The sequence below is a fragment of the Oryctolagus cuniculus genome, chromosome 20, assembly GCF_051225735.1.
Source record: "Oryctolagus cuniculus isolate XC-2025 breed Fujian yellow rabbit chromosome 20, ASM5122573v1, whole genome shotgun sequence".
In the NCBI taxonomy this organism is placed as follows: Eukaryota; Metazoa; Chordata; class Mammalia; order Lagomorpha; family Leporidae; genus Oryctolagus; species Oryctolagus cuniculus.
This window is the reverse complement of record NC_142886.1, coordinates 8,183,249-8,255,337: the sequence shown is the minus strand read 5'-3', so window position 1 is coordinate 8,255,337 and position 72,089 is coordinate 8,183,249. Positions and strand designations below refer to the sequence as shown.

The window sequence follows — 72,089 nt, the reverse complement described above, 5'->3', positions numbered from 1 at the left end:
GTGGTAAATTCTAAGACAAAATAATGAGATATACACTCTATATAAAAGTTAATTTTGATTATATGCTGTACAAATCAGTAATTTTGTAGAAACAGATTCATGATCACATAGAGATGGCATAGAGGAATACAAAACTTAGAATTACATAGATTAATAAAAATGTCAGGAATTTAATTAGAAAAGAGGATGTTAATATATTAATTTTAGCAAGCGTACAAGTACTTTGACCCAATAATTGTTTATGGTCAAATTTTGATTTTGAGTACTAAAAAATAAAAAATTGTAAAGAGAATACATTAACTTGAACATTTGAATGAGTCTGCTGGAGTGACACAATTTTGCAAATCATGTACATGGAAGGAGTGAGACAACTTAGAGAAATGTGAGCCCCTTGATGACTTCAAAAAGAAAATCTGGGCTAGAATGAGCAAATGCTTTCAGGGCTATGATTGGCATGTATTTTGATATTGAGTAGTAGGGAATAATTTTGTAGAAGTAGTAGGGAATAGTGTTGTATTAGTGACAAAACAGTACACAGGAATATTGTGAAAAAGAAATATATATATATGTGTATATATATATATATATTAAACAACTATGAAAAAAATAAATTTAACAGAACCTAAAAATATTTCAAGTATCTTAACATAATACATTTGAAGCCTCACACTGATATGAAGAAATGACTTTGTAAAAATTTCCAAAATCAAATGTAAATGTGTAGTTCCAAGAGAGTCCATGAAATATAACAAAATATCTGACCTGCAAAGGAGAATGATGACACTCATGCAAAATGATTCTATGCAATGTTGTGCATGAACAATGTATAAAACTGGAAAAAATTATGTAAAGTTGATTACATTACAAAGATAAAGTAAACCAAGTTTACAGCAGATATCTTGTTCTAACATTGACATGAGGTACACTATTAATGAAAAAAAACTAAGGCAATAGTAATGAATTCAGAAACAGAAATGAAGTAATGTTATTGATGATATAAACAGATGATTGTGATTAACTGAAGTGTAATTTTAAAAATAAATTACCGGCCAGCGCCGTGGCTCAATAGGCTAATCCTCCACCTTGCGGCGCCGGCACACCGGGTTCTAGTCCCGGTCAGGGTGCCGGATTCTGTCCCGGTTGCCCCTCTTCCAGGCCAGCTCTCTGCTATGGCCAGGGAGTGCAGTGGAGGATGGCCCAGGTGCTTGGGCCCTGCACCCCATGGGAGACCAGGAAAAGCACCTGGCTCCTGGCTCCTGCCATCGGATCAGCGCGGTGCGCCGGCTGCAGCGGCGGCCATTGGAGGGTGAACCAACGGCAAAGGAAGACCTTTCTCTCTGTCTCTCTCTCTCTCACTGTCCACTCTGCCTGTCAAAAAAAAAAAAAATTACCATATATGGCATGACATATTACCTTTTGATTACTGTGAGTAGAAACTTGTAATTAGTTTTTATTTATAGTTTTTTAATTATACATTGGGTAAATTTAAAAAAAAAAACTCCTAAAATTGTATTTACAAAAGAGTACACAATTACAGGAATATAAATCCACGCCAATTCTTTTTTTTTAAAGATTTATTTTATTTATTTGAAATATAGAGTTACACAGAGAGGTAGAAAACAGAGACAGAGAGAGGTCTTCCATCTGCTGGTTCACTTTCTGGAACTTAATCTACAAATGTTGATGGCACTCAGGGATATGATGTTAAATTAAGTATACCATTGTGTATTATTCAGTAATTTCAATTATTAAATTTATAGGAAAAATATGGGCATAGAGAACTACATTTTGGACAATTTAAAAAATCTAAGATTATTTAATTTTTAGTTCTTTAAATATTCACAAGAGTAAATATAAATTTCCTGGCAATGAGTATGATGACACAAGGGCTAGAAGATTCTGAAGAGCTATGAACATAATAACTACCAGGAAACCATCCAAAATATAAACAGAGTTGATGATCTCAAAATGAAAAGTGAAAACATCATGTTTTCTCTGATGTGTAGTGGCTAACATACAGAGTACAAAACACGTTTATTATAAATGAGAGAAACTGTCATGTTTGGATTTGATTATTATTTATAGTGCTTGTCTATACTCCTGGGAACACTTTTGACTTGTTGAACTCTTCATTTAATGTTGCATTAAGCTTATGAGTATAAAGTAAATAAAAATGTTATCACAAAAATTAGAAAAGAAAGGAAGAGGGAAGAAGATAAATATCACTATATCCTTAGAATTGTACCTTTGAATTACATGAAATCTGTTCTCTCTGCATTAATAAAAATAAATTATTAAAACATATAATCCATTTTTTGAGTGTGACCGGTTATTTTCTTCTGTCCTATGACTTGCCTATTTTTTTCTCAAGAAAGTATTTTTATCATATTGTGCTCAACTTTATATGATATGTAAAATGCAACCAAGAAAGGGATATCAAAGAACTGTGCTTTTTCTTTGAACCAGACTGTATTTAGCTATTTTCCCATGCCATTAGCCAGGAGCTGGATTGGAAGTGCAGCAGCTAGGACAGGAATCAGTCATCATTTGGGATGCTGTCATCATGGGCAGAAGATTTACCTGCTCTGCCACAATGCTGGCACCTCATGCACTCTTATTTGCATGTGGGCTTTTATGAAGTGTGTTCACATAAGTTTCCTTATTCATTGATTTGTCTTATTGTTGAGTTATAAACATAAATAGCTAATACTTTTTTATGTAATCAACAGTACTAAAATTCCAACAATATATCTTATCACTCTCACTCTTCTCATTAGTAAAAATAAAATTTCAGCAATGATAACCCATGAAATCATACAGTAAAGGAAGACCAGAGACTGTTCCCAAACAATAAATTAATTCCAGATGTCATATTAGTTTGCTGTATCTGGTACTCTAAATGCATAGACCATATGCTAGACCATGAAGCAAGTCTCAGCAAATTCAAAAAACTGAAACAATATCATGCATCAACTCAGATGACAAAAGCTGGAATTCAACAAATCAGGAATCTCTACATCATATGGAAACACATGGAGACTGAACAACATACTTTTGAATTAACAGTGGGTCGTAAAAGGAATCAATACAGCATATCAAAGTTTATGGGATGCAGCAAAAGCAACGTTAAGAGTGAAGTTTATAGCAATCAGTGCCTACATGAAGAAATTGGAAAGGTACCAAATAAATGAGCTATCAGTGCATCTCAATGACCTAGAAAAACAACAACAAATAAAACCTAAAATTAATAAGAGAAAAGAAATTATTAAAATTACAGGAGAAATAAAAAATGAAACCAGAAAAACAACACAAAAAATCTATGAAAAGAAGAGCTGCTTTTTGAAATATAAGCAAAATAGACCCACCATTGGAGCAATTAACCAAAAAAAAGAGGGAGAATACCAAATCAATAAAATCAGAGATGAGAAAGGATATGTAACAAAAGATACCACAGAAATAAGACTTATCAGGAATTATTACAAAGTTTTGATGAAATTATAGATTCAAAGAATGAAGTAGGTCATTGCATCCCAATAACAGGATGCAAAAAAAATCACCATGCTAAGGCAGATAATAATTAAACTACATAAACGCAGAAATAAAAGATAAATCTTAAAAGCACAGTAAAAGAAAAAGATGATTTTTTTTAACAAAGGAGCAAATTGAAGGTTAAGGACACATTGTTGGGGTGCATACAATTTACATGACTCTGAGAAACATCCTTCAAGTATTGAATGAAAATAGAGTTCATGTAGTATTTTTTCATATGGGCAAAATATCTTTCAAAATCCAAAAACAAAAAGGATTTTCAGGTTACAAGTATTTTATATGATTGAGATTAGTATGCATATATGAGAATTTGGTGTAAAATATTTCATTACATTTTTTTTAAACTTTTATTTAATGCATATAAATTTCCAAAGTACGACTTATGGATTACAATGGCTTTCCCCCCATACCATCCCTCCCACCCACAACCCTCCCCTTTCCCACTCCCTCTCCCCTTCCATTCACATCAAGATTCATTTTCGATTATCTTAATATACAGAAGATCAGCTTAGTATACATTAAGTATGGATTTCAACAGTTTGCTCCCACACAGAAACATAAAGTGAAAAATAATAGATGATTTTTTAAAATGATGATGAAATCAGAGCAGACCTATTGTCATGTTTAATCCCAGTGAGAGTCAAGTTGGGAATTGATAATTTCTTTTTTTTTTTTTTTTACAGAGGATCAGTTTAGTATGCATTAAGTAAGGATTTCAACAGTTTGCACCCCCATAGAAACACAAAGTGAAATATATTGTTTGAGTACTCGTTATAGCATTAAATCTCAATGTACAGCACATTAAGGACAGAGATCCTACATGAGGAGTAAGTGCACAGTGACTCCTGTTGTTGACTTTACCAATTGACACTCCTGTCTATGGCATCAGTAATCTCCCTATGCTCCAGTCATGAGTTTCCAAGGCTATGGAAGCCCTCTGAGTTCTCCGATTCTTATCTTGTTTAGACAAGCTCATAGTCAAAGTGGAGGTTCTCTCCTCCCTTCAGAGAAAGGTACCTCCTTCTTTGATGGCCTGTTCTTTCCACTGGGATCTCACTCGCAGAGATCTTTTGCCAGAGTGTCTTGGCTTTCCATGCCTGAAATACTCTCATGGGCTTTTCAGCCAGCTCCGAATGCCTTTAGGCATAAAATCTGAGGTTAGCTTACATTTGCTAAATTTTATATAATGCAAAAATAAAGGAATTTGGTGAAAAATAATTATAATTACATAAACAGAAGTAGAATTCAATGAATATAAAACGCATTCCACCTACTAGAAAAATTCTGAGAACATATATCTAGAGCGACATTTTGGGAAATTTCAGTGAATAATAACTTTATAGTTACAAAATTAAGAAAGTTTGAAACTGTATGACTTTAAAGTATATAAGATTAAACTTACCCTAAGAGTTCAGAAAGACTGTACATTAATGTTGCCAGCAAAACTTACAAAATATTGAGCGATCTGATGACCTCACAGTAAAAAAAAAAAATCAAGCAAGAATGTCACAGAACAAAGATTGACTTAAATGAGGATACTACAGACACACATAGCAGGGGGCGGTGCTGTGGCAAAACAGGTTAAGGCCTGGCCTGCAGTGCTGGATTCCTATAATGGTACCAGTTCATGTCCTGGATGCTCTACTCCCAATGTATCTTAATGTGCCTGGGGAAGGCAGTGGAGGATGGCCCAAATCCTTGGGTTCCAGCACCTTTTATGAGAACCAGAAGAAGCTCCTGGCTCCTGGCTTTGGATCGACTCAGCTCCAGCCGCTGCAGCCATTTGGTGACTGAACAAGTGGATGAAAGACATATCTATTATATCTATTTCTCTCTCTCTTTCTTTCTCTCTCTCTGTCTTGCTCTCTCTGTAACTCTTTCAAATAAATAAAATAAATTTAAACAAAAAACCCGGCGCCGTGTCTCAATAGGCTAATCCTCTGCCTTGCGGTGCCGGCACACCAGGTTCTATTCCCGGTCGGGGCGCCAGATTCTGTCCCAGTTGCCCCTCTTCCAGGCCAGCTCTCTGCTGTGGCCAGGGAGTGCAGTGGAGGATGGCCCAAGTGCTTCGGCCCTGTACCCCATGGAAGAGAAGGAGAAGCACCTGGCTCCTGCCTTCGGATCAGCACGGTGCGCCAGCTGCAGCGCGCTGGCCGCTGTGGCCATTGGAGGGTGAACCAACGGCAAAGGAAGACCGTTCTCTCTGTCTCTCGCTCTCACTGTCCACTCTGCCTGTCAAAAAAATAAAAATAAAAAAATAAATAAAAAACCCACATATATCAATAACTTCAATCATAAAAGCAGAAAGGAACTCACAATATAAAATAGATTGCTAATGCTGTAAGTAAAAGTAAATAACTTAGTAGGAGTAACAAGAAAATCACTAGAAGATATAAGGGAGTTTGGTGAAAAAGAATCCATTTCAATCAGGTTTAAAATTATTTGTAAATAGCATCTTAAATCATGAAGAGATCATTCTACTTACAGTATATTATAAGAAAGTTGCCAGTGTTTAGAAATGCATAATGGAAAAAAATTTTTAAAAAATAACAATTTAAAAAAGAAAAAAACAACAACAATAACAAAAATTAAATGCATAATGGAAAATTTCACACATCAATGGCTAAATTCCAGAAAGATAAAAATGATATGTGGAATCGAGTACACCATGGCAAGCACTCTGAAAAATTGTAGACATGAAACTTTCCAGAATTTACAAAACTTTGAGCAAGTTTGTGATACCACAATGAAAATGCAAACCAAGATTGCCACAGCTCATATTATCACCATTGGCTTACTATGATGTTTGTGAACAATACAGGGTATAACAATAGATGCAAAGGCAATGAAAAGAAATGTACATGTTATGGAATAATGTATGTTGTGATTACTCCAACAAGAAATGAATAATAATGGTGTGAAAAGCAGATAGAGAACTTTCTGTTGTACTTCATTGCAATTACATCTATATTGGAGAATATGAAAAAAATACCAAAAACATGATTGAAAAAAGATTATGCCTTGTTCTACCATATACAAAGGCACAGATTTCCATATCTAGATTATGCTTAGAGAAACATTAAAAATTAGCCTCCTGATGCTTACCACAATCTGTTCTTACATTGACTGTATAGAAAGAGGAGGCAGAACAGGCTCTCCCTCAGGACTCATCTTGCCTGGGCTGTATTGTGAATGGGGGGACAAGGAGTTGAGGGGACTGGCATCTGGCTTGTCCCTGTTTCCTCCAGGCTGAGTGGGGGCCACAAGGGCTGAAGTAGGTGCTTTGTGGTTTTGCAGCAGCCGAGCCAGGGCAGGGCGGGACTGCATCTCTGCAGGGAGTGGTATGGCTATCACTTTTCTGAGGTGGTGAAGATCATCAATGACAAGGCCACATAATGCTGCCTCGCCCAGTTCATCAGAAACCAAAAGGAGTTGAATGAGGACAAGTTGGAAAAGCTGGAGGAGCTAACAATGGATGGTGCCAAGGCCAAGGCCATTCTGGATGCCTCACGGTCCTCCATGGGCATGGACATCTCTTCCATCGACTTGATCAATATCGAGAGCTTCTCCAGCCACATGGTGTTGTTGTCTGAGTACCACCAGCTCCAGCTCCTACACACTTACCTGCGCTCCAAGATGAGCCAGGTGGCCCCTAGTCTGTCAGCTCTCACTGGGGAAGCGAGTCCTGAAGACACGGGGTAACACACCCAAATACGGACTTATTTTGCACTCCACCTTCATTGGCTGAGCCACCTTGAAGGACAAAGGCTGCATCTCCTGATACCTGGCCAACAAATGCAGTATTGCTTCACAAATAGATTGCTTCTCTGAGGTACCCACAAGTGTATTTGGGGAGAAGCTTCTCCAACAAATTGAGAAGCAGCTGTCCTTCTATGAGACTGGGGAGATTCCACGGAAGAATCTGGATGTCATGAAGGAAGCCATGGATCAGGCAGAGGCGGCGGCTATGGAGGAAGCTGGAGAAGCAGGAGAAGAAATGCTTGAAGAAGGAAAAGAAGGCCCTGGTGGCGCTCACCCTGGCATCTTCAGAGAACAGCAGCAGCACCCCGGAGAAGTGCGGGGAGGCGCAGGAGAAACCCAGAAAGAAGAAAAAGCAAAAGCCCAGGAGGCTCCTCAGGAGAACGGGATAGAAGAGCCGTCTGTCTCTTCCTCCAACCCCAAGAAAAAGATATATTTTTCCAAAGAGGAGTTGGTTAGTGATCTGGAGGAGAGAGGGAGCGGCGTAAGCCCTCCCAAGAGGAAGACACTGTCGGCCCAGGAGGAAATGGCAAATGATGTGGAAGAGGTGGACACCAGGAAGGTCCCCCCCAAAAAAGAGGAACTTCTCTGCCAAGCAGGAAGGAAGCAGAGGCCGCCACCAGCAAGAGCAATGCCAAGAGAAAAAGCTCCATAAAGCATCCCAGGAAGACTGACTAGCCTGGACATTCCCTGCACCTTCAGGGGTACCCTTACCTGCCCTGTGTCCTCACCCCAATAAAAAGATCACAAAATGCTAAAAAAACATTAAAAATTAAACTCAAAGTTAGTCACATGAACATCCAAAAAAGTAAATACAAAATGTTACCTGGAAAGGGTGAATAATTACAGTGGACTAACAATGTCTCTGAGAACCTGTACATGACAGTTTCCAGGAGACTTACAGAATTTTGAGATAGGTGATGACTTCACAATCAAAAAGTTAAGTACTCTGATCAAAGGTTAAGAGTACTAGGGTTGACTAAGGCTAAGATACTACAAATATGCACTGCTGATAGCTATAATTTCAAAGAAAAATATAAAGACTTAAAATACATTCAGCTGTCATGAAAAACTAGTTATTACCTCAAAAATGGATAATTTTGTGGAAGAAACATCACAAAAGGAGTAAACACAGGTGAAGTGGCTGAAAAGTAGATCATTACATTTATATTAAAAATGTAAAAGAAAAAATTTCAGCAAACATAACAAAGATCATAGCAGCTCTTACCAAGTTAGAGTAAGGATGCCTGGGGCAGTGCTGTGGTGCAGGGGGATTTACCCAGCATTTGGGATGACCTCATCTCATATGAGAGTGCCTGAGACTCAAGTCTCATCTATTCTCCACAGCTGACCCAGGGCCCCGCTTATGTACACTGGAAGAAGTGACAATGGCCTGTGTTCCCAGTGACCTCCTTGTTAAATTTAATGAAACCAAGTTCCTAACATTCTGCATGGTGGCATCTTGCATTTATGGAGTCACTTTCCTGCCTGTGCATCACAGGACCAATGGAAATGTCAGGCTGACTCTGCAGGTATTTCCATCTTGGTCTCCACTGCAGGGCTACTGGGCTACATTTTCTCCATAAGTGCTACCTTATTTTGGTAAAGGAAGTTAGAAATTCACTGCATGTGTTCTAGAATAAAGCACATTTGAAAAAGAATAAGCCTTAACATATAACTTGTCTATTTGCTAAAATACTGGGCCTGAAGACCAAGCTACACTATTTTCACACTCATATATTGCAATATGGCATTTATTTCAAGGTACAAATGGCATTTCTTCCTCTAAAGCTGTTGGAGACACACTCAAACCTGTACCTGTATTTATCAGTACTCCATTTCCTTTAGATTTTTGTGTTCCTCTGATTAGGACTTCAATTAGCCTGCTACTTATGCTTAATTGCACTTGCCCTTTTCTCTTCCTTCCTTTCCACTGGGACTTTCCAATTATTTTGCTAATTTTTAAAACACACGGAATCCTCACATAAAACATTCTATTTGAACACTGAATACGTTTCAATGACATCTTTTCCTTCTTCAAGAAGCTTCATATTTTTAATATGGTGAATGTTGTATGTTTTGATAGGTTGCACTGTTTTTCTTTGAATGCTAAATTTAGAAATATTCTTGAGGCTAATGTTGCAAATTTTTTTTTCATGTGGCCATTATGTCTGTCTTGTTATATACTTCACAAATACTCTTCAATTTGGGATAGCAGGTTTTAAATTTATAGATTAATTTTAAGGATAATTGATCAATGTACCACAGTGAGTTGTCCAATTCATGGTTGGATATATCTTCCCAATTACACTTTTATCATCTTTTCTCAATATTACAAATATGTATTTTATTTTATATATTATATATACATATATCATATATATATATATATGCCATGTGCTGTTATTTTCATGGACTGAAATCACTTTGTGATATTTTTCTGCAATACTGGAGATTTTTTAACAAATATGCTTAAGAAGAGGGATTTTTAAGTATCCTTTTTTACAGAGACAGTCTTTGTTGATTGAGCATCTCTACCCTGATCTTGTTAGCAATGCTGTTTTGAGCCAGGTCAACAAGTTAACCTGCACAAGTTTGCTAATACAAGATTGTTGATGTTTCAAAAAAAAAAAATAATGTGAATAAGTTTTCCATAATTTTTCAAATTTTCCTCATATATCAAAACATGTTGCATGCCTTGAATATACCCAAGTTTTGTCACTCATATCCAACAATCTTGAAAAAATTAAAACAAACAAAAAGAACTAGGCTCTCATATCAAAATAAAAATTCAAAGTAACTCAGTAGACATATCTTTAGGTTGGGAAGGTTTTTATGGAACAGAATAATTTTTAAAATACTCATAATTCTGAGCAGACAAAATTCCTATATTGAAAGTACAAATGCAGGCTATCAAGGGACAGTGTAAACTAAGATGATAACCAAGTGTCAAATTACAGGGCACTTGTGACCTCTAAAACCTGAACAAAATCCCCAAGTGAAACAGAATATTTGTTTTAGCCTTACCCACTCTAGGTGACTATGTTATTGGAAACAGAAAATGGAGAGACCCCTAGAAACAGCTGTGCTGAGAGGCCAGCATCCTGGAAGATCCTGCTGCCCACATATTTAGAAAACTGGGGGGAATCAGGTCCCAGCAGGGAAGGACGGAGGAGCCCAGGGCTGCATGAACTACAGCTCCCGTCCCACACGCACCCCACACACGGAGCCCACATTCTCCCTAATGACCACCCCGTGCCCACTGCAGTCGGGGAGACGCGGGGCTGCTGCCACACAGCTACCCGGGGAAGGCTCTGGGGATGAGAAGTCGCTGAGAGCAGGGAAGGGGCAGGGCGTCGGGGGTCCCGGGTGCCAGTCCAGACCCCGACCCCCGGGTCTGAGGGGACCAAGGGAAGCGCTGGGCCAGCGGCAATATGGCGCCACAGATTCGGAGACGACCTCTGGGAGGCCCGCGTCCTGCCAGCTTCTCAGCAGCTTCCACGGCTGCTTTACGCCTCTCCCGACACCTGGGCGCACACACTCACCACGTCGCGGTTTTCAGCTCCAGGTGTCCAGCGTCCCCCGGTGATGAAGGTGGAGGCCACGGAGCCCGACTCGCTTCGGGAGCCTCGCGCCTGCAGAGCCGTCTCCTAGCACCTCGCTCCTGCCCAGAACTGTAAGATGACTGTGACGTCAAGACCCCGCGTGATGACGTGACATGGACGTTGTCGTGCCTGATTGGACAGCGTGCATGGCCGTGAGCGCACACAGCGTCACAAAGGACACAGCCCATCAACATCCTCCAGGGCAATGGGCCCCTGACTTCAGGTTGTGCTGGGTGGGAGAGCAGGAGGCGAGGCCTGGGTGCAGGTCGGACTCCACCTCCCCAGGCGGGAGGCCTCTCCCCTCTGCTCCTGCACCTGCGGGGTCCCTCCTGTGGCCTTGTCCTCCCTGATGGATCCCTGCTGGAGCTCTCGGTGCAGTAACTGCTTCAGTGAGTCGCAGTTCTGTGCGTCGGCCTCTGGGCTTCATTTTCTTTGTATTGAAAATTAGCGCATGATTTTCAACAAAGTTGTGGAAAATGTAATTTAAAAGGTAAGTTGATTTTCATGTTCAACAGGGATCACATTTCAGTTAATTTTCAACACTTATGAATAACTGTGCATCAATTACTAAATCTACATTTTTTTCATAATACACATTCTCCATGCATTTCTGAAGGCTCACTACAGTCATCCAAGTGTTCAGTGAAACACCAGAATGCATTCCTCCCCTCTAAATTACTTTTGTACATTAACCAACTTCTCTCCACCCCATCCCAATCCCAGCCTCTGGGGACCATTATTCTGTTCTCTATGTCTACAAGATTGTTTCAGACACCATTTAATGAGTGAGATCATGCAGTATTTGTCTTTCTGTGCCTGGCTTGTTTCATGTTACACAATATTCTCAAGGCTTATCCATGTTGTCAGAAATAGTAGAAGTGAATAGCATTCCATTGGACATATACAATATATGTTGGGTCTTTTGTGTTACTTTTTAATATTGATTTGAAGAATGCTGAAAGACATCACATGATTCAATCCTTTTATTCCCTTTTCTTCTGTCAGTATTTGTTTTCTGCTCTGCCTATTGACCCTTAGTATTTTTTTTTTTTTTTTTTTTTTTGCAAAGAAGTGGAAACTTTTATTTGATTGACAAGTGACAGAAAAGCATCTGGTCTGAGAGGAGAACAGGTGGAGTACCCAAAAAGGACACGGACTTTCAGGAAGTGTCCAAGGTTTTTAAGGCATTATTGTCTGTTTATGGGGTCATTCTATGGGGGTGCCCATTGGACAGGGTCAGGTGGAGGTTTCACATACCGTATGTTTTTTTTTTTTTAATCTTTTATTTAATGAATATAAATTTCCAAAGTACGACTCATGGGTTACAATGGCTTTCCCCCCCATACCGTCCCTCCCACCCACAACCCTCCCCTTTCCCACTCCCTCTCCCCTTCCATTCACATCAAGATTCATTTTCGATTATCTTAATATACAGAAGATCAGCTTAGTATACCTTAAGTAAGGATTTCAACAGTTTGTTCCCACACAGAAACATAAAGTGAAAAATAATAGATGATTTTTTTTAAATGATGATGAAATCAGATCAGACCTATTGTCATGTTTAATCCCAGTGAGAATCAAGTTGGGAATTGATAATTTCTTTTTTTTTTTTTTTACAGAAGATCAGTTTAGTGTACATTAAGTAAAGATTTCAATCGTTTGCACCCCCATAGAAACACAAAGTGAAATATACTGTTTGAGTACTCGTTATAGCATTAAGCCTCAGTGTACAGCACATTAAGGACAGAGATCCTACATGAGGAGTAAGTGCACAGTGACTCCTGTTGTTGACTTTACAAATTGACACTCCTGTTTATGGCATCAATAATCTCCCTATGCACCAGTCATGAGTTTCCAAGGCTATGGAAGCCCCTTGAGTTCTCCGACTCTTATCTTGTTTAGACAAGGTCATAGTCAAAGTGGAGGTTCTCTCCTCCCTTCAGAGAAAGGCACCTCCCTCTTTGAAGACCTGTTCTTTCCACTGGGATCTCACTCACAGAGATCTTTTTGCCAGAGTGCCTTGGCTTTCCATGCCTGAAATACTCTCATGGGCTTTTCAGCCAGATCCGAGTGCCTTTAGGGCTGATTCTGAGGCCAGAGTGCTATTTAGGACATCCGCCATTCTATGAGTCTGCTGAGTATCTCACTTCCCATGTTGGATCACTCTCCCCTTTATTTATTCTATCGGTTAGTGTTAGCAGATACTAGACTTGTTTATGTGCTCCCTTTGACTCTTAGTCCTTTCATTATGATCAATTGTGAACTGAAGTTGATCACTTGGAATAGTGAGATGGCATTGGCACATGCCACCTTGATGGGATTGAATTGGAATCCCCTGGTATGTTTCCAACTCTACCAATTGGGGCAAGTCAGCCCGAGCATGCCCCAAATTATACATCTCTTCCCTCTCTTATTCCCACTTTTATGTTTAACAGGGATCACATTTCAGTTAATTTTCAACACTTAAGAATAACTGTGTGATAATTACAGAATTAAACCAGTCATATTAAGTAGAACAGACAAAAAAAAATACTATGAGGGATAATATATTAAGTTGTCCATTAGCAGTCAGGGCTATGCTGATCAAGTCACCATTTCCCATAGTGTCCATTTCACTTCAGGAGGTTTCCTTTTTGGTGTTCAGTCAGTTGTCACCGATCAGGGAGAACATATGGTATTTGTCCCTTTGGGACTGGCTTACTTCACTCAGCATGATGTGTTCCAGATTCCTCCATTTTGTTGCAAATGACTGGATTTCGTTGTTTCTTACTGCGGTATAGTATTCTAAAGAATACATATCCCATGATTTCTTTATCCAGTCAACCATTGATGGGCATTTAGGTTGGTTCCAGGTCTTGGCTATTAAACAGTCAGGAGAGTGAATAGACAACCAACAGAATGGGAAAAAATATTTGCAAACTATGCAACAGATAAAGGGTTAATAACCAGAATCTACAAAGAGATCAAGAAACTCCACAAAAACAAAACCAACAACCCACTTAAGAGATGGGCCAAGGACTTCAATAGACATTTTTCAAAAGAGGAAATCCAAATGGCCAACAGGCACATGAAAAAATGTTCAAGGTCACTAGCAATCAGGGAAATGCAAATCAAAACCACAATGAGGTTTCACCTCACCCCGGTTAGAATGGCTCACATACAGAAATCTACCAACAACAGATGCTGGGGAGGATGTGGGGAAAAAGGGACACTAACCCACTGTTGGTGGGAATGCAAACTGGTCAAGCCACTATGGAAATCAGTCTGGAGATTCCTCAGAAACCTGAATATAACCCTACCGTTCGACCCAGCCATCCCACTCCTTGGAATTTACCCAAAGGAGTTTAAATTGATAAAGAAAAAAGTGGTCTGCACCCTAATGTTTATTGCAGCACAATTCACAATAGCCAAGACCCTTAGTATTTTCTATTGTTTTTTGCTGGTTCATGGTATATCTAGTGGATTTTAAAAATATTGATCCTTCCAGTAATCTGGTTAAATTCATTATCAGTTGTATTTGTTTTTAGATTGTGTTGCTTCTCTCTGAATATCTCCAATATATTGACATTTTATTGCTTAGAAATCTTTACACCATTCTTTTTCTTTTTGCTCTCCCTTCCCCCACTACTGCTACAATAAGAAGTTGAAGATAGTGGAGGTGGCCTGGACAAGACTTACTTCCAGGCAGGGAAAAAGCTGTCAATGATCCTGTATGTATTCTGTTGTTTGTTGCAGGATCCTTTTTAAACAATCCTGATCAGAATAAGGAAGCCACTTCTTTTTAAATATACTGCTATTAGTTTTTTTAAATCTCTTTTTTTAACTTTTATTTAATGAATATAAATTTCCAAAGAACAGCTTCTGGATTACAATGGCTTCCCCACACCATAACTTCCCTCCCACCCCCAGCCCTCCCCTTTCCCTCTCCCTCCCCCCTCAAACACTTTTCAACATTCAATCTAAATGGTCATATGATTTTCTTCTTGAATTTTTTACTTACCTGGAAAATTTCAATAGATTGTTTAAAAATGTTAACCACCTCTCGCATTTTTTCTTGCATTTCACTTGCTATTAATTATATTTTTATATTTTATATGTGATTTAATCTATTATATGAATATTAAGGATATATATATATCTGTTGTGTGAGTATAAGTATAAGTATAAGTATAAGTGAGGCTTATACTTAATTCATATTTAGTTCTGGTGGGGTCAACTTATATCATCAACAATGTAATGCTGTTTCCAAAAGAAATTTGAAAATATTCTTTGCTTATTTCTACCTTGCTACATCTGGGAAACATAGATGTGTTAGGAATATTTTATATTTCTTTTTTTTCCCAAAGATTTATTTTTTTTAAAGTAGGAACTACTGAGAAGCAGAGGCAGACAGAGAGAGAGAGACAGAGAGAGACAGAAAGAGGGAGGGAGTAATCTCCATCTGCTGGGTTACTCCCCAAATGGACATAAGGAGCCAGAGTCAGGCTGATATGAAGACGGGAGCCAGATGCTTTCTCCAGGTCCCCCATGCTTGTGCAGAAACCCAAGCACTTGGGCATCTTCCACTGTTTTCCCAGGCCATCAGCAGAGAGCTAGATTCTGTATGTAGCTATTGTGAATGGATTTATCTTAGAAGTTCTTCTCAGCTATGGCATTATCTGTGTATACAGAGCCTATTGACTTTTTGGTATTGACTTTATATCCTGCTACTTTACCATGCTCTTCTAAAAATTACAATAGCCTTCTGGTGGAGTCTTTTGGATCCACTATGTATAGAACTATGTCATCTGCAAATAGGGCTAGTTTGACTTCTTCCTTCCAAATTTGTATCCTCTTGATTTCTTTTTCTTGGCTCTGGCTAAAACTTCCAGTATTATATTGAATAGCCATGTTGAAAATGGACCTCCTTGTCTGTTACCGGATCTCAGTGGGAATGCTTCCAACTTTTCCCATTCATTTTGATGCTGCCCGTGGGATTGTCATAAACTGCCTTGATTGTGTTGAGGATTATTCCTTCTATACCCAATTTGCTATGAGTTTTCATCATGAAAGGGTGTTGAATTTAATCTAATGCTTTCTCTGCATCTATGGAGATAATCATATGGGTTTTCTCCTGCAGTTTGTTAATGTGGTGTATCACATTGATAGATTTGCAAATGTTGAACCAACCCTGCATACCAGGGATAAATCCCACTTGGTCTGGGGGGATGATCTTTCTGATGTGTTGTTGAATTCTATTGGACAGAATTTTATTGAGGATTTTAGCACCTATGTTCATCTGAGAAATTGGTCTGGAATTCTCTTTTCTGTTGCATCTTTTTCAGGTTTAGGAATTAAGGTGATGCTGGCTTCAGAGGAAGAATTTGGGAGGATTCTCTCTCTTTCACTTGTTTTGAATATTTTGAGAAGAATTGGAGTTAGCTTTTCTTCAAATGTATGGTAGAATTCAGCTGTGTATCCATCCGGTCCTGGGCTTTTCTTTCTTGGAAGGACCTTTATTACTGATTCAATTTCTGACTCAGTTATGGGTCTGTTTAGGTTTTCTATGTTTTCATGGTTCAATTTAGGTAGGTTTTATTTGTCCAGGAATCTATCCATTTCTGGTAGATTTCCCAGTTTGTTGGCATACAATTCTTTGTAGTAATTTCTGATGACTCTTTATTTCTGTGGTGTCTGTTGTTACATTCCCTTTTACATATCAGATTTTATTGATTTGGGTCTTTTCTCTCCTTTTGCTAATTAGTTGGGCCAATGGTGTGTCAATTTTGTTTATGTTTTCAAAAAACCAGCTCTTCATTTTGCTGATCTTTTGTATTTTTTGGATTCAATTTTGAATAATTTCTCTTCTCAAACTCATTTTGTGTTTGGTTTGATTTAGTTTTTCTAGATCCTTGAGATGCAGTGATAGCTCATTTTTTGGTGCCTTTCCAATTTTTTTTTTTTAACTTTTATTTAATGAATATAAATTTCCAAAGTACAGCTTATGGATTACAATCGCTTCCCCCCCCCCATAACGTTCCTCCCACCCACAACCCTCCCCTCTCCCACTCCCTCTCCCCTTCCATTCACATCAAGATTCATTTTCGATTCTCTTTATATACAGAAGATCAGTTTAGCATACATTAAGTAAAGATTTCAACAGTTTGCTCCCACACAGAAACATAAAGTGAAAAATAATAGATGATTTTTAAATGATGATGAAATCAGATCAGACCTATTGTCATGTTAAATCCCAGTGAGAATCAAGTTGGGAATTGATAATTTCTTTTTTTTTTTTTTACAGAAGATCAGTTTAGTATACATTAAGTAAAGCTTTCAACAGTTTGCACCCCCATAGAAACACAAAGTGAAATATACTGTTTGAGTACTCGTTATAGCATTAAGTCTCAATGTACAGCACATTAAGGACAGAGATCCTACATGAGGAGTAAGTGCACAGTGACTCCTGTTGTTGACTTTACAAATTGACACTCCTGTTTATGGTATCAGTAATCTCCCTATGCTCCAGTCATGAGTTTCCAAGGCTATGGAAGCCCCTTGAGTTCTCTGACTCTTATCTTGTTTAGACAAGGTCATAGTCAAAGTGGAGGTTCTCTCCTCCCTTCAGAGAAAGGTACCTTCTTCTTTGATGACCTGTTCTTTCCACTGGGATCTCACTCACAGAGATCTTTCATTCAGGTTTTTTTTTTTTTTTTTTTTTTTTTTTTTCCTGAGTGTTTTGGCTTTCCATGCCTGAAATACTCTCATGGGCTTTTCAGCCAGATCCAATTTCTTGATGTAGGCACCTACTGCTATAAATTTTCCTTTTCACACTGCTTTTGTTGTATCTCATAAGTTTTGAAAATGGGATATGTACTCTATAGAATACTACACAGCAGTAAAAAAAAAAAAAAGAAAGAAATCCAGCCATTTGCAATAAAATGGAGGAATCTGGAAAACATCATGCTGAGTGCAATATGGCAGTCACAAAGGGACAAATACGATATGTTCTCCCTGATCTGTGACAATAACTGAGCACCTAAAAGGAAAGCTGTTGAAGTGAAATGGACACTATGAGAAACAATGACTTGATCAGCCTTTGTCCTGATTGTCAAGGAACAACTTATTATTTTATTCCTTTTGGGTTTTTTTGTTCTACTTAACAACACTGGTTGAACTCTTTAATTAACACACAATTATTCTTAGGTAGCTCTACCCTAGGGGTAGAGTTAGAAATGTGCTATGGGATTCCAAATCCATTTCAATAAGGTGGCATGTACCAATGCCATCTTACTAGTCAAAGTGATCAGTTTAATTTCATAATTGATCATAAAGATAGGACTAATTGCCAAAGGCATCACATAAACAAGACTAGAGTCTGCTAATACTAACTGATAAAATTATAAAGGAGAGAACGATCCAACATGGGAAGCAGGATACACACAGACTCATAAAATGGCAGATGCTCTAAACAGCACTCTGGCTTCAGAATCAGCTCTTAAGGCATTAAGATCCAGCAAAGAGCCCATGAGAGTATCTCAGGCAATGGCAGACCAAGACACTGTGGCAAAAATAAATGACCTAAATGAAAGATCTCTGAGAGATCCCAGAGGAAAATATGGTCCATCAAAGAGGGGAGGTACCTTTCTCTGAAGGGAGGAAAGAACTTCCACTTTGATTATGACCATGTGTAAATAAAATCAGAGTTTGTGAACTCAAAGACTTCCATAGCCTTGGCAGCTCATGACAAGAGCCTTTGGTGATTACTGATGTCATATATAAGAGTGTCAATTGTTAAATCAGTAAGAGGAGTCACTGTACACTTATTCCATGTAGGTTCTCTGTCCTTAATGTGTTGTACTATGTGAATTAATGGTAAGACTACTACTCAAATATTATTCTTTGTATGTCTGCTTGGGTGCAGTCTGTTGAAATCTTTACTTAGTATACACTAAGTTGATCTCTGTATAAAGAGATAATTAAAAATGAATCTTGATGAAGAATGGGATGGGAGAGGAAGTGGGATATGGAATGGTTTTGCCTGGGAGGGAGGTTATGGGGAGGAAGCCACTATAGTACAAATGTTGTAATTTGGAAATTTTTATTTATTGAAGTTAAAAAAAAAACAAAAACAAAGGAAAAAAGTATACCACTGTGTATTATTCCATAGTTTCAGTCATTAAATTTATAGGAAAAATATGGGCACATAGAAGTACATTTTGGACTGTTTCAAAAAAATCTAAGATAGTTTTATTTTTTGTTCTGTAAATATTCACAAGGGTAAGTATAGACTTCCTTTCATTTAATATAATAACATTAGGGCCTAGAAGATTCTGAAGAGCTATGAACTTTGAAAACCTATGTACTTTGGAAATTTATATTTATTAATTAAAAGTTTTTTTTTTTAAGTCTGCTTAAATCTAACTGGAGATCCTCTGAATGTAATCTGGAGTTTCTCCTGCACATTTTAGAATCTTCTCTTTATATTTCACTATGTTGAATTTGTTTACAATGTGTCATGGTGAGGCTCTTTTCTGGTGATGGCTATTGGGAGTTCTGTGTGCTTCTAGTACTTGGATGTCCCTTTCTTTCTCCAAACCTTCAAAGTTTTCTGTTAGTATTTCCCTAAAAAATGCCTTCTAATGGTTTCTCTCTCTCCATGCCTTCAGGAACTCTTAGAAATTGAATTTTTTTTTAGTATCCTGTAGATTCCCAATGGTGTTATTTAGTGTTCTAATTTCTACTTCTTGCTTTTGGTTTGACTGTGTACTTTGCTGTACTTTGTCTTCTGGCCAGCAGGCTCTGTCATTTATTCTGGTTAAGGGTATGCCTACGGTGACAAACCCAGGTTTGGTTTGGTAAATCTTCTCTCTCTTTTGTTTTCAATTAGAAGGGAAGTATAATCTGCTAAGCTGAGCTCTTCTCCTCAAAGGAGAACAGTGCCTGAGTGCTAGCCCCAGTGGGTATAATATTCATTAGCTCTGTTCCAAGGACCACACAATGGATCTGTGCTGTCTTCAGTGTAAGTTGATTCCCCAGCAATGTCTCTCAGCAGGTACCAGGAGTGGCCATTGGAGGGTGAACCAATGGAAAAGGAAGACCTTTCTCTCTGTCTCTCTCTCACTGTCCACTCTGCCTGTCAAAAAAATTAAAAAACACACTCTTTTATGATGAAAATCTTATGCAAATTGGGTATAAAAGGAACATTCCTCGACATAAGACATAATCTAAGTATGTTTTTTAACTTTTATTTAATGAATATAAATTTCCAAAGTACAGCTTATGGATTACAATCGCTTCCCCCCCCCATAACGTTCCTCCCACCCACAACCCTCCCCTCTCCCACTCCCTCTCCCGTTCCATTCACATCAAGATTCATTTTCGATTCTCTTTATATACAGAAGATCAGTTTAGCATACATTAAGTAAAGATTTCAACAGTTTGCTCCCACACAGAAACATAAAGTGAAAAATAATAGATGATTTTTTAAATGATGCTGAAATCAGATCAGACCTATTGTCATGTTTAATCCCAGTGAGAGTCAAGTTGGGAATTGATAATTTCTTCTTCTTTTTTTTTTTTTTTACAGAAGATCAGTTTAGTATACATTAAGTAAAGCTTTCAACAGTTTGCACCCCCATAGAAACACAGAGTAAAATATACTGTTTGAGTACTCGTTATAGCATTAAGTCTCAATGTACAGCACATTAAGGACAGAGATCCTACATGAGGAGTAAGTGCACAGTGACTCCTGTTGTTGACTTTACAAATTGACACTCCTGTTTATGGCCTCAATAATCTCCCCATGCTCCATTCATGAGTTTCCAAGGCTATGGAAGCCCCTTGAGTTCTCTGACTCTTATCTTGTTTAGACAAGGTCATATTCAAAGTGGAAGTTCTCTCCTCCCTTCAGAGAATGGTACCTCCTTCTTTGATGACCTGTTCTTTCCACTGGGATCTCACTCACAGAGATCTTTCATTTAGGGTTTTTTTTTTTTTTTTCCTGAGTGTTTTGGCTTTCCATGCCTGAAATACTCTCATGGGCTTTTCAGCCAGATCTGAATGCCTTTAGGGCTGATTCTGAGGCCAGAGTGCTGTTTAGGACATCCGCCATTCTATGAGTCTGCTGAGTATGTCGCTTCCCATGTTGGATCACTCTCCCCTTTATTTATTCTATCGGTTAGTATTAGCAGATACTAGACTTGTTTATGTGCTCCCTTTGACTCTTAGTCCTTTCATTATGATCAATTGTGAACTGAAATTGATCACTTGGAATAGTGAGATGGCATTGGTACATGCCACCTTGATGGGATTGAATTGGAGTCCCCTGGTATGTTTCTAACTCTACCATTTGGGGCAAGTCAGCCTGAGAATGTCCCAAATTGTACATCTCTTCCCTCTCTTATTCCCACTTTTATGTTTAACAGGGATCACATTTCAGTTAAATTTCAACACTTAAGAATAACTGTGTATTAATTATAGAATTAAACCAGTATTATTAAGTAGAGCAGACAAAAAAAAAAAAAAACTACTAAGAGGGATAATGTATTAAGTTGTTCATTCACAGTCAGGGCCATGCTGATCAAGTCACCGTTTCTCATAGTGTCGATTTCACTTCAACGGGTTTCCTTTTTGGTGTTCAGTCAGTTGTCACTGATCAGAGAGAACATATGGTATTTGTCCCTTCGGGACTGGCTTACTTCACTCAGCATGATGTGTTCCAGATTCCTCCATTTTGTTGCAAATGACTGGATTTCATTGTTTCTTACTGCGGTATAGTATTCTAAAGAATACATATCCCATAATTTCTTTATCCAGTCTACCGTTGATGGGCATTTAGGTTGGTTCCAGGTCTTGGCTATTGTGAATTGTGCTGCAATAAACATTAGGGTGCAGACCACTTTTTTGTTTGCCAATTTAAACTCCTTTGAGTAAATTCCAAGGAGTAGGATGGCTGGGTCGAACGGTAGGGTTATATTCAGGTTTCTGAGGAATCTCCAGACTGACTTCCATAGTGGCTTGACCAGTTTGCATTCCCACCAACAGTGGGTTAGTGTCCCTTTTTCCCCACATCCTCGCCAGCATCTGTTGTTGGTAGATTTCTGTATGTGAGCCATTCTCACCGGGGTGAGGTGAAACCTCATTGTGGTTTTGATTTGCATTTCACTGATTGCTAGTGACCTTGAACATCATAAATGACCATTGTGATGTTATAATCAGCTCTGATGGTATAAGCTACTGCTATGAAGTTATAATCATCATGAGATCATAAAAGCTATAGTGATAATCATATTCCAATATTGTGATGTCATTAATACACATTTTGATGTTATAAACCAATTATTGTGTTACCATAATGCATTTTAAATAATATTGTGATGATATAATAAGATACCGTGCTTTTATAGACCTATATCATCCTATAATAATTGTGATGTGGTAAAAAGCCTTGTGATGTCATAATCTATGGGGATGGGATAAAACAGCATTGTTATGTGATGTCATAATCAATTGTAAATGCATAAAAACCTCTGTGAGATCATGAACCACAACTATAATGAAATAATTGATTGTGAATTCATAAACCACTATTATGATGCAAAATCAATTATTATATGAAAAAATCATGTCCTATACCAATACTCTGATGCCATGAAAGTACCATAATAATGTCATAAGTTAACCATTGTGCTGTCATAATAAATTATGGAGTCACCCAATTGTGTCAACATAAATTAGTCATTCTGATATCATGATCAACTGTGATACAGAACTCCATTTTGCTGTCCTAAAACAGCCATTCTGATGTTATAATGAATTGTGACATCACAAATCCATTGAGAGGTCAAAATCAATTGTGATGGCAAAATAAAATTGTGTGTCATAACCTACCATTTGAAAAGTTTTATTCATTTACTTATTTATTTGAAAGGCGGAGTTAGAGTGACAGAGAAAGAGAAATCCTTCATCTACTGGTTCTCTCCCCAAATGGCCACAAAAACTGGGTCTATGCCAGGCTAAAGCCAGAAGCCAGGAAACTCTTTCAGGTCTCTCACGTGGTTGCAGGGGCCCAAGGAATTCAGCCATTATCCACTGATTCTCCTTGCACAATAGCAGGGACCTGGATTGGAACTGGAGCATCCAAGCCTCAAACCAGTGCCCATATGGGATGCCAGAACTGCAGGAAGTGGAATAACTTGCTGCACTGCAGCACTGGTCCCAAACTACCAGTGTTATGTCCAAAAAACCTTGTGTTGTTATAAAGAAGTGGGATGTCATAAGCAACTCCTGTGATATCATAAACATTGTGACTTAAAACTATAAACTATATTGTGACAAAAATCCATATGACATCCATTTTGATGTCATAAACCAAGTGTAGGATGATATAAAAATCACTGTGAAGTTATATGGCATTGTATGTGTCATAATCAATTATATCATAAAAACCATTGTGAAATCATAAATCTACCATTGTGATGTAATAATAAACTGAGGTGTCATAAAGCAGTATTGTCATAATTGATTGTGACTTCAATAATTCATCACAATAATTAAATTGCGATGTCATATGCCAACTTTTTGATGACATAAATCTATGATTGTGATATCATATTTAATTTTGATGTTATAACAATTATTGTGAGGTCACAGCCAGTATTTATGCCACACAATCCACCATTTCTGTTATATATGTACGATTTTGATGCAACAATCATAAACTTATTAAAATTGTGATGCATATACATATTGTGATATCATTTATAATGATGTAATAAACTACCATCATCATGTCATAGTGCATTTGATGTCATAATACCATTGCTTAATCAATTGTGATTTAATGAAACAGCATTATGATTTTAAAATGAATTGAGCAATCATAAAAATAATAAGTCAAAAACCTAGTGCAGGGTCATAAAAATCCATTGCAACGTCATAAAGCTACAACTGTTATGTAATCAATTGTAATATAAAAATCTTTGTGATATAATCAGTCCTGATGTGGTAAACCACCATTGTCACATCATAAACCTAACATATTAATATACTCATTTATGAAATCACAAAACATTTTGACATCATAATCCAATTGTGATGCCATAATCAGTCAAGTTTAGAAACTTGTGATATCATAGGCCAACGACGCGGCTCAACAGGCTAATCCTCTGCCTAGCAGCGCCGGCACACCAGGTTCTAGTCCCGGTTGCCCCTCTTCCATGCCAGCTCTCTGCTGTGGCCAGGGAGTGCAGTGGAGGATGGCCCAAGTGCTTGGGCCCTGCACCTGCATGGGAGACCAGGAGAAGCACCTGGCTTCTGCCTTCGGATCAGCGCAGTGGCCGGCCGCAGTGCACCGGCCGCAGCGCCCATTGGAGGGTGAACCAATGGCAAAGGAAGACCTTTCTCTCCATCTCTCTCTATCCACTCTGCCTGTCAAAAAAAAAAAAACTTGTGATATCATAAAACAATAATGTACATTATAACACATCAATAATGTGCAAAAACACTGTACTATCAGAAACCTACCATTTATGTTACAGTAAATTGTGAAGCCATCAAAACTTCTGGCTTCATACACATAACATTGTGATGTCATAATTGCTTGTAATGCCATATGCTACCACTGTCTTATCATAAATCATCATGACAATGTTCCAATGGATAGTGATGTCATAAACCACCATAATGATTTAAATTGTGATCTCATAAAGCCATTGTGATTTCATAAAGCAATATTTGATGCCATACACAAACAATTGTGATGTCATAATCCAACTGTTATGATGTCATGATTAATTGTAAAGTTCTAAATCTATTGTGACATCATACACCTATCATTGTGCCATCAGACATATTGTTGTGATATCCTAATTGTAGCATCACAAAATGAATTTAAAATGAGTTACTATTTTGAAGATATTACAAGCATAAATCTACTGTAATGTCATAATCAATTGTGATGTATTAAATACCCATGTGAAGTCAATATAAATTTTGTGATATGAGGTCAATATCAATATCGTGATTCGCAAAAACCATGGTGATGTCATAAATCCATATTGTGATGTTGTAACCCCACAATCTTATATCATAACCCAACCATAATCCACTCTGATTTCATAAACCTACCATTGTAATGTCACAATCATGATGTCATAAGCCACCATTTTGATGTAAAAAGCCATTGTGATGTTTTAAGCCTTCTATTGTGATATCAAAAACCAACCACTGAGTTTCCATAATCAATTGTGATGTCATAAAACGACCATGGAACCACCATTATGATGTCATATACCAACTACTGTGATGTCATATGTAAACTAGCATAGACATTATTTTAATATTATACTCAATTCTGATGTCATAAAATGAATTTTGAAGTGAAAATATATTGTGATGTCATAAAGTTACCATTGTTATAATCAATTGTGATTGTTGAAAAAAACCTCATGATTTCTTAATCAACTGGGACAAATTCATTATCAATTGTTATGTCATAGGATATCATTATGATGTTATCATAAATTGTGATGTCATAGAAACCATAAAAACCATCATGCTGTAATAAAGCTACCATTGTTGTGTCACAATTAATTGTAATTTTGTAAACCTTGTAATGTTATAATTAATAATCCACCATTGTGATGTACTAAACCTACCACTTAATGTCACAATCAACTGTGAAGTTATAAAACAATTGTAATATCAGAAGATGAATTTTATGACATCATAATCAATTGAACTGTCATAAAATACCATTGTAAGTAATTGTGATATAAAATCTATTGTGATGTCATAAACCAGTATTTTACATAACAATCTATGGTCATGTTACAAAGCTACCATTATTTTGTCATAATCAATGGTGATGTCACAAAAATCATGTCATAATCAACTCAAATATTATAAGCCACCATTATTATATCATAAACCTATAGCTGTGAGTCATAAACAATTCTGAACCATTGTGAGGTAAACCTACCATTTTGAAATACTAATGAATTGTGATGTCATAACCACTATTGTTATTTCATAGACTATTATATGTGATATCATATTCCATACAAAGCCATTGTAACTTATAAACCAACTGCTCTGATGTCATAATCAATTATGAAGTATCATGATCAAATGTAATTTCATAAACTACCATTGTGATATCATGAACACTGTGATGCCATGAACGTTGTGATATCATAAATAATCACAGTGTTGTAATAATTGTGATGTTATGAAAATAATTGTCATATACCAAAATCCTGATGCTATAAATGCACCATTTTTGTCATTAAACAACCATTACATTGCCATAATTGATTTTGAAGTCCTAAAATGTTTTGATATCATGAACAAGAATGTGATGTCATAATCATATGTGGTGTTATACCACCATGTTGTCATAAATCCATATTGAACTTTCATACTCAATGTTGAAGTGATAAAACAATTGTGATTAGCCAGCCATTGTGTTGTTATAATCACTAGAGATGACATAAACCATCATTGTGATGCCATTAGCTTCCATTGTAACATAATAAAACTGCCATTGTGATGTCATAATACATGCTGGCCATGGAGGCCTTCCCCAGGGATGGTCAGACTGCAAAAATTGACATGATTCCTTCACCGCCACGGCTGCCCCCTCCTGCCCTGCATCCCTTGCCCTTGCTCCCCACCAGACCTGTAACTGGGTGGGACTGAGCGGAACCTTACGTGAATGCCTTCCGTGGACATCCGGCCCTGTGGCCTAAAGGGCTCCCAGGGCAGACTTACTCCCCACAAAACTTGAAACTGGGGAAGCTGCGGCTACACATTCCACAAAGTGCTGGCACTTAACACCCATCACCTGGAAGCTGTTAACCAACTCATCCAGGGTGCCCCCCCATCTTCCGGCGGTGTCGTGATTTGGAGTGTCCATTCTTGCCCAGGACCTGGTGAGAGGTAAAAAGACCTTTTTTCACTGTCACCCAATAGTCCATGGTGATGGCATAAAAACTCGTTATGATGTAATCAACTGGGAGTGATAAACCATTGTTGTTGTATCAGAAACCAACCAATGTGGTGTATAATCAATTGTGGAGTCACAAAAACCACTGTGATGTCATAAATAACCATTTTGCAGTATCATAATCAATTGTAATGCCATAAACCATTATGATGTCATAAACCTACTCTTCTGATTTCATATAAATTGTGGTGTCATAAACTATGATGTTATAGAAATCTTAAAATATTGTGGCAATATAAAGCTACCATTGTGATATTATGATCAATTGTGATGTCATAAAAACTTTGTGATATTATAAACTACCATTGACCTGTCATAATTAATTGTGACATTACCATTGACATGTCACAATAAATCATGATGTAAAAGTTCTTGTGATTACATAATCAACTGGGATGTGATAATTCACCATTGTTATATCATAAAGCTAACATTGTGATATAAAACTTCTGATGTGGTAAACCACCATTGTGATGTCATAATAAATTGTGATGTAGTGAATACCATTGTGATACCATAAACCAATATTATAAACCAAAAATTGTCATATCATAAACTAAATTGTGATGTCATGACCAACTGTGAAGTCATAAAAATTATTGTCATGCCATAAACTTGTAAAAATCAGTTGTAAAGTTATAAACCATTATCATTTTATAATCGATTGTGATGTCATCAAAAGCATTATGATGACATATGCCAATATTGTGATAACATATACATGAAATTGTGATTTCACAAGCCTACCATTGTATTCTCACTATGAACTTTTGTCATGAAAACCATTGTGACATCAGAAACCTATCATTGTGTCTCATAATCAATAGCAATATCACAATATGTCCTAAACTATCATTGTTGTGTCATAATTCATTGTGATATTGCCAAAACCATTGTGATGTCATTATCAATTGGGATGTGAAAAGCTTCCCTGTGATATCATAAACCTCAGGTTAATTTACTATGTTACCAGGAAAGGAATGTCATTTTTGGGTAATTGTAAATATATGTTTTATAAAGCATAGAAAAAGTTATGTATCAGAAAACTTGAGTGTAAATCGTACATAAAATAGCATACAATTTTGAAGACTTTAGGTATTCTATATCTTTCAATCAAAACCTGTAGTGAATTTTTCATAGAAAGAACACCTGTTAGTTACCATAGAACAGGTAAAACATATTTTTTTTTCTTTTGGAGACTGTCTTATTTCACAAAATATAATGGTTTCCAGTTGCATACATTTAGTTGTGAAAGACAGGATTTCAGTTTTTTATTGCTGAGTAATATTCCATAGTATACACATACCACATTTTCTTTATGCAATCATCAAATGATGGGCATCGGGGCTGATTCCATATCTTAGTTATTGTAAATTGAACTGCAATAAATGTGGGATACAGGTAACTCTTTCATATGCTGATTTCATTTTGTTTGGATATTTTCCCAGGAGTGACAAGACTGGATCATATGGTAGATCTATTTTCAGCTTTCTGAGGAATTTTCTTACTGTATTCCACAATGGCTGTTCTAGTTTACATTTCCACCAACACTGGACTCGCTAATATTTCCTCCACATGCTCACCAGTATTTATTGATTTGTAATTTCTTTCTTGCTAATAATAACTTAAATTTGGAGCAGTCTAGGACTCATTTTCCTTTTCAATACACCAAAAGAATTGGGGTTATAAGGAAAAAATAAGTTCATACATGAAGAAATTGGAAACAAAACAAAATATAGGAGGTGTATTAGTGTCATGTAAACTCAACCATGGAAGAATTGACAGTATTCTACCAAAGTTTCTGAAGGCTTTTAACTCTGATGAATAGATTTTCCTTTCCCTTATATAGCAAGTATTTTTCCTTCTTCCATAAAACCGATAGTGACATTTCTTAAAAATAAAAGAAATTGATGAAGTAATTCTGTAAAATTTATTGATGTTAAGTAACCTACCAGAATTTATTTATACACACAGAAAAAATAAGCACTTTTATATATGGCCATATTGTTCATGATTGTACAGAAACTGATATACTGTGCAAAAGATTCTGGATTTACTTATAATCCATCCCAGTCACTATAGATGAAATGTTCTGCTTTGCTAAATACTCACTGAGAATGTTTTACTTACATAGCATGTAGCTTCCTGAAGCCCTCCACTTTTCTTCTTACTCCAAGTCCCAATCAATGTAGAAACATAGCTTTGGAATTATTCTTTTGCTGTGTTCTTGGAAGAACAAGGAGGCAATAGGGAAAGACAGCTGTACAGCAAAGACCAAGAATATACAAGGGAGGTCAGGAAAGTCAGCTGAGATTACCAATATCTATGCTGCATGCTCTGTCCTTTAATATATTTTTATTTTCTTGCACAAAAAGAGATCAGGGCTACTGCTGTCTTTTGATAATTAATGAGATACATAGTGCTGAAGAAAAGTGACTTATAAGACACCAGAGCTGACACAGAATCCCAGCATACACAAATGACAAAAAATGTATGAACTTGCTTCATGTTTCCTGAAATAGCAATGAAGTAGAACAAATAGGAAATTAGAAAATAAAAAAATAGAAATCTCATGCCAGATTAAGGAAATTTGAACTTCTTTTTTCTAGAAGGAACAATTAAATATATATAAATGGAGGAAGACAGAATTGTTTTTTTATAAGTCAGAAGGGAGAAAGCACATTAAACGCTACTGTGACACCATCCAGAAAAAATGAAAAACTGTTATTTCAACTAGCACAGTGACAGTGAGAATTAAAAGATGGGGGAAATAAGACCAACAGAGTTAAGATGCACCAGTTGTGACAGCGGACAGAATTTGAGTGTAAAGAAAAGGTATGTGATTAACAGAAACACTGAATAGAGCAATTTCTAAACATTTGGGAAAAATAATTTCCTGTATAAAAACAATGAGAAGACTTTCAAAAACTGTAAGTATCCACATCTTCATATCTGTACATTTTATAGATGCTTGCAATATCCTTGGAAGTTTTTACTCAGAAACGTGGCTGAATTTCAGTAAAAGAAGTGAGATTTGGGACTTGGAATAGTTTTCAATTCAGGTCTTCCACTCCCTTCCTCCAAAGTATAAGTTTGGATTTCCCTAAACCAAAACCCCAAACCAAAAATCTCCAAAGTCCAAAACTTCCTCAGTGCTCACCACAAGAAGAAAATCCTACACCTGACCTCATGGAAGTTATTATGGTCAAAATGTTTGCACACTGGGGCCTGTGCTGTGGTGCAGTGGGTTAAGGCTTCAGGCTGCAGAGCTGGCATCCTATATGGGCACGGGTTTGAGTCCCTGCTGCTCCACTTCTGATCCAGCTGCCTGCTATTGTACCTGGGAGAGCAGAGGAAGATGGCCTATTTTCTTTGGCCCCTGCACCCATATGCGAGATCTAGAAGAATCTCCTGGCTCCTGGCTCTGGATAGGTTCAGCAATGGTTATTGTGGCCATTTGGGGAATCAACCAGCAGATGAAACCTCTCTCTTTCCCCCTTTCTGTCTCTTCTAACTCTTTTTTTTAGAATAAATATTTAAAAAAGTAAAATGCTGACATACTAAAAAATATGGTATAAATTATGTTCACCCTATGAATAAGTGAATACCTCTTGAAATTTGAGTCCTACCACCAAGATTTCTCCTCAATTCTAAGAATATTCCAAAATCTCACCATATAAGTCCCAAGCCATTTCCATAAGGGACAGACTAATTCTATTGAAAACCAACAATTCCATTCTCACATAGAAAATGAGCACATGGACCAAGTGTGCAGGAATGTTTTTTTTTAATTTTTTTAACTTTTATTTAGTAAATATAAATTTCCAAAGTACAGTTTATGGATTAAAATGGCTCCACCCCATAATTTCCCTCCCACTCACACCCCTCCCATCTCCCGATCCCTCTCCCATTCCATTCACATCAAGATTCATTTTCAATTCTCTTTATATACAGAAGATCGATTTAGTATATATTAAGTAAAGATTTCATCAGTTTGCACCCACACAGAAATACAAGGTGTAAAATACTGTTTCAGTACTAGTTATAGCATTACTTCACATTGGACAACATATTAAGGACAGAGATCCTACATGAGGAGTAAGTACACAGTGACTCCTGTTGTTGATTTAAGAATAATTTCACACTCTTGTTTATGGCGTCAGTAATCTCCCTAGGCTCTAGTCATGAGTTGCCAAGGCTATGGAAGCCTTTTGAGTTCACTGACTTCAATCTTATTCAGAGAGTGTCCTAGTCAAATTGGAAGTTCTCTCCCCCATTCAGACAAAGGTACCTCCTTCTTTGACGGTGCCCCCCCCCCTTTTTTTCCCTGAGTATCTTGGCTTTCCATGCCTAAAATACTCTCATGGGCTCTTCAGCCAGATCTGAGTGCCTTAAGGGCTGATTCTGAGTCCAGAGTGCTATTTAGGACATTTGCCATTCTATGAGTCTGCTGTGTATCCTGCTTCCCATGTTGGATCCTTCTCTCCCTTTTTGATTCGATCAGTTAGCATTAGCAGACACTAGTCTTGTTTGTGTGATCCCTTTGACTCTTAGACCTATCAGTGCGATCAACTGTGAACTGAAATTGATCACTTGGAATAGTGAGATGGCATTGGTATATGCCACCTTGATGGGATTGAATTGAAATACCCTGGCACATTTCTAACTCCACCATTTGGAGCAAGTCCGATTGAGCATTTCCCAAATTGTACATCTCCTCCCTCTCTTATTCCCACTCTTATATTTAACAGGGATCACTTTTCAGTTAAAATTTAAACACCTAAGAATAATTGTGTGTTAATTACAGAACAAGAGTTGCCATTATTTAACCAGATTAGTGCTTCTGTAAAAAATAAAGTCCATTAGCAAACCCCATTTTTAATTGACCAAACTCTCAGCTAACCATCTAATAGTAATTTTTCCCCTAGGAATCCTTAGTAAAAACAATAAGCAGCAATAGCTTTATCCTGAGTCTTCCTGATGTGATGTCAAACATTGGGGAATATATGCAATAGACACAAAATTAAAAAAAAAAAAAAACTGGAAAATGTGAATCAGGAATTGAATAATTGAATCTACTTCAAAATTCACATTTTGAAGCCCTAATCCCAAGTGTAATTAGAAGTAATTAAGGCTGGCGACGTGGCTCACTAGGCTAATCCTCTGCCTTGCGGCACCAGCACACTGAGTTCTAGTCCTGGTCGGGATGCTGGATTCTGTCCCGGTTGCCCCTCTTCCAGACCAGCTCTCTGCTGTGGCCAGGAAGTGCAGAGGAGGATGGCCCAAGTGTTTGGGCTCTGCACTCCATGGGAGACCAGGAGAGGCACCTGGCTCCTGCCATCGAATCAGCGCGGTGTGCCGGCCACAGCGCCAGTGGAGGGTGAACCAATGGCAAAAGGAAGACCTTTCTCTCTGTCTCTCTCTCTCACTGTCCGCTCTGCCCATCAGAAAAAAAAAAAAAGAAGTAACTAAGAGGAAATGAGTCATAAGGATGTAGCCATAATCCAACAGAATTAGTCTTTTTCTAGGAAGACAGCAGAGAGTGTGTCTGTTCTGTTTTCACACATTCATGGAAGAAATGTCATTTGAGGTTGTATCAAGCAAGATCTGTGTGCAAGCCAGTAAAAGACCCATTACCATACACTGCCTCTACCAAAACCATTAGAAAATAAACTTCTGTTTTCTAATCCACTTAGTCTATGATAATTTTGTTTTGAAAAGCTAAGAAGAAGACTACACAAACGCCTACAGAGGGCTCTTATTAAAGTTCTAAACCATTCTCATGTTTGCAAATCGAACAATGTGATACACCACATTAACAAACTGCAGATGAAAAAACATATGATTATCTCAATAGATGCAGAGAAAGCTCAATAAAAAACAACACCCTTTCATGATGAAAACTCTAAGCAAACTGGGTATAGAAGGAACATTCCTCAATACAATCAAAGTAATTTATGAAAAACCCACAGCCAGCATCCTATTGAATGGGGAAAAGTTGGAAGCATTTCCACTGAGATCTGGTACCAGACAGGGATGTCCACTCTTTCAACTGCTATTCAATACAGTTCTGGAAGTTTTAGCCAGAGCCATTAGGCAAGAAAAAGAAATGAAAGGGATACAAATTGGGAAGGAAGACCTCAAACTATCCCTCTTTGCAGATGATATGATTCTTTATTTAGGGGATGCAAAGAACTCTACTAAGAGACTATTGGAACTCATAGAAGAGTTTGGCAAAGTAGCAGGATATAAAATAAAAAAATGCACAAAAATCAACAGCCTTTGTATACACAGGCAATGCCACGCCTGAGAAAGAACTTCTAAGAGCAATCCCATTCACAACAGCTGAAAAAATAATCAAATACTTTGTAATACACTTACGGTGTATTATGGTGTCATATATCTCTACAATGAGTATTACAAAACCTTAAAGAAAGGAATAGAAGAGGATACCAAAAAATGGAAAAATCTTCCATACTCATGGATTGGAAGAATCAACATCATCAAAATGTCCATTCTCCCCAAAGCAATTTATAGATTCAATGTAACTTAAAAATACCAAAGACATTGTTCTCCGATCTGGAAAAATGATGCTAAAATTCACATGGAGGCAAAGGGGACCTTGAATATCTAAAGCAATACTGTACAACAAAAACGAAGCCAGAGGCATCACAATACCTGATTTCAAGACCAAAAAGAAAACCTGTTGTAGTGAAATGGACAATATGAGAAACAGTGACTTGATCAACCCTTGTCCTGACTGTCGAGGAAGAACTTACTATTTTATTCCTTTTAGTATTTTTTTTATTCTACTTAATACCATTGGTTGAACTCTTTAATTAACACACAATTATTCTTAGGTGTTTAAATTTTAACTGAAAAGTGATCCCTGTTAAATATAGGAGTGGGAATAAGAGAGGGAGGAGATGTACAATTTGGGAAATGCTCAATCGGACTTGCTCCAAATGGTGGAGTTAGAAATGTGCCAGGGTATTCCAATTCAATCCCATCAAAGTGGCCTGTACCAATGCCATCTCACTATTCCAAGTGATCAATTTCAGTTCACAGTTGATCGCACTGATAGGTCTAAGAGTCAAAGGGATCACACAAACAAGACTAGTGTCTGCTAATGCTAACTGATCGAATCAAAAAGGGAGAGAAGGATCCAACATGGGAAGCAGGATACACAGCAGACTCATAGAATGGCAGATGTCCTAAATAGCACTCTGGCCTCAAAATCAGCCCTTAAGGCATTCGGACTGGATGAAGAGCCAATGAGAGTATTTTTGGTATGGAAATCCGAGACACTGTGACAAAACAAGGCCTAAATGGAAGATCTTTGTGAGTGAGATCCCAGTGGAAAGAATGGGCCATCAAAGGAGATACCTTTCTCTGAAGAGAGGAGAGAACTTCCACTTTATGACCTTGTCTAAATAGGATCAGAGTCAGCGAACTCAAAAGGCTTCCATATCTTTGGCAACTCATGACTAGAGCCTAGGGAGATTACTGACGCCATAAACAAGAGTGTCAAATTGTTAAATCAACAACAGGAGTCACTGTGCACTTACTCCCCATGCAGGATCTCTGTCCTTAATGTGTTGTCCAATGTGAATTAATGCTATAACTAGTACTGAAACAGTATTTTACACTTTGTATTTCTGTGTGGCTACAAACTGTTGAAATTGTTACTTAATATATACTAAATTGATCTTCTGTATATAAAGATAATTGAAAAATGAATCTTGATATGAAGGGTATGGGAGAAGGAGTGGGAAATGGGAGGGTTGTGGGAGGGAGGGAAATTATGGTGGGGGGGAAAGCCACTGTTATCATAAGCTGTACTTTGGAAAATTATATTTGTTAAATAAAAGTTAAAAAAAAAGAAACTAAGAATGAGAACTGCTAAAGAAACCTGAAGGAAGATGATGGTACTGATGGTTGATGAACTTGGATATTATGGTAATTGATCAGACTGATAGAGTATTCATTTGTGAGATAAACATAGGCTAGTTGATTTGAATGAATGTGTAAATTTATAGCACTAATTTATTGAAAAACATAAATCTAAACACCCAAGAAACAAAACAGCCTACAAGTGAGATAAAGTCAAAGAGATCCACATTTAGACAAATTGTAAGCAAGCTGATAACATATTAAGAAAGAAGTAGAATCTTGAAAACACAGACAATATTGACCCTAATAAAATTATGAGCTGGTTTTTCATCCCAAACCATGGAGGCCAGAAAGCAACTGATGACATATTCATAATAGTGAAAGGAAAAGACAGGCAATCAAGAATTCTACATCCAGCAAGATTATCCTTTCAGAATGTATAAATTGACATTCTATTTTATATTTTATTAAATTCAAACAAATCTCTTGTATTTCATATATAGAGATTATGGAACATAGTGACACTTCCCACCCTATCACCCCTCCTGCCCACACTCCCAGACTTTCTTCTCCTTCCTCTCCTAATCCATCTCTCAATTTTCACAATTATCTACTTTCAGTTTACTTTATATTCATAAGATTAACCCTACTCTAAGAGTTCAAGAAATAGTAAGGAGAAAAAATAAACAAACACTGTTTCTCAACAGTAGAGACAAGGGCTTTAGACAATCATTTTTATCTTTAACAAAATTGAGAGATTTTTTTCATAAGTAAACTAAATAAAAGCACAAGTGAACATTACATAGACAAACAGTATCAATGTATTTTTTTCACTATAACACCTTTTTTCATTTACATAAAGATAACAAGTCTTGGGCCAGTGCTGTGCCAGAGGTAGTTAAGCATGCAGTGTCACCATCCTATATGGGCATCAGTTGAGTCTTGGCTGCCCCTCTTCTGATCCAGCTCTCTGCTATGGCCTGGGGAAGCAGTAGAAGATGTCCCAGGTACTAGCGTCCCTGCATATGCATGGGAGACCTGGAAGTAGCTCCTGGTTCCTGGTTTCAGATCAGCATACCTCCAGCCATTTTGGCCACCTGGAAAGTGAACCAACAATGGAAGACCTCTCCCTCTATTCCTCTGTCTCTTTGTAACTGCCTTTCAAATCAATAAGTAAATTAAAAAAAAAAAACAACTAATATGTTTGTACCCTTGAAGAATCAGCTCCAATTGTGGCAAACCCTTCAAAAAGTAGCTAGGAACACTTCATTAAAACATGAGGCAATACAATCTTCATATAAAAATCAAAGATATCAAGCAACAGTAAAACAGTGTCCCTTATATTTATAAATAAAAATCTTCCACAAAAATTCTAGGAGACAGAATTAACATACAAAAATGAATTATATATTATATATAAAATTATATATATTAGTGTAATATCTTGGAATTTAAGGATCATTCAACACAAGAAAATCATCCAATATAACATAACAGAAAAAAAAAAAACAAAGAAAAATCCAGGATCACCTCAAAAGACATAGAAAATTTTAAGACAAAACCCACACAATTATACGGAAGAACACTCAAACTCGGAAGAGCATCTTCCAAAACATAATACATAGTAGTGAAAGTGTCTGCATTTAACAGGATTACTCTGTTGAATTACATACTCTTAAATATGTTTGTTTTCTCTACTGGATTGCAAGTTTCTTGAAAGCAGATGAAGATCTTTTCACTTTTATCCCCAATATGCAGTTGAGGCTAAAATATAAGTTCAATTGGATATGACAGAATACACAGTAACAAGCCAATGACTAAAGGCATCTGATGGCTAAAACATGATATTCTGCCTGACAAATTATATAAGCACTTTTGGCATAAAGTTTGGTTAAATTCTTACTACAATGTCTTCCACTTCTGATATGTTATCACATGGGGGAATATAGGCAATAATAAACTTATGAAGATTAATTGGCAACAATTCCTTGTCAGTTCACTCATCCCAATGAAAAGAACTGGGAAATGGCACTGCTAAATCTAATCTGAATCATTACATGCAATTCTTAAAGAGTTAATTTTCACATGATTAATAAAACCTTCTGCCAGCTGCATTACTACTAGTGAATATTCCTATTGTCTATTCTATTCAAGCCTCTATTTATAGCTTATTTTCAATAAAGTAAAAACTAACAGTTACATCGATTTTACCATAAGTCTATTTCATATGATGTACATAAACTCTCGCTTTTAATATGTTTAACCACCACCTCTTCATCAGTATAACATTAGCCTAAAATAACTTTCAGGATGTCTGAATGAACTGAGATTTACAAAGCTGCAGAATCGAAAGCTTACATAGGATAAAATAAAGTAAGGTTTACACAATAAAATACTATTATATTCTTATCTAGACTATTGATATGAAAAATGTTGACTAGGAAATCATATCAAGTACAAAGGAACAGAACATTTATTAAAAATCAAGTAAAATAAGATATATTTATGTTTAAAATGTATCATGAAAAAGGAATGAGGAAAAACACAGTGGCACTTCTAATACATTTCTAAACAATAATGGAAAAAAGTTCTAGCTTTTTTGCAATAATTTGAACTTCTAGGGTTCAGTGCTATGGCATAATAGGATAAGTCTCCACCTGTGGTGCCAGCATTCTACATAGGTGTCATTTTATGTCCTGGCTGCTCCTCTTCGGATCCAGTATTCTGCTTATATCCTGGGAAAGCAGTGGGAGATGGCCCAAGTGCTTGGGTCCTTACACCTGCATGGGAGACCCTGAAGAAACTCCTGGCTTCTGGATTCAGAGTTGCTCAGCTCTGGCCTTTTGGGTCATTTGGGCTGTGAAGCAGTGGATGGAAGACCTTCTGTCTGTCTCTCTCTCTCTTTCTCTCTCTCTCTCTGCAACTCTACCTCTCAAACAAATAAATAAATATTTAAAAAAGAATATGAACTTCTAAGTATTGGTACTTTCCAGCAGGCTTAATCAGACAGCTCAATCCAAATGAAACAAGGAGCTAAAATATCACATGCTAATTTAACAAAAATAGAAAGTGTAGTTACCAGCCCAAATGCTTTCTGTTTAAATCTTGCCTCAATCCATAATGTTCTCAGCATACTATGAAAATATTCTGAAACAAAAAAGTTCTGTCCAGTAAGAATTGTAGAACAATAATAAAATAAAAAAAGCTAACAAATTTAACCTAGCAAATCAAGCACAAAAAATGAATTTATTAAAATAAAATACCTTTCAATCCACTAATTTTATGGTCACATCACACAAAAATGACCTACAAGAAAAATGTACAGGTAAAACAAGTGTAGTTTTTATAGCTTTCTAGCAGACAAGAAAATTTGTTATATTGTTTGCCTTAAACAGATTTTTTCTAGTTTCAAATCTTGAGAAATAGAACTATTTCTTTTCTAGCAGCTGAATATGATAATTGTACAAATATTTCTCAATAACATATATAATTCTAAATGTTTGCTACTAAAATTTTGTGTTTAAATATAATTTTGTAGATGAACAATGACAGATCACAGTGTAAACTAACAGAGCAACTTTAGTATTAAAGTATATCATAAAGTATATTATTGAGCTTATAATTTGATACATGTGTAAAATATGTCACCACTATATTTTGTTTTGAATAAGCACTTTGTTTAATATTCTAATTTAAAAAAAGATTATAGTTTGACAAAGACTAAAGAAACAAACCAAAAGTACAAAGAAAAAATAGGCAAGAAACCTATTCCATCAAAAAAAGTGAGGGGAAAACCATTCCAATAAAGCAAGATATAGAAATAAATAAGCTTATAATCCTGAATGCGATAAGAAAACATGATCTTCGTGGGACAGGCATGGTGGTGCAGTGGGTTAAGCTGCTGCGTGGGGCACCAGCATCCTGTATATGAGTGCTTGGTTAGAGTCCCAGACACACCATTCCTCTCATGCAGTTTCCTGCAACTGAACAAGAAGCACCAAACAATGTTCAAATCCTTGGGTTTCTCCCACCCACTCAGGAGAAATGAATGGAGTTTCTGGATCCTGGATGCAACAAAATGCACATGATAAAAGATTAAATGTATATAGACATTTTTAATTTTTATGAATTTTTGAAGATAAGAACAAAATTTCTGTCATCATTCTGTTACAAAAAAGCTACCAAAAAGACACACATATCCACTTCTCATATAATCAAAAAAAAATTCTAATTATGTAAGACTAAATATTATAGTAAATAAATTACTTTGATTGAATCTCAATCCATCCTAGGAAGAAGGAAACATACCCTATTCCTATCAACAGTCATACTAGACTGGGTTGTGTGTTAGATCAGTGTTCCTAAGGTGGGCAGTACATCATGGCTGTTGTGCATTCTGGGAACTTAAAATCCCTCCCTTTTCAGTCTGCTTGAGACACAGTGGGTGGCGGGGCCAGAATCCTACTCTGATGGCACTCACAGGGGTTCACCAAGGAGCCTGCATCCTGACTGCCGTTCCAGGCCTGTGGGCAGTGAAGGCCTCTCCCATGTGGAGCTGGGGGCTCAGAAGGGACCCTGCAGCCAGGCTGGGTCCCTTGAATTCTCAGTTCACTGCCACAAAGCGTCCCCTTCCTTCTTCTCCACGCTATAGCTCTGGTTGAAGTCTCCCAGGTGCCTCCGCATTCCCCAGCCTGGAGATGCCTTGGTCAGGTTTCCTCCAGATAATGGCGGCCTGCCTTGGTCTCAGAAGCAGCCTCGTCAGCTTCTCAGCAGTCCTGTGCTTTCTCCTTCAGAAAACCAGTCAGTGATGCATTACAGCACGGGCAGTGTGACAGGCCCCACACAGTGGGTACCTCCATGTAGGAGGAGAAAGAACAGAGGACAGCAGGAGAGACTGTGAACCCTTTCTCCTTGCGTCCTGGGCTGACAAGAGGACAAGTGGTACTGGGAGCCCACGTCCCTCTTCTACCCCACTGATGGCCACACCCAACCCAAATAACATTCGTCAGCCTCCAGAGCCCCGTGTGCAGCCATGACCATTGTGGCCTCAGAAGAGAGACCGGGAGCCATCGTTCTGGAACTCGGAGCAGGTGTCCTTCAGCTCCACAGTTCATTTCGAGGAGGACATGGGATGCTGAAATGGAGAATGTACAAACAGCATGGAGTACGGGCACTACCTCTTCAGAAGCAGCACCGTGGAGTCAGGCGGCTTCCACATCACACAGCACTGTGGGCAGTGTGGCCAGCAGTACTTGGAGGTTCCTCCCCTTGCCCTTGACCGGGTCTCACTGGAGTCAGTCCATGGCTCTGATCAGCCATAAGGTTTGGCTACTTCCTGAGGCCTTGGAGGCAAACCCCTTTCAGGGACTTTCTGCTTCTGGGTTACTCCCTGTGTACAGACAACCCTATACTCTGGGCTGCATCAGACTAAAACTCATGACACTGTCTCATACCAAGCTTTCCTCACAGCTTGTGCAGGGTGACCCATGTGGTGTCCTGGGCCAGCAACCACCTATGGGCCAGGAACATGGGAGGTAGGAGCTGATGGTGCTAAGGTAGGCAACAGGGTCCATGCTCTGAGATTCGGTTTCGGTGGCATGGGTGTGGCCCAGGCATGGTAGCCTCCCAGCAGATCAAGACAGCTGCAGGGCACTGTGACCTTGCCAGGCTCTGCCAGCAAATTCCCCAGGTGCAGGAAGTGGGTGCTGCAGGCCTGGCCCAGAGACTCCCTGCTTGCACTCCTCTCCAGGCCTGCCCCTGCCACCGGCCTCACTGCCAGTGGCTGTTTCCTGAAAGGGATTCACTGTTCTGTACGTGGCAGTTTAAAATTCTGGTTTTGTGTTGACTCTGAAAATGTAGGCTATGTAATTATAGGGACTTATATTTACCCAGAGTAACTGCAATGCAGTTTGTAAAAATTACCCTGGATATTTATTTTAAATACAGTTTCAAAATTTTAGAGTGTTTCATTTTATAAGTTCAAGTATAATTTCGGTAATGATTTCTACTTTTGGACAAAAATATCCTTTGAAATTTGTCTCCCATAAATTGATATAATGTGAAATGTGGGTTGTGAACAATACTCTCATTTGTTTCATTTGTTTGCTGCAGACATTTTTTTTTTTTTACAGGCATAGTGGACAGTGAGAGAGAGAGAGAAAGGTCTTCCTTTTGCCGTTGGTTCACCCTCCAATGGTTGCTGCGACCGGCACGCTGCAGCCAGTGCACCACACCAATTCAAAGGCAGGAACCAGGAGACAGGTTCTTCTCCTGCTCTCCCGTTGGGTGCATGGCCCAAGGACTTGGGCCATCTTCCACTGCACTCCCGGGCCATAGCAGAGAGCTGGCCTGGAAGAGGGGCAACCGGGACAGAATCTGGTGCCCCGACCAGAACTAGAACCTGGTGTGCCGGTGCTGCTTGGTGGAGGATTACCCTATTGAGCGGTGGTGCCATCCACAGACATTGTTAAGTTGATAGAACCTGAACAAATAAACAGTGAAACCCTCCCAGTTCAGGAAGAGGGGGAACTCATGGTTTCTTGAAGATGTCTCCCACTTGCTTCCATTACAGAAGAAAGATTCCATTTTTTGCTACATTTTATGCTTTCAGATGGGATTGTAGCTTTTGCTTTACAAATACATGGTTCCTGGCAAGAGCCAGTAGTGGGAGGATTGGAGAATGGTAAGATCCCTTCCATGCCTATTTAGGAAAGTAGAAATAAAGAGGAAGGCAGATGTCAGTTAAGGAGCTTGTCTGAAAATGCTTTTTTCAAACGTAACAAGATTATATGTTTATTTTTAGTAAAATAAAATCTTTTGTTCTTTTGTATGCAAGCAAATACAGTGCCTGTAACTTTCTAGATCTCAAGTGGTGGATTCAGTCTTCATTTGTTGTGCTTCTATCTCAACCTACAAATTATAGTCTTTTGTATCAGTTATTAAATAAGCATGTAAAATTCATAAGAATACAGTTAGTTGAGATGTTTGGTGTTTACAAAATATAAATAAGTACAAGAAAAGTAAGCGTTACATGCTGGAAGTACATATTCATTATTCGTAAATGATCCGAAGACTTGAAAGACCCATATTTATTATATAACCATATTTGTGAATTACCACTTAGGAACTTGAAGTGAAAAAAACAGTTATATATTTATATTAAGAATTCACATACAAATACATAACCCTCTCTCTCAAGTGCTCACCATACCTTACTACAAAAGAAGGAGGCCTGAGGCCACAGAAGTCCAAATATATAAAACATACTGAAATATCAAATATTTTGATATAAGTTCAAGCAAATCAAATAATGAGTTGCAAAGATTTTCATACAATTTGACTCAATGAAAACATAAACAGCTTAACAGCTGAAAAAATTTTGAAAAATATGAACTTTATTGGGTATGAACAATGTATTTCATTAAAAAAAAAGCCTACAACATGTTTAGTTCATCATGGCTCCCATATTTTTAAGAATTATAATTCACTATACACAAGTTGCAAATTAAGCTAGAACAAATACGTAGAAACATCTGCAGATATTTGTAATTTGTACTATGAAGTTCTGCAAAAGATAAAGAATTTAAACCATTAAAAAATTTAACAAAGGGTCTAGTGGTGTTGCACGTAAAGCCACCACTTGTGATGCCAGGATCCCATATGAGTGCAGTAGGTGTCTTGGCTGCTCACTTCTGATCCAACTCCCTGATAATGGCCTAAGAAAGAAGAAAGACTTTGCCCAGGTGTTGGGATTCTGCCACACATGTGCAAGACCCTGAGGAAGCTCATGGCTCTTGTCTTCAGCCTAGCCCATCCCTGGTCATTGAGGACATTAGAGAAGTAAATCAGCAGGTTGGACGCTTTCTCTCTCTCTGGGTCTCTCCCTCTCCCTCTGTAACTTTCAAATAACTAAATATCCTAACAAAATATACAGTGAACAAAAATTATTTTTTCCGATCATATTGATTTGACTCAATCAAATATGCTGGAAATGTGAGGTTAATGTTATTCTCATACACTATTAGTTAATGATATTAATACATTCTTTTAGATGGTAACTTAGTAAGATATCTTCAAATTTGAAACATAGCATCCTTTCTGTCTTGTAAGAACTTCACTGGAATTAGATCCTACACAAAACCCTGGATATTGTGGAATCATATGCACACCTCTGATAAGAACTTTTCTAATGTATTATATTTATAATATATAAAACATAATGGGTATTGTTTTGACAAAACAACAGACTAGTTATGGGATTTCTGGGTTTTGTTTCCAATGCATGAATGCTCAAATGATAGACCTTTAAATTAATTTATTGAGGGCTTGCCTACAATGTTACATATTCTGTAAACATTTCTGAATGTTGGATAAAACCTACAAGAACATATCCAAATATCTTTGATCTTTAATCTTAATCTTTAGTCTTTTTTACATATTTATTTGACAGATAGAGTTAGTGAGAGAGAGAGAGACAGAGAGAAAGGTCTTCCTTTCATTGGTTTACCCCCAAAATGGCCACTACAGCTGGAAATATGCTGATCCAAAGCCAGGATACAGGTGCTTCCTCCTGGTCTCCCATGTGGGTGCAGGGGCCCAAGCACTTGGGACATCCTCTATTGACTTCCCAGGCAACAGTAGAGAACTGGACTGGAAGAGGAGCAACTGGGACTAGAACCCGGTGCCCACATGGGATGCTGGTACCGTAGGTGGAGGATTAACCAAGTGAGCCACACTACCGGCCCCCAAAGATCTTTAATTTTAACCTAGTACGGCAAACTTTTCTATAAAGAGCCAGGTAGTAAGTATTTTTGACTTTGTGGACTGTAGTGTCTCTGCTGTCATCTAAAATATGTGTAAGCTATAGGTAAATAGATGGGATTGTATTCCAATAAAACTTTTTACAAAAACAGAAATGAAATAGATTTAGCCCACAGGAGCTATTACTGCAATGAATTTTCCTTTTCAGAATATCATGAATACATGTCATTACTCATTTTAAAGATATAATATCCCAGGGTGTTCCATACTATGATTTTCAAGAGGGAATTAAAAATAAATCTTTCGGGGCTGACTCTGTGGCATAGCAGATAAAGATGCTGCTTGCAGTGCCAGCATCCCATATGGGCACCAGTTCGAGTCCCAGCTGCTCCACTTCTGATCCAGCTCTTTGCTATGGCCTGGGCAAGCAGTAGAAGATGGCCCAAGTGTTTGGGCCCCTGACCTGGGTGGGAGACCCGGAAGAAGTTCCTGGCTCCTGGCTTCAGATCGGCGCATCTCTGGCCATTGCAGCCAATTCTGGAGTGAACCAGAGGATGGAAGACCTCTCTCTCTCTCTGCCTTTCCTTCACTCTCTGTGTAACTCTATAGAGATAAATGATAATTAGATGATGACAAAAAAGTCAAAATGTTAAATTCACTACAATTATCAGGAAAATATTAAAGAAATGTGTATCAAGAATTATACTTGCTAATTTAAAAAATATAAAGATGATTTGAAGTCCTTTAAAACTACAGAGAAGGCAAAGAATGAATCACCTTGAAAAGGAAAAGAATTACTTTTGTCTACGAAAATGTGTACAGGTTGGTAAAATGATGCATTGGACATCCCACTGCATCCCATATCAGAGTTCCCATTTGAGTCCTAGCTCCACTGTTTTGGATCCGGATCACTTCTAGTGTGCCTGGGAGGGAGCAGATGATACTCAAATACTTAACTGCATGGCACTGCCCACATGGGAGCCTGATGGATTTCATTGCTCCTGGACTTGGTCAGGTCTAGCCCTGGATGGTGCAGCTATGTGTAGTGAGCCATTAGATGGAAGATCTCTCTCTCTCTCTCTTTCTGTCTCTCTCTCTCTCCCTTTTTCCCTACATCCTCCTCAGATTTTTAATTAATAAAAGAAAATGTGAACATCAACATTTTCAGGAGAATGTAGAGAAATACCGTCCGGTAGGTGAGGTCTCAATGAGAAGGCCATCCAAGATGGTCACAGGTTCACTATTCTAGCATTGGTAGATATTGCTAGTCTACCAATTGGTAGAAATTGATACTAGAGTTGATAATATACATGTGATAGTAATATTTTGAAATGCAAAAGGAACTAATATTTTAACATAGGCTTGAATATTGCAAATTAAGACTAAATATCAATAATAGGTATAAGAAGATACAAATAAATAATTTATTATGAATTATCTATTATCTTTAGACTATAATCAACATATGATTTTCATAGCATGAATTACTGCACCAGATCTAGAAATCTCTGATCATAGCATGAATTACTACGCCAGATCTAGAAATCTCTGATCATAGCATGAATTACTATGCCAGATCTAGAAATCTCTGATCAACTCGTCATTAAAGATGTCATTGTAAATCACAGAACTTTTCATGATTTCATTATCACACAGGAAAAAGCTAACATTGATGGCCACACATTCACAGTGTTAATATTGCAAGAAATTGTTATACTAATAGCATACACAGGCAATCGTAATTACGACATGACAGAGGTAAAATCAATTCATGTTCTCATTAATAATATAGAATGTGATTACTCTCAATAGAATGAGTAATTTGTTAGAACCCTTAATAGAACGAATCTTGGCTGCTCCACTTCTGATCCAGCTCCCTTATAATCCACCTTGGAATGCAGTGGAAAAGGTCCATATGCTTGGACACTTACACCCTTGTGGGAGATCTTTAAGAAGCTCCTAGTTCCTGATCCAGTCATCGCCACAACCATGATTTGAGGAGTGAGCCAGAGGGTGGGAAGATCTCTCTCTCTCTCTCTCTCTGCATTTCAAATAAGTAATTCTTTTAAAAAAGAAACAATCACAATTTTATTTAAGAATAAATATAGAGCTTCAGGATTTTCAATCAAGAAAACATCACTCCGTAAATCAATGGAAAACTTTAAGACAACTGTATCTAGAAGGACATTTTGGAATATTTCAATTCCAATGTTAAATTGAATCTCATCACAATCCAGATGCAGTGAAGGGAAAGAACTTGAATGGGGGAAAGAATATACTGAACATAGGTAGTACAGAAAAAATGTGCACTTTAAAGTAGACAGGAAAGCTTAGACACTTTCCTTGAGTTAATAAACTCTCAGTAAAAATAGTAACCCACAATGCTAACACTTGCATACAACTTGGATATTGACTGATGTTACAAAATAGTGACAGTAATAAAGTCAAATAAAAATAAATGAAAAGTGATGTTCATATCATTGGATAAATTGTGATTAGGATAAAACTGAGCAGTTTGGTATGAATAATTACCAAGTATCAACTAAACAAAGAGATTTAGTGAAAATAGTCTTAAATCATATTTTTAAAATGATTGCATATTGCAGGAAGTTAAGATAATGTAACCCGGGCTGGTGCCGCGGCTCACTAGGCACGGTCAGGGCGCCGGATTCTGTCCCGGTTGCCCCTCTTCCAGGCCAGCCCTCTGCTGTGGCCAGGGAGTGCAGTGGAGGATGGCCCAGGTGCTTGGGCCCTGCACCCCATGGGAGACCAGGAAAAGCACCTGGCTCCTGGCTCCTGGCTCCTGCCATCGGATCAGCGCGGTGCGCCGGCCGCAGCGCGCCGGCCGCGGCGGCCATTGGAGGGTGAACCAACGGCAAAGGAAGACCTTTCTCTCTGTCTCTCTCTCTCACTGTCCACTCTGCCAGTCAAAAAAAAAAAAAAAAAGATAATGTAACCCAAAAGAAGAACCCTGACATAAAGATTTCCTCATGTAAAATATGGCAGATGTCCTAAATGGCACTCTTGCCTCAGAATCAGCCCTTAAGGCTTTCAGATCTGGCTGAAGAGCCCATGAGAGTATTTTAGGCATGGAAAGCCAAGACACTCTGGAAAAAAAAAAAAAGACCTAAATCAAAGACCTCTGCAGTGAGATCCCAGTGGAAAGAATGGGCCATCAAAGAAGGAGGTACCTTTCTCTGATGGGAGGAGAGAACCTCCACTTTTACTATGACCTTGTCTAAATAAGATTGGAGTCAGCAAACACAAAAGGCTTCCATAGCCTTGGCAACTCATGACAAGAGCCTATGGTGATTACTGATGCCATAAACAAGAGTGTCAATATGTTAAATCAACAACAAGAGTCACTGTGCACTTACTCCTCATGTAGGACCTCTGTCCTTAATGTGTTGTACAATGTGAATTAATGCTATAACTAGTACTCAAACAGTATTTTACACTTTCTGTTTCTGTGTGGGTGCAAACTGTTGAAATCATTACTTAATATATACTAAATTGATCTTCTGTATATAAAGAGAATTGAAAATGAATCTTGATGTGAATGGAATGGGAGAGGGAGCGGGATATGGGAGGGTTGCAGGAGGGAGGGAAGTTATGTAGGGAGCCTTTGTAATCCATAAACTGTACTTTGGAAATTTATATTTATTAAATAAAAGTTAAAAAACATAATGCTATTGAAAATGTCAACAGTAGTGATAAATTTGGAGATCCCTAAAAACTTCCAAATAGCAAAAAATTGTGTGATTCTGATAGCATGAAGCAGTACATTGATGTTAGACCAATCAGAGATACTATGTACAGGAAAGATTCCAAGATAACCTAGAAAATTTCCATGCGACTTGTAAACCTACAATGAAAAAGCCACATATTCATAATGCAAGAACCAGTATACCTAAGAAACTGAAATTATATATGAGTGATAACATTAAATTCAAAGGCAAAATCACCTTAATCCCTAAGCCAGAGAAAGATGCAGCACTGAAAGAAAATTACAGACCAATATCCCTGATGAACATAGACGCAAAAATCCTCAATAAAATTCTGGCCAATAGAATACAACAACACATCAGGAAAATCATCCACCCAGACCAAGTGGGATTCATCCCTGGTATGCAGGGATGGTTCAACATTCGCAAATCAATCAATGTGATTCACCACATTAACAGACTGCAGAAGAAAAACCATATGATTATCTCAATTGATGCAGAGAAAGCATTTGATAAAATTCAACACCCTTTCATGATGAAAACTCTAAGCAAATTGGGTATAGAAGGAACATTCCTCAATATAATCAAAGCAATTTATAAAAAACCCACAGCCAGCATCCTATTGAATGGGGAAAAGTTGGAAGCATTTCCACTGAAATCTGGCACCAGGCAGGGATGCCCACTCTCACCACTGCTATTTAACATAGTTCTGGAAGTTTTAGCCAGAGCCATCAGACAAGAAAAAGAAATCAAAGGAATACAAATCAAGAAGGAAGAAGTCAAACTATCCCTCTTTGCAGACGATATGATTCTGTACTTAGAGGATCCAAAGAACTCTACTAAGAGACTATTGGAACTCATAGAGGAGTTTGGCAAAGTGGCAGGATATAAAATCAATGCACAAAAATCAACAGCCTTTGTATACACAAGCAATGCCATGACTGAGAAAGAGCTGCTAAGATCAATCCCATTCACAATAGCTACAAAAACAATCAAATACCTTGGAATAAACTTAACCAAGGACGTTCAAGATCTCTACGATGAAAATTACAAAACCTTAAAGAAAGAAATAGAAGAGGATACCAAGAAATGGAAAAATCTTCCATGCTCATGGATTGGAAGAATCAACATCATCAAAATGTCCATTCTCCCAAAAGCAATTTATAGATTCAATGCAATCCCAATCAAGATACCAAAGACATTCTTTTCAGATCTAGAAAAAATGATGCTGAAATTCATATGGAGGCACAAGAGACCTCGAATAGCTAAAGCAATCTTGTACAACAAAAACAAAGCCGGAGGCATCATAATACCAGACTTCAGGACATACTACAGGGCAGTTGTAATCAAAACAGCATGGTACTGGTACAGAAACAGATGGATAGACCAATGGAACAGAATTGAAACACCAGAAATCAACCCAAACATCTACAGCCAACTTATATTTGATCAAGGATCTAAAACTAATTCCTGGAGCAAGGACAGTCTATTCAATAAATGGTGCTGGGAAAACTGGATTTCCACGTGCAGAATCATGAAGCAAGACTCCTACCTTACACCTTACACAAAAATCCACTCAACGTGGATTAAAGACCTAAATCTACGTCCTGACACCATTAAGTTATTAGAGAACATTGGAGAAACCCTTCAAGATATTGGCACAGGCAAAGAATTTCTGGAAAAGACCCGGGAGGCACAGGTAGTCAAAGCCAAAATCAACTATTGGGATTGCATCAAATTGAGAAGTTTCTGTACTGCAAAAGAAACAGTCAGGAGAGTGAAGAGACAACCGCCAGAATGGGAAAAAATATTTGCAAACTATGCAACAGATAAAGGGTTAATAACCAGAATCTACAAAGAGATCAAGAAACTCCACAAAAACAAAACCAACAACCCACTTAAGAGATGGGCCAAGGACTTCAATAGACATTTTTCAAAAGAGGAAATCCAAATGGCCAACAGGCACATGAAAAAATGTTCAAGGTCACTAGCAATCAGGGAAATGCAAATCAAAACCACAATGAGGTTTCACCTCACCCCGGTTAGAATGGCTCACATACAGAAATCTACCAACAACAGATGCTGGCGAGGATGTGGGGAAAAAGGGACACTAACCCACTGTTGGTGGGAATGCAAACTGGTCAAGCCACTATGGAAATCAGTCTGGAGATTCCTCAGAAACCTGAATATAACCCTATCATTCGACCCAGCCATCCCACTCCTTGGAATTTACCCAAAGGTGTTTAAATTGATAAACAAAAAAGCGGTCTGCACCCTAATGTTTATTGCAGCACAATTCACAATAGCCAAGACCTGGAACCAACCTAAATGCCCATCAACGGTAGACTGGATAAAGAAATTATGGGATATGTATTCTTTAGAGTACTATACCGCAGTAAGAAACAACAAAATCCAGTCATTTGCAACAAAATGGAGGAATCTGGAACACATCATGCTGAGTGAAGTAAGCCAGTCCCGAAGGGACAAATACCATATGTTCTCCCTGATCGGTGACAACTGACTCAACACCAAAAAGGAAACCTCCTGAAGTGAAATGGACACTATGAGAAATGGTGACTTGATCAGCATAGCCCTGACTGCTAATGGACAACTTAATACATTATCCCTCATAGTATTTTTTTTTGTCTGTTCTACTTAATATGACTGGTTTAATTCTGTATTTATCACACAGTTATTCTTAAGTGTTGAAAATTAACTGAAATGTGATCCCTGTTAAACATAAGAGTGGAAATAAGAGAGGGAAGAGATGTATAATTTGGGGCATGCTCGGGCTGACTTGCCCCAATTGGTAGAGTTGGAAACATACCAGGGGATTCCAATTTAATCCCATCAAGGTGGCATGTGCCAATGCCATCTCACTACTCCAAGTGATCAATTTCAGTTCACAATTGATCATAATGAAAGGACTAAGAGTCAAAGGGAGCACATAAACAAGTCTAGTATCTGCTAACACCAACCGATAGAATAAATAAAGGGGAGAGTGATCCAACATGGGAAGTGAGATACTCAGCAGACTCATAGAATGGCGGATGTCCTAAATAGCACTCTGGCCTCAGAATCAGCCCGAAAGGCACTCGGATCTGGCTGAAAAGCCCATGAGAGTATTTCAGGCATGGAAAGCCAAGACACTCTGGCAAAAAGATCTCTGTGAGTGAGATCCCAGTGGAAAGAACAGGTCTTCAAAGAGGGAGGTGCCTTTCTCTGAAGGGAGGAGAGAACCTCCACTTTGACTATGACCGTGTCTAAACAAGATAAGAGTCGGAGAACTCAGAGGGCTTCCATAGCCTTGGAAACTCATAACTGGTGCATAGGGAGATTACTGATGCCATAAACAGGAGTGTCAATTGGTAAAGTCAACAACAGGAGTCACTGTGCACTTACTCCTCATGTAGGATCTCTGTCCTTAACGTGCTGTACACTGAGGCTTAATGCTATAACGAGTACTCAAACAGTATATTTCACTTTGTGTTTCTATGGGGGTGCAAACGACTGAAATCTTTACTTAATTTACACTAAACTGATCTTCTGTAAAAAAAAAAAAAAGAAAGAAATTATCAATTCCCAACTTGACTCTCACTGGGATTAAACATGACAATAGGTCTGATCTGATTTCATCACCATTTAAAAAAAATCATCTATTATTTTTCACTTTATGTTTCTGTGTGGGAGCAAACTGTTGAAATACTTACTTAAGGTATACTAAGCTGATCTTCTGTATATTAAGATAATCGAAAATGAATCTTGATGTGAATGGAAGGGGAGAGGGAGTGGGAAAGGGGAGGGTTGTGGGTGGGAGAGACGGTATGGGGGGGGAAGCCATTGTAACACATGAGTCGTACTTTGGAAATTTATATTCATTAAATAAGAGATAAAAAAAAATTCAAAGGCAAAAGAAAAAAAGAATTTAAATGCTATGACAAAAATGATATGGTGGCAACTCTAAGTGGATAGAGTAATTTTGTAAAAAAGAAAACACAATTAATGCCAAGAAAATGTGACAATTTTTAGTGAACAATTATTCCTTAATATTACATGTAAAAACCATGTGAAATTTTCAGAAACTAAAATCCAGAAAAGATAATTTCCTTTCCATAGTGATTTTAAAGGTACACCAGCATCAAGAAAATCCATAAAATCAATAAAGACTTAAAAACATCCTTGAAAGAGGAAAAGAGAATGCTGGTCTCAGATGGATGTGGGATGTTTTGAAGATAAACATTTCTTAGGTTCCTTACAAAATTTTGAGAGAACTGACAACACAATAAAAAGCCAACAAATATGGCCACATGTTCACAGTGCTAGCATTGGTACATACTGTGATTAGATAATATAATTGGACAATAGTCATAAATTCAAATACAAAGTACAAGTTTAAACTTTTCTCCATCAGGGTACAAATATATTGTGATAACAATGACTAGAACTGTTTTTATAGGAGTGAAACTACAATAAGAACATTAAGATCATTTCATAAAAAATAGTCCACTGAATTCTTTAAAATGCAAAACAGGAAGAATGAGTGGAAATAAAGCAAAAATTTTGAAAATTACCAGATAAACATTGATGGAAAGATATTTGTATCTAAATCCTTGAAAATTAAAATTAAAATTTTATATTCCTCCAGAATTCCAGAAAAGCTAAAAAAATCCTCTAGGAACTGAGAAAGATTGGGTTAAGATGGCGTGAGCACTTGGGGCACAAAATAGTTGCAGAGAGAATTCAAAACATTTCCATCATGTTGATGTCATAAGAAGAAGCCACTCAAATAGGATACTGATGATATAAACAGGTCACACAGTGAATAAAGACAACAATTAAAAAAATGAGCATTTTACACGTGAATTGTATTTTACACGTGAATTACATTTTGATGATTGTAATTAGAATATAGGATAAATAGTAGAGTGATCAATAGACGTGAAGGAATTTGGTGAACAATAATCCAGTAAATATTTTCACCATGAGAAAAATTTTAAAATCAAGGAAGGTAAATCAAGGAATATTTTTGGTGCCTTAACTCTTTAATTATTCTATCATTTTCAACTTTTGGCTTATTTCCATTGGAAGTATCAAGTGAATATCCTTGTGCATATATCTCTCTTCACAATCCTGATAATTTTATTTTCATTCTTTTTCTAAAATTTTATTTATGTTATACAATTTTCATGTATTTTATAGGTAGTGATTTAGAAACACTGTGATATTTCTCACCCTACCCTCCCTTTCATCCAGTTTCCAACCTTTCATCCTCCTCCCTCTCCCATTACCACTGTTAAATTTTCAAAGATCTACTTTCAGTTTAATTAATGTTTGTAAAGTTAGCCCCAAATTAAGTAAAAGAGTTCAATAAACAATATAAGGAAAATGGAAAAAAATAATAATTTTCATCAAATTGATGAAACCACAATGAAAAATAAACCAGGATGAGCTAAGTTTTCTGTGCTAGGATGAGCATATACTACATCATGATGTATACATGTCACAGAAATAAAAGATGAGGATATAACCCATAATCTGCTTATTGGAAGTGACAGCAATAATGTAGGAGCAATAGCATAACAAGCATATACAACAGGATTGGATCAACCAACATGTATTAAATTTGCATTAAACTTGAGAAATAAAAGAAGAAATCAATAATTGTAAGTAAGGAAAATATGCCATTTATAACAAAAAAAAAAACCCTTAAATGAAAGATACTGGCATCTACAGTTACACTTATGTACAAAAACTACCAAAGATAAAAGTATATTACCTAAAAAGGGAGAATGAGAATAGGAGCCAAAAGTCTTTCTGATGAACTATATATATAAAAATGGCCAACAAAATTAATAAAATTTTGAGTATGTTTATGATCTTTCAATATAAAATGCAAGCAACATATGGATAGGTTTGGTTCTAGGATGGGCTTTCATTACACTACTAATCATTTACACAGGTGATAAGAATACATTCAAAGACAAAATGAGATACACAAAGAGGTGTATTGGTTAGAATAAAATTTATATTATATTTTCAAGATTATGAGTAACATTAGATTAATTAAGAGTAACAATATTAATGACAAGCACATTAAATAGATTTTTGTGGAAAATAGCCCATAGATATATATATATATATAGTTTATTTATTTATATATTTGTATATAGAACAAAACTTTAGAAATGTATACATAAATATAAAATCTATTATCTAAAAAGTATAATTTAGAGTTCCAAGAATGGGGAACAAGCCACCAGCTGTAGCTCATAGTTTCCATCTCTCCCTCTCTACCAACCTCTAAAATTAGATAAATATATACAATCTTGAGGTCAAAACCACATCCAGATCCTGACACTTATCCACATAATTGTCAGGAAATGTGCCAATATCTAGACACACAGTGCAAAATTTGAATAATCAAAAAACTCAATAATCAAACAATGAATTAGAGTTCCATAAAAATCCAGAAGTTATATATATATATATATATATATATGTATAAACATATATACACACATATACCTATAGCTAATTATTTTTTTTCATGTATATGTATATATTACCTTGAGAAGAGAGAATGCCTATGCTTGGTTAAGATGGCTCTGAAACACTGTATACCTGAATGTTTCCAGGACAACTTATAGAATGTTGAGTGTGATGGTGATCTCACAATAAAGATTTAAATCATCATAGACAATGGTCACAGGGCTAGGATTAGCCTAGACTAGAATATCTGTGAAAAAGAGTGAGTTCAATGAATTCAAGGTTCAAAAAAATTTACCTAAATTTCTGAAGTAAATGGTTAATTTCAAGTTACATGTATGTACATAAGGCTAAAAATGAACTCCCCAGCTAATGAGACTGGTGGAACAGCCCTAGTTTGTTCTCAGGTACTGTGAATATAAAATTTGTTTGGAAAGCTTCCAGAAATTGAAGAGTTGATGCCCTAACAATGATAAAGAAAATCATGGTAGCCTTAAGTTTCCTGCACTAGAACTGACACAAATTAGATTATTGACTATTTACTCAGGCTACAGTAAACAAAATCAAATACAACATGAAAAGTAGAGAAATGGGACAATTTTATATATGTGGTATATTGACTATTGGATATACCAATGGCAAATTTGGTAGAAGCAGAAATAAGGCCACAAGAAGATGTAACAGACATAGATAAAAACAGCCCTAAATAAACATTTAAGCTACAGAAAATGTGTACTTTCTTAAATCAAGGAAATTGTATGCCAATGAATTCAATAATCTTGAGCCAAGATAACAGTGTCTCAACCTAATGCATGGAAAATTTAAAATGAATGCCAATTTTGAGTCTCTAAAAATAAAGAAACTATAAAACACATGTGTCCTTGACAGTGAAACAATGTAATGTCCAAAAGAGATTTTATAGAACATGAAGATGGAGGTTACTAATACTACCTGAACAATTTTGAGTAAATTCATGGCATTATTAGGTAAATGCCCAAAAGAATGCCATACATTGGCAGTGCTAAGATTAGATTTCATGTGGATATTGATATACACAAAGTAATAAATTAAAAATGAAAATAAAAATACAAACCTGATGCACCTGGCAAGGGAAAAGTTTGCTTTGCCTTAAGTAACAATGAGTATTATAGTGTGAGACATAATTTAAAGACAAACATGTGGATGGGTATTTCTATAAAAGGGTCCAGAATAAACTGGAAAAATTGTAGAATGGCAGGGACATGTATTTTGGAAAATTTCTGAAATCAGAAAATAATTTACAGCTCCAGTAACATCCAGAAAGATATAGTATCCCATGCTGATGACCATGATGGTACTGGCTCCATAAGGTGCAGAAATCCTGTACTCATGACAGTATCTAGGACAACTTGCAGCATTTAAATTGAGTTTATAACCACAAAATCATAAAACTATGGTACCTACTGTTTCCCTGTGCTAGTATTGTCATAAATCAGGTTACTAATCACACATTCAGGTGGCAGTGGTAAATTCTAAGACAAAATAAAGAGATATACACTCTATATAAGACAGTTCATTTTGATTACATATTGTACAAATTAGTAATTTGGGAGAAAAAGAGTCAAAATCATATAGAGATGGCATGGAGGAATACAAAACTTAAAATTACATTAAAATAATAAAAATGTCAGGAACCTAAATTGGAAAAGACCATGATGACTAATATATTAACTTCTAGTGAGCATACAAGTACCTTAACCAATAAATATTTATGGTCAAATTTTGATTTTTGAGTACTAAAAAATAGCAAATTGTAAACAGAATTCATTAACTTGAACATCTGAAAGGGTCTGCTATAGTGACACAATTTTGTACAATCATGTACATGGAAGGAGTGAGACAACTTACAGAAATGTGAGCCACTTGATGTTCAAAAAGAGAATGCTGACTAGAATGAGCAAATGCTTTCAGGGCTATGATTGGCATGTATTTTGATATTGAGTATTAGGGAATAATTTTGTAGAAGTCATAGGGAATAATGTATTATTGACAAAACGGTATACAGGAATTTTGTGGAAAAGAAACATATATATGTATATTTACATACACATATATGTATATGTATAAATTTATGAAAGAAAATAAATTTAACAGAACTTAAAACAAGAATATTTCAAGTATCTTAACAAAATATATTTGAACTATAATACTGATATGAAGAAATGACTTTGTAAATATTTCCAGAATCAAGTCAAAGTGTGTAGTTACAAAAGAGTCCATGAAATTTAACAAAATATCTGATCTGCAAAGGAGAATGATGACACTGATGCAAAATGATTCTACGCAATGTTGTGCATGAACATTGTCTGAAAACTGGAAAAATTTAGGTAAAGTTGATTACATTACAAAGTAAATTAACCCAAGATTGCCACAGGTAACTTGTTCTATCATTGACATTGTTACACTATTAATGAAAAAAGTAAAGGAGTAGTAATGAATTCAAAAATAGAAATGGAATAAAGTATGTATTCAATGACATAAATTGATGATCATGTTCAACTGAAGTGTAATTTTAAAAATAAATTATTCAGATATGGCATGGCACATGACATTTTAATTACTGTGACTAGAAACTTGTAATTTGTTTGTATTTATAGAATTTTAAGCAGACATAGGTGAAATTTTTAAAAAATAGGCCTAAGATTATATTTACAAAAGAGTACGTAATTGCAGGAATACAATGCAGATAAAATTTTTTTAAAGATTTATTTTATTTATTTGAAAGGCAGAATTCCACAGAGAAGTAGAGAGAGACAGAGAGAGAGAGAGGACTTTCATCTGCCAGTTCACTTCCTGAATGGCACTATGGCAAAGGCTGCTAAAATCCGATTCCAGGAGCCAGGGACTTGTACCAGGTCTCCCACATGGGTGCTGAGGCCCAAGCATTTGGGCCACCTTCTTGGTTTCCCGAGCATATTGGCAGGGAGCTGAATCAGAAGTGGAGCAGCCAGGACTTGAACTGGCACCCATATAGGATACCACAGCTGCAGGGCGGGCTTTGACCTGCCACACCACTGCATGGACCCCTAGACCAATTAATGTTACTTAGCATAATAATTCGGAAACAAAGATAAAAGCATGTTAATGTAGCATGTGGAAATTTTCAAGATCAACATTAAATTATGTGTACCATTGAATCTATAAAATGTTCTAAAGCATGTGTACTCTTGGAAGGGTGAATGGTCCACTATTTCAATACAGTTCTCAGGAAACGTGCAAATGAATGTTCTGAGATGATGTATGGAATTTTGTTTGAAATGATGAACTCACAATAAAAATGGCAAGAAAAGTTAAGAGTGAAAGTCTGATGTTAGCTCTTCAAGGAAGATGGAAGAGAAATATAGATGAAAACGATAAAATGCAACAGGAAATAAGACTTAGATGCACGTAGTATGCTAAAAAAATTCAAAATGTCTGTGAACAGAACTGAGTCATTCTTTAGGAATGATAACAAAGTAGTGAACACATATACAGTAAGTGGATGAAGATATCAATTAAATTAACTCTTAAAGAATAAAAAGAAAATTGTCATATTTTAAAACAAGAAACCAACATGTCTCATAACAAAGTCAAGTTAATGGAATAGAAGTATACAGAATTACACTTTGGAAAATAAAATAACCAAGGTAAATATCTTTTCCATACAATTCACAATTTGGTATATATATTGCATATATAGCCATGTGTATTTGCTTCTGAAAAATTATGAACAAGAAAGTTACACAGACACTTCATGAAAGGATATGACATGGTCACCTCCCAATGAAAAGCAGGCCAGGGTAAGCCCAGGTTCCCCATGTTAAAATTAAAACAACATAGGCGGCGCTGCGGCTCAATTGGCTAATCCTCTGCCTGTGGCACCAGCACACCAGGTTCTAGTCCCGGTCAGGGCACGGGATTCTGGCCCAGTCACTCCTCTTCCAGTCCAGCTCTCTGCTGTGGCCTGGGAGTGCAGTCGAGGAGGGCCCAAGTCCTTGGGCCCTGCACCCACATGGGAGACCAGGAGAAGCACCTGGCTCCTGGCTTCGGCCACAGCGGCTATTGGAGGGTGAACCAACGGTAAAGGAAGACCTTTCTCTCTGTCCCTCTCTCTCACTGTCCACTCTGCCTGTCAAAAAAAAAAAAATACTACAACATAGCATGGTAATGACAATAGCACTGCTACAGAGCACTGCTACGGAAGTGTAAATAATCTCATTACCTGCAAATCAAAATTGTCCCAAAATAGGTGTGATATTTTGCATTTTATTTTATTGTTGTGGTTAAAGAATCCCAAGCAGATGTAATGGACATGATTGAAAATTATTTCCAAAATTTCACTTACAAAAATGTAAAATTTGCAGGAATTTAATCTAAAATGTTTATGGTACTCAGGGAAATGATGTTAAATTAAGTATACCACCGTGTATTATTCAACAGTTACAATTATTATAGGTTTTTTTTTGAGGCCAACTCTGCTTTTGTTGTACAAGAGCTGCTCCATGGCTGCCAGGAGCTCGGTCTTCAGGAGCCATGCGCGTGGGGCTCCGCCAGCAGCCCGAGGTCCTCCAGCACCGCTGGGTCCCACGAGGTCAAGAGGGCGAAGGGCACCTGGGGGCAGAGCAAGCCTCACCCTACTGCTGGGGGGCAGCACGCGGCCCTGCTGTCTGACTTCCAGGGCCCCGCACCCAGGCTGGGCACCCCTCCCCAGGGTGCACTCCTTCAAGGCCAGGTTCTCCTCCTCCAACAGCTTCTGCCCCCTGAGGCCAGCAGCTCCAAGTACAGCCAGCCGCTCTCCAAGGCCTCCCAGAGGAAGCTGTACAGCGCCAACAATCGCTTGCAGGCATAGAAGGTCCCCGCGGGCAGGACGGTCAGGGCTGACTGGACAGCATGCACCATGCCCGCAGCCCTCCCGGGGCACCCAAGCCCCAGCGCCCCCCACCAGCCTCCTGCAGCAGGCAGCTGTCCCGGAGGCGCATGCGCAGTGTGAACCTGTACCCCCGCAGCTCCCTCTGCTCCTCCTACTGGCGCCTGGCCTTAGCCCACAGCACACTCAGCTGCTCCACTACACTGGCCCTGAGCCTCTGCTCTGGCTTCACCTCTTCTGCCATGAGGCTGAAGAAGTCCGCGGGGCAGCTAGAACTTGGAGGCCTGCAGCGTGGTCTGCACAGGCTTGGCGGCCAGCGGCTGCTCCTTGTGCCTGTGCAGGCTCTGGGGCTGGGCCACCACCGCCTGGGTCAGCACCTAGAACTCTTGCGGGCTCTCCTGATCAGGACTGGAAGCAGGGCCTTCTGGAACCCGATGGCCTCAAAACACTCATGTGCCCCCTCCAAGCAGTTGATGCGCTCCGGGAACAGCTTGTTCTGCAGCTTGATCTTCGGTACTTCTCCTCCTCGGGGTGCAGGTGGAGGTTGTCCAGGTACTTGGCAGTGGTGTCCACGCCCAGCTTCACCCTGTCATGGGCTTTGTTGAATGTGTGGATCTTCATGATGGACACAGCCTCTGAGAGAATGGCCTCCTTGATGCCGGCCTCCCGCTGGTCCCTGCTCAGGGTGGCCCCGTGAGCGCGCAGGTGAAGTACATGCCCAGCACCACCAGGTGAGCTGACCCTCCTCTTTGGCCTCAGGGACCGCGTTAGTCCCTTGTGCCTCGGGGCTCCCACGGACAGTGGCCTGGGCTCGCTGCTCCTTCCTCACCTGGTTCCCCATGGACCTGGGTCCCTGGGCCCAGGGCTGCTTCTGCTCCAGCCGCCGCCATCTGCACCTCATCGATGGGTCCCCAGCGTGGCAGGGCTGCCTCAGAGCCAGCTGGTTGGGTTTCTCTTTGGGGGCCTTCTCCCCCAGGGAGTCTGTGGTTTCTGACCAGGCCCTGAACTCTTGAATTTGATGTCTGCCTTGATCTCCTGGAAGAATTTCTTCATCGTGGGGGGGGGGGCAGTAGTGGTGGGGGAGGGGGGCACAGCCCAGTCAGGATGGGCTCAATTATTATATTTATAGGAAAAATATGGGCACAGAGAAGTGCATTATGGACAATTTCAAAAATCTAAGATAGTTTAATTTTTCATTTTCTAAATATTCACGAAAGTAAATATAAATTTCCTGTCAATGAGTATGATGACACTAGGGCCTAGAAGATTCTAAAGAGCTTTGAACATAACAGTTACCTGGAAACCACCCAAAATATACAGGGAGTTGATGACCTCAAAATGAAAAATGAAAACCTCATGTTTTCTCCGATGTGTAGTCGCTAATAAACAGAATAATAAACAAATTTATTGTATATGAGTGAAACTGTCATGTTGAGATTTGATTATTATTGATAGTGCTTGTCTACTCCCATGAACTACGGTCTTTCTACTTTTGACTTGTTGAACTCTTTATTTAGTGCTGCATTTTGCCTGTGAATATAAACAAAAATGTTATCCCAAAAATTCAAAAAGAAAGGAAGGAAGAGGGAAGGAGATAAATGTCATTATATCCTTAGAATTGTACCTTTGAAATACACGAAATCTGTTCTCTTTAAATTAATAAAAATAAATTATTAAAAACATATGATCCATTCTCCTGAGTGTGACAAGGTATTTTATTCTGCCCTGTGACTTGCCTTGTTTTTCTTCAAGAAAGTATTTTTAGCAAATTGTGCTCAACATTACATGATATGTAAAATGCAACCAAGAAAGGGATATCAAAGAACTGTGCTTTCTCTTTGAACCAGACTGTAATTAGCTGTTCTCCCATGCAATTAGCCAGGAGGTGGATTGGCAGCCAGCACATGAATCAGTGCTCATATGGGGTGCTGCCATCACGGGAAGAGGAATTACCTGCTCTGCCACAATGCTGGCTCCTCATGCACTTTTATTGGTATGTGGTCTTTTATGAAGTGTGTTCTCATAATTTTCCTCTCTCATTGGTTTGTCTTATTGTTGAGTTATAAACATAAATAGCCAATACTTTCAGTTGTCCAAAGTACTAAAATTCCAACAATGCGCCTATCACTCTCACTCTTCTCATTAGTAAAAGTAAAATTTCAGCAACCATAACCCATAAAATTGTACAATAAGGAAAGACCAGAGACTGTTCCCGAACAATAAATCAATTTAATTCCAGATGCCATCTTAGCTTGATTTATCTGGTACTCTAAAAGCATAGACCACATGCTAGGTCATAAAGTAAGTCTCAGCAAATTCAAAAACTTTGACATAATATCATGCATCGTCTCAGATGAGAAATGGAATAAAGCTGGAATTCAACAACTCAGGATTCTCTAGATCACACGGAAACACATCGAGACTGAACAACATGCTTTTGATTTAACAGTGGGTCATACAAGAAATCAGTACAGAATATAAAAAGGAATGGGATACAGCCAAAGCAGTGTTAAGGGTGAAGTTTACAGCAATCAGTGCCTACATGAAAAAATTGGAAAGATACCAAAAAAATGAGCTATCAATGCATCTCAAGGACCTAGAAAAACAACAACAAATCAAACCCCAAATTAATAAGATGAAAGAAATGATTAAAATGAGAGAATAAACAAAAATGAAACCAGTAAAATAACAAAAAATAGGTGAAATGAAGAGCTGTTTTTTTGAAAAAATAAATAAAATAGTTCTACCATTGGAGCAACTAAAAAAAAAAAGAGGGAGAAGACCCAAATCAATACAACCAGAGGTGAAAAGGATATGTAACAACATATAACACAGAAATCAAAAGAACCATTAGAAAATATTATAAAGTTTTGACAAAACTATAAATTTTAAGAATGAAGTAGGTCATTGCAGCACTCCAATCACGGAATGGAAAAAAATCACCATGCTAAGGCAGATCATAATTAAACTGCATAAACCCAGAAATAAAGATAAATCTTAAAAGCCCTGTAAAAGAAAATGATGGATTTTTTAAACAGAGGATCAATAGAATGTTAACAGCATTCACTGTTGGCGTTCATACAAATTACATGACTCTCAGAAACCTCCTTCAAGTACTGAATGAAAAGAGTGTTTGTGTAGTATTTTTCATATGGGCAAAGTATCTTTCAAAACTCAAAAAGAACAGTATGTTCATGTTACAAATATTTTATTTGAGATTGACATGCATATATGACTTTCATGTAAAATATTCTATTACATTTGAAAAGCATACTAAAATAATCCTAATCTCTTTTCTCAAGCCACTTTAGATAATAATCTTAAAGGAATTATCCAAGTATCTAAAGATATATAGACTACAGAAAATTTCTAAAATCAAAGGTTACTTTACATTTACTAAATTGTATAAAATGCAAAAATAAAGGAATTTGGTGAAAAATAAATTGTAATTATATAAAGTGAGAAGTAAAAATCAATGAATATAAAACTCACTCCACCTACTAGAGAAATTCTGAGGATGTATATCTAGAGCTACATTTTGGGAAAATTCAGAGAATGATAATTTTGGAATTATAAAAATTAAGAAAGTTTAAAAATGTGTGACTTTAAAGTGTGTAAGATTAAGCTTACCCTAACAGATTTCAGAGAGACTATACATTAATGTTGCCAGCAAAACTTAACAGAATTTTGAGTGATTTGATGTCATCACTGTGAAAGAAAGTCAAGCCAGAATGTCACAATACAAGGATTTAATTAAACAAGGATATTAAGTACACACATACTTGGCACAGACGATGTGGCACAACAAGTTAAGGCCCCGGCCTGCAGTGCTGCCATCCCATACTGGCACCAGTTCCAGTCCCAGCTGTTCTATTTCCAATCTGCCTCCCTGTTCATGTGCCTGGGGAAAGCAGTGGAGAACAGCCAAACTCCTTGAGCCCCTGTACTCACATGGGAGAACCAGAAGAAGCTACTGGCTCTTGGCTTTGGATCAGCTGAGCTCTGGCCATTGCAGCCATTTGGAGAGTGAACCAGTGTATGGAAGACATTTATTTCTCTGTCTCTCTTTGTCTCTGTCTCTCTCTCTGTAACTCTTTCAAATAAATAAATACATCATTAAATTAAAAAAACGCCATATATCAATAACTGCAATCACAAAACCAGAAAGGCTGCTCATAATATAAAATACACCACTAATACTGTAAGTAAAACTAAATAACTTCATGGGAATTACAATAAAATCACTAGCAGATATAAGGGAGATGGGCGAAAAAGGAATCCATTTCAAACAGTATAAAGTATTTGTAAATAGAATGTCTTAAGTTGTGTACTTTACACAGTATATTATAGGAATGGTACCAGTGCCCAGAAATACATGATGGAAAATTTCACATGTCAATGGCAACATTCGGGAAAAGATAAATTAATGTGTGGAACAGAATACTGTGGCAATCACTCTCAAAATTTGTGTGGTGAATATTGGATGCTTTGTTAGGTTGCACTATTTTTCTTTGAATGCTCAATTCTGAAATATTCTTGAGGCTAACGTTGTTAATTTTTTTTTCATGTGGTCATTATGTCTGATTTGCCATGTACTTTACAAACACTCTTCAATTTGGGCTACAGGGTGTCAAATTTATAGACTAAGGAAAAATTGATCAATGTGCCACAGTGAGTTGTCCAATTCATGGTTGGATATAACTTTCCAATTAACCCTCTTATCTTTTCTCAATATTACAAATATGTATTTTATTTTTTATATATATTTCTTATACACACACATATGTATATATATCCCATGTGATATTTTTTTCATGGACTGAAATCACTTTGTGGTATTTTTTCTGCAACACTGGAGATTTTTTTAAAAAAATATGCTTAAGGTGAGGGAATTTTAAAAATCCCTTTTTACAGAGACAGTCTTTAGTGCATGTGCACCTCCAACCCTGAACTTGTTAGCGATGCTGTTTTGAGCCAGGTCAGCAAGTTAACCTGTACAAGTTTGCTAATAAAGGATGGTTGATATTTCCAAAAAAAATGTGAATGTTACATAATTTTTCAAAGTTTCCTGACACATCAAAACATCATGTTGCATGACTTGAATTAACACAAATTTTGTCAATAATATCCAACAGTCTGGAAAAAGTAAAACAAACAAAAAGAACCAGGCTCTCATATCAAAATATAAATTCAAAAAAACTCAGTAGACATATCTTCGTGATTGGAAAGGCTTTATGGAACAGAATAATTTTTAAAATACTCATAAATTTAAGCAGAAAAACTATCTATGTTAAAAGTGCATATGCAGACAACAGGCTGTCAAGGGAAAGTGTAAAGGCTAAGATGATAACCAAGTGTCAAATTACAGGGCACTTGAGCTCCTCTAAAACCTGAACAGAAATGCCAAGTGAAACAGAACTTTTGTTTTAGCCTTACCCACCCCAGGTGACTGTGTTATTGGAAACAGAAAATACTGAGACCCCCTAGAAACAGCTGTGCTGAGAGCTCAGCATCCTGGAAGAGACCCTGCTGCCCACATATTTAGAAAACTGGGGGGAATCAGGTCCCGGCAGGGAAGAACAGAGGAGCCCAGGGCTGCATAAACTACAGCTCCCGTCCCACACGCACCCCACACACGGAGCCCACATTCTCCCTAATGACCACCCCGTGCCCACTGCACAGTCAGGGAGACGCGGGGCTGCTGCCACACAGCTGCCTGGGGAAGGCTCTGGGGATGAGAAGTCGCTGTGAGCAGGGAAGGGGCAGGGTGTCGGGGGTCCCGGGTGCCAGTGCAGACCCCGACCCCCGGGTCTGAGGGGACCAAGGGAAGCGCTGGGCCAGCGGCAATATGGCACCACAGATTCGGAGACGACCTCTGGGAGGCCCGCGTCCTGCCAGCTTCTCAGCAGCTTCCACGGCTGCTTTACGCCTCTCCCGACACCTGGGCGCACACACTCACCACGTCGCGGTTTTCAGCTCCAGGTGTCCAGCGTCCCCCGGTGATGAAGGTGAAGGCCACGGAGCCCGACTCACTTTGGGAGCCTCGCGCCTGCAGAGCCGTCTCCTAGCACCTCGCTCCTGCCCAGAACTGTAAGATGACTGTGACGTCAGGACCCCGCGTGATGACGTGGCGTGGACGTCGTCGTGCCTGATTGGACAGCGTGCACGGCCGTGAGCACACACAACCTCGCAACGGATGCATCCTATCATCATCCTCCAGGGCAATGGGCCCCTGACTTCAGGTTGTGCTGGGTGGGAGCAGCAGGAGGCGAGGCCTGGGTGCAGGTCGGACTCCACCTCCCCAGGTGGGAGGCCTCTCCCCTCTGCTCCTGCACCTGCCGGGTCCCTCCTGTGGCCCTGCCCTCCCTGATGGGTCCCTGCTGGAGCTCTCGGTGCAGTAACTGCTTCAGTGAGTCACAGTTCTGTGCGTCGGCCTCTGGGCTTTATTTTCTTCGTATTGTGACTCATTTTCCTGTTGGGTCATTTGTGTTACTGTTTAATATTGATTGGAAGAAAGCTGAAAGACATCCCATGATTTAATCATTATTTTCCCGTTTCTCCTGTTAATATTTGCTTTCTACTCTGCCTATTGACCTTTAATATTTTCTATTTGTTTCTTGCTGGTGCGTGGTAATCTAATGGATTTTAAAAATATTGATCTTTCCATCAATCTGGTTAAATTCTTTATCAGTTGTATCTGTTTTTAGATTTTATGGACTCTAAATATCTCCAATATATTGACATTTTATTCCTTAGAAATCTTTACACCTTATTTTTAATTTTGCTCTCCTTTCCCTCCACTTCCCCGATTAAAAATTTGATGAAAGAGGAGGCACCTGGTCTAGCCTTCCTTCCAGGGAAAAAGCTGCCTATGATCCTGTAGGTATTGTGTTGTTTGTTGTAAGATTCTTTTTAAACAATCTTGATAAGAGCATGGAAGTCATTTTTTTACTATACTGCTGTCATTTTTTTTTTATATTTCACGCTGATTGTTTTCAAACACTTTTAACATTAAATCTAAATGGTCATGTGATTTTCTTCTTAAATTTTTCACTTGGGTGGCATGTACCAATGCCATCTCACCAGTCCCGGTGATCAATTTCTGTTCACAATTGATCATAATGATAGGACTAAGAGCCAAAGGAAGCACATAAAAAAGACTAGTGTCTGCAAACACTAGCTGATAGAATCAAAAAGGGAGAGAACAATCCAACACGGGAAGCGAGATACACAGCAGACCCATAGAATGGCAAATGTCCTAAACAGCACTCTGGCCTCAGAATCAGCCTTTAAGGCACGCGCATCTGGCTGAAAAGCCCATGAGAGTATTACAGGCATGGAAAGTCAAAACACTTTGGCAAAAAAAAAAAAAAAAAAAAAAAACAACTAAATGAAAGATCTCCGCGAGTGAGATCCCAGTGGAAAGAATGGGTCATCAAAGAAGGAGGTACCTTTCTCTGAAGGGAGGAGAGAACTTCCACTTTGACTACGACCTTGTCTAAATATGATCGGAGTTGGTGAACTCAAAAGGCTTCCATAGCCTTGGCAACTCATGACAAGCGCCTAGGGTGATTACTGATGCCATAAACAAGAGTGTCAATATGTTAAGTCAACAACAGGAGTCACTGTGCACTTACTCCTCATGTAGGATTTCTGTCCTTAATGTGCTATACATTGTGATTTAATGCTATAACTAGTACTCAAACAGTATTTTTCACTTTGTGTTTCTATGTGGGTGCAAACTGTTGAAATCTTTACTTAGTAAATGCTAAACTGGTCTTCTGTATATAAAGAGAATTGAAAATGAATCTTGATGTGAATGGAAGGGGGGAGGGAGAGGGAAAGGGGAGGGTTGCGGGTGGGAGGGAAGTTATGGGGGGGAAGCCATTATAATCCATAAGCTGTACTTTGGAAATTTATATTCATGAAATAAAAGTTAAAAAAAATTTCACTTGGAAAATTCAAATGAATTGTTTAAATGTTTAACCTTTTGCATTTTTTTCTTATATCTCACTTGTCCTTCATTATATTTTCATATCTGATTTTATTTATTATAAAAATTCTAAGAATATATGCATCTGTTTATGAAAGAGTGGCTTATACTTAATTCATATTTAAAGTTCTGGTCAACTTACATCATCATCTATGTAATGCTGGGTTTCCAAATAAATTTGAAAATATTCTCTGCTTATTTCACCTTGGTACATCTGAGAAACATAGAAGTGTTTGGAATATTTTGTATTTCTTTCTTTGTTCCTTAAGATTTATTTATTTTTTGGAAGGCAGAGGTACAGAGCAGCGGGGGGCGGGGGAGGGAGACAGAGAGAATTTCCATCTGCTGGTTTATTCCCCAAATAGACACAAGGGGCCAGAGCTGGGCTGATCTGAAGACAGGAGGCAGGAGCTTTCTCCAGGTCCCCCACGCTGGTACAGGGACCCAAGCACTTGGTCCATCTTCCACTGCTTTCCCAGGCCATCAGCAGAGAGCTGGATCAGGAGTAGAGCATCCAGGACTCAAATCAGCACTCATATAGGATACTGGCACCACAGGAAATAGCTTTATCCCCTATGCCACAGCACTGGCCCTGGAATATTTTGTATTTCTTTACAAAAGTTTTGCTTCTGTAACTTTTTAATTGGTTGGTTGGTAGTTTTCATACTGTGATTTTATTTGCTTGTTTTAAGTAAGAGTGTAACTATTTTAAATTATATTTGATTTGGAGACTTTTATGTCCAAAATATAGTAGATTTTAATCTCAAGTTAAATTTTTATTCCTAAACATTGTAATAAAATTTTAGCATCTTGACAAGGCTACATTCTCTGTAAAGCATTGTTTTAATTCTCTGAAACTGGATGTTAGTGTTACTTTCCCCTGTGTTTCCTTAATTATTTTTACTCTAGTAGATTAATTTTGTTAACCTTAAAAAAGTATATCCTTCTTTAAGGTGCTTTTTAAAAAGCATTTCATATTATGGTATATATACACTATAGAATACAACTCGGTGATAAAAAATGAAATCCTATCTTTTATAACAAAATGGATGGAACTGGAAACCACTACACTTAGTGAAATAAGCCAGTCCTAAACAGATAAATACTGTATGTTTTGTATGTAATAGAGCATCTAAAATGTAATAAATCAAAGTGAAATTGACATTTTGAGCCTTGATTTTTTATAGAAAGCTTTTAATTAATAAATATAGATTTTGTAAGTGCAACTTATGGATTATAGTGTATCTTCCCCCATTCCCGCCCTCCCACCCCCAAAACATCCCACCTCCTACTTTGTCTCCCATCCCATTCTTCATTAAGATTCATTTTTAAATATCATTAGATACAGAAGATCAACTGCATACTAAGTAAAGATTTTAACAGTTTGCACCCACACTGACATACTTACCCTTAGGGGTAAGTCAGAGGGAACATATGCTAACCTACATCTCCTCCCTCTCTTATTCCCACTCTTATTTTTAACAGGAATGGATTTTCAATTGGATTTAAACACCTGAGAATAATTCTGTGTTAAGTAAAGACTTCAATGAATAGTACTAAGTAGAAAAAGAAAATACTAAAAAGAATAAAATAGTAAGCTATTCCTCAACAGTCAGGACAAGGGCTGATCAAGTCATTGCTTCTCATAGTACTAGTTTTACTTTTACAGGTTTCTTTTTAGGTGCTCAGTTAGTTGCCACAGATCAGGGAGAACATATGGTATTTGTCCCTCTGGGACTGCCTTATTTCACTCAGCATTATGTTTTCCAGATTTCTCCATTTTGTTGAAAGTGACTGGATTTCATTTTTATTACTGCTATGTAGTATTCCATTGAGAACATATCCCATAATTTCTTTATCCAGTCTTCTGTTCATAGTCATTTATGCTGATTCCATTTCTTAGCTATTGTGAATTGAGCTGCAGTGAACACTGAGGTGCAGATAGCTCTTTGATTTGCCTATTTAATTTCCTTTGGGTAAATTCCAAGGACTGGGATGGCTGGGTTGTAGGGTAGGGCATATTCAGATTTCTGAGATATCTCAAACTGTCTCCATCGTGGCTTTACCAGTGTGCATTCCCAAAAACAGTGGATTAAGGTACCTTTATCCCCACATTCTTGCCAGCATCTGTGGTGTGTTGATTTGTGTATTAAAGCCATTCTAACCAGTGTGAGGTGAAACCTCATTTTGGTTCTGATTTGCATTTCCCTGAATGCTAGTGATCCTGAACATTTTTTCATGTGTCTGTTGGCCATTTGGATTTCCTCTTTTGAAAAATGTCTATTTAGGTCCTTGGCCCATCTCTTAAGTGGGTTGTTTGTTTTGTTGTTGTGGAGTTTCTTGATCTCTTTGTAGATTGTGGTTATCAACCCTTTATCAGTTGCATAATTTGCAAATACTTTTCCCATTCTTTTGGTTGCCTCTTCACTTTCCTGACTGTTTCTTTTGCAGTACAGAAGCTTCTCAATTTGGTGTAATACCAATTGTTAATTTTGTCTTTGGCTGCCTGTGCCTCTGGGGTCTTTTATTTTTACTTTTACTTTTGCCAGGCAGAGCTAGACAGTGAGAGAGGGAGACAGAGAGAGAGTTATAGACAGTGAGAGAGACAGAGAGAAAGGTCTTCCTTCCATTGGTTCACTCCCCTAATGGCCACCAGGGCCAGCGCTGCACCGATCTGAAGCCAGGAGCCAGGTGCTTCCTCCCATTCTCCCATGCAGATACAGGGACACAAGCACTTGGGCCATCCTCTGCTGCCCTCCCAGGCCACAGCAGAGAGCTGGACTGAAAGGGGAGCAACCGGGACTAGTACCCGGCACTCCAACAGGGACTAGTACCCGCAGTGCGGGTGCCATAGGCAGAGGATTAGCCAAGTGACCCATGGCGCTGGCCAGCCTCTGGGGTCTTTTCCAAAAAGTGTTTGCCTGTGCCAATATCTTGCAGGGTTTCTCCAGTGTTCTCTAATATTTTGATGGTGTCAGATCATAAATTTAGATCTTTGTTGAGTGGATTTTTGTGTAAGGTGTAAGGTAGGGGTCTTGCTTCATTTTTCTGCATGTTGAAATCTGGTTTTCCAAGCACCATTTGTTGATTAGACTGTCCTTGCTCCAGGAATTGGTTTAAGTTCCTTGATCGAATATAATTTGGATATAGATGTTTGGATTGATTTCTGGTGTTTCTGTTCTGTTCTATTGGTCTATCCATCTATTTTTGTACCAGTAGTAGACTCTTGATTACAACTGCCCTGTAGTATGTCTTGAAATCTGGTATTATAATGCCTCCAGGTTTATTTTTGTTGTGTAAGATTGCTTTAGCTATGTGAGGTCTCCTGTGCCTAAATATGTATTTCAGCATTTTTTTCCAGATCTGAAAAGAATGCCTTTGGTATTTCAATTTGTATTGCATTGATTTTGTAAATTTCTTTTGGAAAAATGGACATTTTGATGATATTGGTTCTTCCAATCCATGAACATGGAAGATTTTCCATTTTTTCTATCTTCTTCAATTTCTTTCTTTAAAGTTTTGTAATTTTCCTTGTAGAGATGTTTGACATCCTTGTTTAAGATTATTCCAAGGTATTTGATTTTTTATGTAGCTATTGTGATTGGGATTTATCTCTGAAGTTCTTCTCAGCTGCGGTGTTTTCTGTGTATACAGAGACTATTGACTTTTTTGTATTGACTTTATATCCTGCTATTTAAACAAACTCTTCTAAAACTTCCAATAGTTTCTTGGTGGAGTTTTTTAGATCCCCTATATATAGAACCATGTCATATTCAAATAGGGCTAGTTTGACTTCTTCCTTCCAAATTTGTATGACCTTGATTTCTTTTTCTTGCCTAATGGCTCTGGCTAAAACTTCCAGTACTATATTGACTCACAATGGTGAGATTGGGCCTCCCTGTCTGGTACTGGATCTCAGTGGAAATGCTTCCAACTTTTCCCATTCAGTATGATGCTGGCTGTAGATCTGTCATAAATTGTCTTGATTGTGTTGAGGAATATTTCTTCTATAGCAATTTATTAGAGTTTTCATCATGAAAGGGTGTTGTGTGTTATCAAATGCTTTCTCTACATCTATGGAGATAATGTGATTTTTTTAATTTGACAGGTAGAGTTATAGACAATGAGAGAGAGAGACAGGTCTTCTTTTCATTGGTTCACTTTCCAAATGGCCACCACGGACGGTGCTGCACCGATCTGAAGCCAGGAGCCAGATGCTTCTTCCTGGTCTCCATGCAAGTGCAGGGGCCCATGCACCTGGGCCATCCTCCACTGCCCTCTCAGGCCACAGCGGAGAGCTGGACTGGAAGAGGGGCAACTGGGACTAGACCCCAGTGCCCATATGGGATGCTGGCACTGCAGGCAGAGGATTGACCAAGTGATCCACAGTGCCAGCCCCAATCTATGATTTTTCTTCTGCAGTTTGTTATTGTGGGGTATCACATTGATAGATTTGTGAATGTTGAACCATCCCTTCATATCAGGGATAAATCCCACTGGGTCTGAGTAGATGACCTTTCTGTTGCATTTTGGATTCTACTGGCTAGAATTTGGTTTAGGATTTTTGCATCTATGTTCATCAGGGAAATTGGTCTGTAATTCTCTTTCTCTATTGCATCTTTTTCAGGTTTAGGAATTAAGGTGGTGCTAGCTTAGTAGAAAGGACTTGGGAGGATTCCCTCTCTTTCAACTATTTGAAGAGCTGGAGTTAGTTCTTCATGGCTCAATTTATGAATTTATGTAGGTTTTATGTGTCCAGGGATCTATCCATTTCTGATAGATTTCCCAGTTTGTTGGCATACAACTCTTTGTAGTAATTCTGATGACTTTTTATTTCTTTGGTGTCTCTTGTTACATTTCTTTTTCATCTCTAATTTTCTTTTGATTTGAGTCTTCTCTTTTTTTTTTTTTTTTTTTGGCTAGTTGGCCCAATTGTGTGTCAGTTTTGTTTTTGTTTGTTTGTTTGTTTCAAAAAACCAGCTCTACGTTTTGCTGATCTTTTGTAATTTTTTAGATCCAATTTTGTTGATATCTTCTCTGATTTTAATCATTTCTTTCTCCTACTCATTTTGGGTTGGGTTTGTTGTTTTCCTAGTCCCTTAAGATGCATTGATAGCTCATTTATATGTTGTCTTTAAATTTCTCATTGTAGGCATGTATTACTATAAACTTTCCTTTAACACAGCTTTTGCTGTATCCCGTAAGTTTTGAAAATGTTGCGTTGTCTTCATTTGTTTCCAGAACGTTTTTTATTTCTGTTTTGATTTCTTTTATGACCCATTGTTCATTCAGGAGCACGTTGTTCAGTCTCCATGTGTATGCATATGCTCTAGAGAGTCTTGAGTTGCCGAATTCCAGCTTCATTCCATTGTGGTCTAAGAAGTTGCATGGTATGATTTTGATTTTTTTGGATTTGCTGAGAATTGTTTTATGACCTAGTATGTAG

At 37.8% G+C, this 72,089-nt stretch overlaps 1 long non-coding RNA gene and 3 pseudogenes across 1 annotated transcript; 2 read left to right on the top strand and 2 right to left on the bottom strand.

Annotated features, from left to right (window-relative positions):
- Nucleotides 1-4,922: 4,922 nt before the first annotated feature.
- LOC149120036 (uncharacterized) lies at nucleotides 4,923-11,051 on the bottom strand. Its single transcript, XR_016226671.1, has 3 exons — nucleotides 10,854-11,051; nucleotides 8,392-8,452; nucleotides 4,923-5,781 (listed from the first exon to the last, which is right to left on the bottom strand). It is a non-coding gene; the product is annotated as an uncharacterized LOC149120036 (long non-coding RNA).
- Nucleotides 6,218-7,986, top strand: LOC149120037 (nucleolar protein 56 pseudogene; annotated as a pseudogene).
- Nucleotides 6,638-6,755, top strand: LOC149120038 (small nucleolar RNA SNORA51; annotated as a pseudogene).
- Nucleotides 11,052-40,306: 29,255 nt separating the features above from the next.
- On the bottom strand, nucleotides 40,307-59,703 carry LOC149120035 (UBX domain-containing protein 6-like; annotated as a pseudogene).
- Nucleotides 59,704-72,089: the final 12,386 nt, after the last annotated feature.